Genomic DNA, 69671 nt, shown 5'->3' on the forward strand with positions numbered 1-69671 from the left:
TCCTCTGCGTGATGAGACATGTCCTCTGTGTGTGATGAGACACATCCTCTGCGTGGATGAGACACGTCCTCTGTGTGTGATGAGACACGTCCTCTGTGTGTGATGAGACACGTCCTCTGTGTGTGATGAGACACGTCCTCTGTGTGTGATGAGACACGTCCTCTGTGTGATGAGACACGTCCTCTGTGTGTGATGAGACACGTCCTCTGTGTGTGATGAGACACGTCCTCTGTGTGATGAGACATGTCCTCTGTGTGTGATGTATTGCTGCAGAACATAGAGTCGATAAACGATAATATTGAAACTAATTTATGCCACTAAAGTCAAATTATTCCCCTTAAAATGTTGTAAATGTTAAATAAAAACAAACTGCACTAAATAAAATCAGAATAAAACACTACAGTCGCTAGTTTGGATGTATTTGTAATTTATTAATTCAATTCTTTACATCTCAAATCTGATCACAAAGCAGAAAAAACAAATAAAAAACATTCACCTTCATAAACGATCGTTCCATCTGACGTGTTTCAAACAATAAGTCGATTCAGTCGTTATTGTGACAGTTCTGAGCTTTAATGGATCGAACTGATAAAAACCGAAGGAAAACGCACATTTTTCTGTAAAACGTCTTTATTTGTGACATTTATATGAGCAGAAATGTTGTAAATGTGCAGTAAATTAAATCATGCGACACACAGTGGACCTTAAAAACGACTTTAAATGTAACACGAAGGAAAAAGAGTTTGTGACTAATGTGGCTTTAAGAAAAGGTCACGTTTAAGTCAAATACAGACAAAAATGCAGTTAAAAAGGTGATATTATATTAAAGTTTGCCACAGTTTGCACTTCATCCTGCACAAAGTCGACGTCTCACTGTTCTTAGTTTATGTTAATTGAGTTTAACACGTTTAAATCCACAGCGGTGTCGTTCTTCTGGTCAGAGCGTGTTTACCTGAGTCTACACATCACTGGAATGCAGCTGGTCATCAGCCGCCACGCGCTCGTCTGTGGGACAGAATAGACTGACCGCGAGATGACCCTCACCTACAGTTTAAGGACATGTTTGAACAGGATTTATAACATGACAACAAACACACAACATGAAGACGCACAAAATAAAAACATTTAATTAAACTGAGGATTAAACCTGGAGATAAACCTGAGATAGACCAGGACTAAACCAGGACTAAACCAGGACTAAACCAGCTCTAGTCTGGTCTACATCAGGTCTAAATTGGGGTCTGGAGTGAACACGCCTTTAGACACAGGCTTCAGGTCGTTCATTATTACTTAAAAAAACAAACAAACAAAAAAACAAAACAAAAAACCAAAACTGAACGCTGCCTGGAACAATAATAATAAAAATAAATAAATAATAATAATGATGACAATAATAATAATAATGACAATAACGATAATAATAATAATTATTATAACAATGATAATAATAATAATAATAATAATAATGATAATAACAATAGTAATCATAATAACAACAATGATAATAATGATAACAATAGTAATCATAATAATAACAATGATAACAATGATAATAATAATAATAATAATAATAATAATAATCATAATAATAATAATAATTAAAACTGCAAGCAGTGATAAAGGCCCTCGCCACCCCTTGCGACCGCGGGGTACATGCCACCGCGGAGATCCTGCCTTTCATTCCCGCTTACATTGCTCCTCCCCCCAAAATCAGCGTCTGAGTAATACTACTCCATTCATTCCAATGAGACCATTTATCACATTTTCACACCTGAACGGTTGGAAATAGAGGTATGTCGTCATTGGCTTTTTTGTTCAGTATGATGAGAGGAATATGTGTACCAAATTTCAATGGTCTATGACAAGGTAATAATTTTTCATCCTTGTTGACCAAAACCCATGTAATTCAAAGAGAAATGTCAGACGTTGCCATGGCAACACCTTTGAAATTAGAGGTATGTTCTTATTGACTTTTTTGTTCAGGTTGCGAAGCCAAATGTCCATGCCCAATTTCAAATGTTTACGTCAAATTAACTTTTTTGGTCCAATTCAAAAGTTCAAGGGGGCGCTGTGGAGTAAAAAAAATTCTGACATATGTAAATTGTATATCATTTCGTGTAGATCAAGATTTTAAACAAAATGTATATGCCGGGACATAGGACACTGCATGTGTGAGTTATGCTCACTTTAACACTTAAAAATATTGCTTTTTTTTTGCAGGCTGGCCACACCCACATTTTATGATGTAGAAAAATCCAAGACAGTTCCCTATAATCCCACATGGGTGTAGTTCATTTTGACCAATTTGCAATTTTTTTGAATGAAAATCTGAGGCGCAAAAAATCCAAATGTGAGAGGTAAAATTTTGAAAAAATGGGGTTCCGCCCACAATGGCCGACTTCCTGTAGGGTTTAGGGTGGGGTCATAATATAATTTTTTACTTGTCTTCACATCCTCTATGTTTGTACCAAATTTCATTTGTCTACGATGAAAAAGGTCTCTCATTGACGTAATGTATTTCAAATTTTGAGGTGGCGCTATTGAGTCATTTTCGTACATGAATTTTTTTTAACATTAAAATACAAAATTTTTCACCAATCTTGAATTTTGGGTCCAATAAAATTGACTTTTCGTTAATGTTCAGGGGGTCAAAAGTGGATTCAAAGTCGCGACCAAAATAACAAGAAGAAGAATAATGGAAACGCATTTTCCACCTATAATTTTTCTCCTAAACCATAACAGATACAGTCATGTGACTTTCTCACATTGTGCCCCATCACAAATAAGGCCCCTGTGAATTTTTTCACACGTCCACGACAAATCGATTGTTTTCTACGAATTTTTGAAAATGAAATTTGAAGAGGGCGCTAGAGAGCCATTTTGTGAGAGAGTGCCTTGATTTGCATATCATTGCGTTCAGCTCACAAATGTGCATAAACGCTGTATTAGCGTTTTCCCAACAAAAAATGTGTGAAAGATAAATATTTTATTGAAATATTGCAAAAATTGCGATTTTGTTGAAAATTCACCCTGACCACACCCAAAGTCATAATCAAAATGTAATTGTTAATCTTTAATCACACATGGGTTTAGAGGGATTTGACCAAATTTGACGTGTTTCTGATGAAAACTGTGCGAGAAAATGTCCTGAATGCGAGGCTGTGCACTTTTGTCGTTCCCAGGTTTGATCCAATATGGCCGGCGTCCTGTACATTTTAGGGCGGGGCCATAATATCATTTTTGTCATGTCCCGACATGTACTATTTTTTGATGTGAGTTTCGGATTTTTACGTCGACTTTTTTCCGAGTCGGGCTCCCATTGGCCCCATGAAAATCAAAGTTTGAGGTGGCGCTACTGAGTCGTCTTTCGTTATTTTTTCTTGGGGTCTTTTGTGACAATTAGAGCTCATCGAGTTCTAATTTTTGACACCACTCACTGCCATGTCGGGGCGTGTTTACTACTTGATTTTTGCCATTTTCCGGGTTTCAGACGCGGTTTTAATGAGTCCCTCGCCGGGACGGAGTCCCAGGCTCGGGCCTAATAATGGGAACGCATTTTCCACCCATTATTTTTCTCCTAAACCATAACAGATACAGTCATGTGACTTTCTCACATTGTGCCCCATCACAAATGAGGCCCCTGTGAATTTTTCCACCAGTCCACAACAAAGCGATTGTCTTCGACGAATTTTTGAATATAAAATTTGAAGAGGGCGCTAGAGAGCCATTTTCTGAGAGAGTGTCTTGATTTGCATATCATTGCGTTCAGCTTACAAATGGGCATAAACGCTGTATTAGCGTTTTCCCAACAAAAAAATGCGTGAACGAGAAATATTTTTTTTAAATATTCATAAATTTGCGATTTTGTTGAAAATTCACTCTGACCACACCCAAAGTCATAATCAAAATGTAATTGATAATCTTTACTCACACATGGGTTTAGTGGGATTTGGCCAAATTTGAAGTGTTTCTGATGAAAACTGTGCGAGAAAATGTCCTGAATGTGAGGGTGCGCACTTGTGTCGTTCCCGGGTTTGATCCAATATGGCCGACTTCTTGTACATTTTAGGGCGGGGCCATAATATCATTTTTGTCATGTCCCGACATGTACTATTTTTTGATGTGAGTTTCAGATTTTTAAGTTGACTTTTTTCCCGAGTCGGGCTCCCATTGGCCCCATGAAAATCAAAGTTTGAGGGGGCGCTGTGGAGCAATATAAAGTCTGGCCTGTGTAAATTGTATATCTATGTGTTCAGATCAACATTTTGAATAAAAAAGTATATTCATGCCGGGACGTAGGACACTAACTGTGTGAGTTACATGCAATTAAAAACTTTTAAAAATGGCTTTTTTCTTTGCAGGCTGGCCACACCCACATTTTATTACTTAGAAAATTCCAAAAGAGTTGCTTATAATCCCACATGGGTCTAGTTCATTTTGACCAATTTGCACATTTTTTGAATGAAAATTTGAGGCGCAAAAAATTCAAATGTGAGAGGCAAAATTTTGAAAAAATGGGGTTCCGCCCACAATGGCCGACTTCCTGTAGGGTTTAGGGTGGGGTCATAATATAATTTTTTACTTGTCTTGACATGTCCTACGTTTGTACCAAATTTCATTTGTCTACGATGAAAAAGGTATCTCATTGCTGCAATGTATTTCAAATTTTGAGGTGGCGCTATTGAGTCATTTTCGTACATGAATTTTTTTGAACATTAAAATACAAAATTTTTCACCAATCTTGAATTTTGGGTCCAATAAAATTGACTTTTCGTTAATGTTCAGGGGGTCAAAAGTGGATTCAAAGTCGCGACCAAAATAACAAGAAGAAGAATAATGGAAACGCATTTTCCACCTATTATTTTTCTCCTAAACCATAACAGCTACAGTCATGTGACTTTCTCACATTGTGCCCCATCACAAATAAGGCCCCTGTGAATTTTTTCATACGTCCACGACAAATCGATTGTCTTCTACGAATTTTTGAAAATGAAATTTGAAGAGGGCGCTAGAGAGCCATTTTGTGAGAGAGTGCCTTGATTTGCATATCATTGCGTTCAGCTTACAAATGTGCATAAACGCTGTATTAGCGTTTTCCCAACAAAAAATGTGTGAAAGATAAATATTTTATTGAAATATTGCAAAAATTGCGATTTTGTTGAAAATTCACCCTGACCACACCGAAAGTCATAATCAAAATGTAATTGTTAATCTTTAATCACACATGGGTTTAGAGGGATTTGACCAAATTTGACGTGTTTCTGATGAAAACTGTGCGAGAAAATGTCCTGAATGCGAGGGTGTGCACTTTTGTCGTTCCCGGGTTTGATCCAATATGGCCGGCGTCCTGTACATTTTAGGGCGGGGCCATAATATCATTTTTGTCATGTCCCGACATGTACTATTTTTTGATGTGAGTTTCGGATTTTTACGTCGACTTTTTTCCGAGTCGGGCTCCCATTGGCCTCATGAAAATCAAAGTTTGAGGTGGCGCTACCGAGTCGTCTTTCGTTATTTTTTCTCGGGGTCTTTTGTGACAATTAGAGCTCGTCGAGTTCTAATTTTTGACACCACTCACTGCCATGTCGGGGCGTGTTTACTACTTGATTTTTGCCATTTTACGGGTTTCAGACGCGGTTTTAATGAGTCCCTCGCCGGGACGGAGTCCCAGGCTCGGGCCTAATAATGTCTTACTCTCAAAGCATTACAATACCAGTCCTTCATGCCCACAGCACATTCACGTTATTCAGGTTGTGGGTGAAGTGTCTTGCCTAAGAACAAAACAACAGAACTTGGTCCAAGCGGGAATCGATCCTCTGACCTTCTGGTTGCAGGGGTCCACTCTAACCACTGAGCCACTGCACAGTAACACAGTGAAGACTCATGATGTATGGAGAAGTCTCAGGGTCAAAGGTCAGCCACTGTGTTTGTTTAGAGACTCATTATATATATATTTATCTTTATACTCTTTTATACCATTATTAGGCACATACAGATACAAATCGCTTCTGTTCATTTATAAAAATTATTATAGATGAACACACTACATGACTCTCCACTAAACTGGGACAAAACCTGGACTAGATTAAAATACTGGGCTCAAGCCAGGACACACTCTTCACAGATTATATTCTGGACAGATTATATTCTGCTTTTTGGTCGCATAAAGGACTTGAGATTGTGTTTCCTTTAGAGCGACTCTCTACAGACCTAAATATACCATTATCTCCTGTCCCCTGATATGAGCCTGACACACTGGAGCTGTGGGCAGAGCCTCGCACTGCGGCCGTCGGCTCAGTGAACAGGTTTAGAGAGAAGAACTGTAACAGAGAAAAAGTGACTGAAAAAATATGTCTTAACCTGCTGCATTTTGTTTAGAGAGACGTCAGTGTAGAAGTGATCAAGGTTTATGACAATTTAACTTTATTTCTTATGTAATGACTAAAACATTCAACATAAATGTACAATGTATTATTCTAAAATCAAAATCAGACAGAAAAAATATAAAAAGTTGGTAAACGTTACTCACTAAACTGTTGTAATTAAAATAATACAGCTCAATATCCTCGTATCAAGATCATCAATAAATAAATTATCACATACTGTATTTAAAAAGAACTTTTCACAGGATCATTATTGACAGGGATAAAGGATAAGGTGCTGCAAAAGGGTCCACATGGTGGCGCCATTGTGGTTGTAAAAACCACAGAGTTGTTAGAATTTCAGCGATGTTTTGAAATGTGTTCTGGAGACGGACGAATGAGCGAGTGTCACATTACAGGAGGGATCAGACTTTTTGTGTGTTCAATGTTTTTTGTGTGTGTTTAGTGTTTTTTGTGTGTGTTCAGTGTATTTTTTGTGTGTTTAGTGTTTTTTGTGTGTGTTCAGTGTTTTTTGTGGATGTTTGGTGTTTTTTGTGGCTGTTTAGTGTTTTTTTGTGGCTGTTTAGTGTATTTTTTGTGAGTGTTTGGTGGTTTTTGTGAGTGTTTGGTGGTTTTTGTGTGTGTTTAGTGTATTTTTTGTGAGTGTTTAGTGTTTTTTTGTGTTTTTAGTGTTTTTTCTGACTCTGACTCTGTGATCGAGCTCTGACAATGCCTTTAAACCACAGAACACACACATCGTTCCTCATAAAAAAAACAGACACAATAAAAAGCAGAAACCGTGCGCAGTGCAATAATGGGACCGGCCTGCGACAAACAGGGCTCTTAGGGCTGGGACGGGCCGTGCGCTTGGGCCACTGCTGCCGGGGCGGGGTGCAGAGGATACACTGGGACACTGTACTCTGTGTACGCAGGGGGGAGGTCATCCGGCTTAAAATCCAACTGCAACAAACACAGAAAAGGTCATGAAGTTATGTCAGCGTTTGGGCAGCGTCACATCACTCTGTCTTTATTCTGTGTTATCGGAGAAAATGAAATCTGTGTTTACTCAAAGCAGAAACGTTATTGTGATAATAAAACATAAAGTCAGGTGAACACAAAGCCACGCCTGCGTCGAGTGGGTCTCACCTCGTTGTATGCAGGAGGGGGCTCGCAGAAGGCTCCGTTCATATACTGCAGGGGGACGTCCTGGCTGTGGCGTTGGACCATGTCGTCGCTGTCCTGGGATAGACTTCTAGGGAAGGGGATCACAAAGATGGAGGGCGGTCTCCCGTCATGCTCGGCGCGTCTCCAGGCCTCCCTCTCGATCTGCTCCTGCCTCAGACGACTGCAGGCTCGACAGAACGTGGTGCAGAACATGATGGTCAGGCCGAAACCCAGTACGGCCATGAAGATCCTGCATCACACGCACGAAAACACGCGGTTACACGAGGATATTTCGACATGGTTGAAAAGTGATGTTACGAAATAAGCTCACTCAAGTACAGGGAGGTACTCAAGAGCCATCAACAGCCTGGGAGTTTTAGGAATTAACTCTTGGAATGTTCTGACAGAGGCCGAAGCTGAACGAGAAAAAAATCAATGTTACAAAAATTGTCCCAACACGACTTAAACAAGCAAACTGTGGACCTGTTATTGCACCTGAAACGACCAATAAAGTCACGAAAATAAAACTCTTACTTGTGATAAATGGCCAGAGAATATGACGGTGTAGTTTAATGAATTTAATCCTATTTTTAAGGCACATTGACAGTATGAAATGTGAATGAAATGTGCATGAAATGTGTATGAAATGTGCAGTATAAGTAACAAAATCGTGTTTTTCCTTCTATAAAATTACAACTGTGATTACGGCAACTGCTGCTTTTACCAAACTAGGTCAATTAGTCACTTAGAAGACACACATTTCACAGTAGTTCAAATATAAGTGACAGTAAATTGTATTAGACAAATGTAATTTACAAAACAAAATAACTTAAGTAACGTTTGTAGTTGTAGTATTCTTAAAAAACAATAAGCAGGACTATCACTTTGTACAGCATAACTTGAAGATTAAAAGTATATTTCGCAAGATTTATGGGGAAAAAAAGCAGTTAGTTGATTTAGTTTAATCTTTCCACACCAAACACGAGCAGAAAAACGAAGTAAAAAGACATGACAGGTCAAAAATCACCTTTGAACCAGTGAGTTCTGTCTGAACTGCAGTCAGTAAATACACTCTGAATAAATATAAAAGAGTCTAAAACACTTAACCTTCCATCTATCTGAATGTTTGTTGTCAATACAAAGTGAAACTGCTTTAAATAATGGTAAAAAGTGACAAATGAGACAGGCTTACCTTGCTCCTTTAGGCCTCGTGTGTGAGTTGGACCAGGGTGAAGTGAATAGAGCAGAGGGCAGGTCCACAGTGGGCGTGCTGCTTACGGGACAGTCTATATAGAGCAATAAAAACCAAGAAAGCTACAACACCACACAGTTATACCAATATTTACAACTGCATTTAATATCTAAGAGGTGTTACTCAGTGAAAAGTAACTAAAATGTAAAGGAAAACAGATATAAATGGACAAAAAGAGTCCAAAAGAAGCTCTATGTGACGGAGTTTTATTAGTTTGTGCTCAAGGTTCAGAGGAAGAATTTATGGCCATGAGTGCGTTGTAAAGTGTCATGTCCCTCCTTCAGGTCTGTATCAGGAGATAAGTTCACTTAAACAACAGCAGGTTAGTGAGAGTTTAACAAAGGTTAACTGCAAATGCATTCAAAACACTGAATTCGGGAGCGATGCGTTGATCTGTGTTGTTTTCTGTGTTTTTACGTGGTTCGAAGTGGATTAGAATGATGGAAAACACTACAATAAACGGTATTAATGTGAAAAATGACCAACTTTTACACAATATAAAATCACTGACTTACTTTATTTAACCAAAAATACGTTAAAAATAAGAACATCACTCTGTGCAAAGAAGAAAATCTACCCAAACCTCTTCTTTTTTACCTCAAACAAACCCGCTCACAGTAAGGATGCAAGACATTTAGTGCAATAAAAACACCCGTAATGAAATAAACATCTTTAATTCTGCCTATTTTTTGTCTGAAATCTCATGTGGTTGAGTTTTCAAAAATACTAACCACTTCATTTGAGTTTAAACTGCAGTTTTACACTATGCTTTTCCTCTGAATATGTACAACGCACAACTAAATAACGCACAAAAAGGCACAAATGTTTTTAAACTGTGAGCATCCCCTTCGTCTCCGTTACAAGTCGTCATGTACCGGTTTCGCAGAGTGTTTATTGAGCCAGTTCTGCAGTAAAGACAAGTGCGTGTCCATCCAGCGAATGTTGTCCTCGATGGTTTCATACGTCTGTTGGATGCACCTCATCTCTGATCCCGTCTCCTCGGTTAAAGAGCCAAAGAAACTGCGCACCTGAACATAAAAAAGCAAGAGCACAGAGGTCAAGTATCCACGGGTTTGCAAAAAAATGAAAAATGAAGTTTAAACCAAGATATTATGAGCAAAACATGAAATTTAAATCTGTCAAATGGATTCGTTGCTCATCAAAATCTTACAACAATTTGTCCAGTTAACAGATTTAAATTTCGTCTTGGGGCTGAGGGATTACACAGATACTACAAAATATTATGAGTACATGTAGTGAAAAGTCCTCAGAATGTCACATACAGTTACAGTGTATGAGCGCGAGTTGTGTTCTGCGTCCTGATTGGCTGTTGGACTGTTGACCATTGTGTTCTGCGTCCTGATTGGCTAAGGGACTGTAGACCATTGTGTTGTGCGTCCTGATTATTAAAATTAAATGTGTTACAGTATTTCTAAAAGCGATCATTTTTATTTACAATACAGGAAAAGGTTTATATTTTTATTTCTCAAACAAATGTTAAGGCCTGAAAACATCTTGATTTTTGATTTTGTTCTAATAATACGGCCTTTTTTTTTTTTTTTTTTTTTTTAATCTGCAAAGGTTTGAACTTTGAGAGAGTTTAAACAAGAGAGAAATGTGAGAAAATGTTAATGCCTGTGTGAGAAAAGTGTATGAAGTGTGTGGTGAGGGGTTTTACAGCAAAAAACATATAGAATAATAAAAAATAAAGCTGATACTTCGAGGATTTCGTCTATTGTGGGTTATTTTTAGAACATAACCCCCACAAATAAACCAGGGACCACTGTATAACCTTAAGTTGAAGCTGCATTACGCACATTTTCTCTTGTAAATTCGTTTATTGTGTTTTCCCTCGTAAAGTGCTCTGTAAAACGAGTACTTTGCGAAAAAAAACCACACCGTACATTATCTATATGTCACTATAAAACATTCAATCCCAAACTTGAATGAAAGAACCACGTGTATTTCTATTTGCGTCTTTGGGATGAGAACTGATCGTCTGTGGGTTTGGTCGACCCTGCTGCAGTTTTTAGTCTGAACAAACTGTTTTAAAGCTGTGAATTTGGTCAAACAAATCGTAATTGTGAATGCGATGTGCCAAAGTGTTTGTGAGAGATAGAAACCTTAAAGACACATTTAAACACCAACTTCCTCCTTTCACGGTTTGAAAATCAGGCACTAAAGTTTGAACGTTACGTATAAAGCACTGACTCACCTCATCGAGCTTCTCTCGGGTGGAGTACTGGTTGGTCACACCGTTCACCATGAAGGAAACGGTATTAGAGCCAAGGTCAAATCTACAAAAACAACACGATGTCAAATGCTTTAGGCTCATGCGAAATACAACACACTCAACTCACGTCTCTGCTATTTCATACATGTACCGTAAATTTCGGACTATAAGCCGCGACTTTTTTCCCCCCATGCTTTGAACCCTGCTGCCTATACAACAGTGCGGCGTATTTATAGAATTTTACTGGATAACGGCCACCGGGGGCGCTCTCTAGCTGTAAACGTAAAAGTGAGACAGACGTGGGGAAAGATTCTGCTCTGAAGAGTTCACTAGTTTTGATTTTTAATGGTCATTTCGTGAATCATGGAAAACACATGAAGAAATGGATTTGATGCAGTTTTTAAGATAAAGAAGGAAATAGAGCCACTGCACGTGAGTTTGACCAACAAAGAAGGAAATGGAGCCACTGCACGTGAGTTTGACCAACAAAGAAGGAAATAGAGCCACTGCACGCGAGTTTGACCAACAAAGAAGGAAACAGAGCCACTGCACGCGAGTTTGACCAACAAAGAAGGAAATAGAGCCACTGCACGCGAGTTTGACCACCAAAGAAGGAAATGGAGCCACTGCACGTAAGCTCTGCATCAATGAATCCAACTTGGTCGATGTTAAAAGACGACAAAAGGAAATAAAAGGCACAGTTTTAAAAAAGTGTGTCCGTGCACCGTCTTTCAGTGTAAATATCTCACGTTACAATATGAAAACCTGCGGCTTATATATGCACAAAATTGATTTTCTTTACAAATTTAGCTGGTGTGGCTTATATTCAGGTGCGCTCTATAGTCCCAAATTTACGGTAAGCATAGTCTTCAACATTTTTAAACTAACTTATGAATCAGCGTGTGCCAGTTCGCTCGAAGGAAATCCCAGGCAAGTTTGTAACCACGAGGATTTCTGCTGATCGACACCAAAACATCTGGAAGGTCCTGAGTCTTCATCACTTTCCCGTTAAGGCTCTGCTCCAACATCCTGAAACGCATGAGTAAAAAAGTGAGGTTTTTACACTTTTATACAAACAAACTGTAGATTCATGACACGCACCATGTGAGTTTGTCCTGCAGGGGGGTGACGGACATGGCGGTTTTCATTCGGCTCTTGACGGACATTTGCATCGATTGGCGATATTTATCAAACAGGAAATCCCATCCTTCTGGAGTTCGGGCTCCAATCACAAAAACAGCCATCGTGACATCAACTGGGAGACTGGAAAACTCGTCTAGTTAGTTCTCACAGTGTCGTACAGTCATTACTTTTGTAAATAACTGAGGAGTTCATTTAAAATAACAGATATTTGGGAAAAAATGTTGAAGGCTTATAAATCTCTATTTGTCTAGCAGTGTTTTCAAAAGTCAGATCTATTTAAGTGCAATGGAAATATAATAATAATACTTCAAATCCCCTCACTTTTGCCGTAAATGCAACTAAACTGCGCTCTCTTTGGATGGCACTTCTGGATAAACGGGAATCCCATTCATTTCAATAGTGTTTGGGAAAAGTTTCAACACTAAAATATGATACACTGCCTCACCAAAAAACAAGGTCACACACTCTAATATTTATCCCAAAGATTCTCAATCGGGTTAAGGTCTAGACTCTGTGGTGGACAATCCATGTGTGAAAATGACATCTCATGCTCCTGATCCGCTCTGTCACAATTTGAGCCCCATGAATCCTGGCATTGTCATCTTGGAATATGCCCAGAAATCCATTGATGGAATAACCTGGTCATTCAGTATATTCAAGTGTCAGCTGACCTCATTCTGCTGAACCAAGACCAGACCAACTGCACAAATCTTGGACCTATTTGCTTAGTTAAATCCAGGTGGTGACTTTTTTTTGGCCAGGCAGTGTATAAATCTGGTTTATTTGTGTAAAATGTTCAACGTTTATGTGCACCAAGAAGTCAACACTGCACTGATTCTCTGAGAGGCTTTAAAACAGCTCTGTAGTCCACATAAAACTTATTTACTTTTATAATATATCGAATAATATAACACAGATGACATTGGAGGCGCACAGAGCAACTTCCCAAATTTTCAAACTACGATATCTGTTTTTGTAAATAAACTCTTTCACTGTATTTGAATCATTAAAACCTCATTGTTCCATCTGATTCCTTCCACTGGTTGAAAAGCTCCGTGGCCTTTTTCACACACGGAGGGTAGTTCCTGACGCAGGCGAAGACCAGCAGATAACTCCGGAGCATGCGCTGAGACACGGACCCCGAGTCGGCCCAGTCCTGACGGTCGATCAGCCCCTGGAACAGCTGCACGATGTAATCCTGAGGAAGAGTCGGTGAGACGCGGTCACTGGAGGGCACACTTCTGGAAAACATACTGTGGTTCATCTAATCTTAAGATAACAGACGAGGGTAATAGAATTTAGACGTAACACATTTAAGTTATCAGACTGGGTCATCAGAACTGGCTGCACAGTGTCATATACAGTCAGCCTATAATTAAATCACTCAAGTATGTTTAATATTGCGATATTTCAACATGCTGCTCATCCAAATCACTTCAGTTTTGGTCAGATTACTGCTGGACACTGCCTTATATCTGTCTTTTTTCTATAAACTACAATCAATATGAAAATGAATAATATAATGTGTCCCACGTTCAGAAAATGCTTTGCTCACTCGACTGATGATTGCACAAATACAGCAGATACAATTAACTTTCCTTTACAAATGTGGTTTCCAAACTACAGTATTTTTGCGCACCTTCATCTGGTTTTCGAGGACAGGCATGTCCCGTTTCTCCATCAGTTTGTAGAGAGGCACGAGCTCTCCAAACCCCTGCGTCACGGCCATAATCTCCGTCTCTTTGGACAGATAAAGGGACAGATCCAGAGCCTGGTCCAGTCTCACCTTCCCGATACTGCAAAGGTTCAACCAGAGCGCACAGGAGATGTATTACTATCACTAAATATATATAAAAACATGTAGAGGATTAAATATGAACCTGACGAGCTGGAAGATGTTCTGAATGAGGCTGGCGCGATCGTTGCTGCTCAGGGCTGTGTGGTTGTGCCGGAGCAGTTTAATAATGGAGTCCCAGCCCTCGCCCGCGTAGTGAACCATATAATATCCATTCATGTCCACGTTGAACTTGACCCAGCTGACCTCCTCTAGCAGGTACAGAACATCTGGAGCGTGTGAGGTAAAGTATGAAGAGCACAGAGCGAGCGAATACACAAGGGAAACATCTAATGACTGTTTAAAATGAGGGACTTGCCAGTTTTAGTCTTTAAAAGGAAGCGATGGACGGTGTTTGATGCGCTGGTTTTGTAGGTCAGGGGGATTTGCCATAGAAATCTGTAAAAAAGTAAATAAAAGTATGTCTTACAAGTAACAACAGGCAGGTCAAGGCTCTACAAGGTTTAATACATTTTTTAACTATTTGCCACAGAAATGCTATTTACTTTAAGCTTACCCTTCAGTGAGTGAGGGGTCATTAGTTTTCAGATAACGTTCTTGGCTCAGTCTAACCTCCCGACCTTTAACCTCCACAGTGACCAGAGGAAATCCCTCCTGCAGGGTCCACGTGTCCATGATGGCCCGGACGTCCAGCTCATCACCAGAGTACCATTTCTGCATGTGAACATAGGGATATAGTATTAGAAAAAACATTAATATTCCATTTGTAAGTACAGTGGTCCCTCGTTTATCGTTATGTTCTAAAAATAACCCCGAATAGGCGAAATCCTCGAAGTATCAGCTTTATTTTTACATTTATACTCTATGTTTTTGGCTGTAAAACCCCTCACCACACACTTTATACACTTTTCTCACATTATTCTCTTGTTTAAACGCTCTCAAAGTTCAAACCTTCGTAGGCGCCTTTGTCGGTGCAGAACGTTTCATCGACATTGTGGGTTTTGTGAACCGCGATATAACGAGGAACAACTGTACAACATTTAAATACTAATACTGCTTTGTGAACTTACCGAGGCTCCAGACTGAACGCTTCTCTTTGAACAGAACTCTTTGTGTCTTTTTTGCTTCAGATCCAAAACGCCTGAGTTGCAGATCTTGTAGGAAACACAAAATAAAACAATGCGAATAAATCATTTACATTTTGTGGACGATATAGTCACATACTTACATCACTCAGACTCTCCCACAAATGGCTGTTGACGGTGTTTTGATAACTGTATTTCTTTAAGTATCTAATGATTCCGATCTCAAAGGCTTCAGGAGAAAGGAAGTCCTGCAGCATATTGAGAATGCACGCCCCCTAAACCACAACCAGACAGTTCAGTTTGGCCACACAGTTATTTATACATCGCTCTTGACGAGATTTAACCACCACAGTTTACCTTATCATACGAAACATCATCAAACATCTCCTGGATCTGCGTCGGGTTCTCCACCGGCGTAGACACCGGGTGGGACGAGCTCAGAGAGTCCACCTCCATGGCCTCGAAACACTTTCCCAAGAAGAAGTCATCCTACGACACAGGGATATTAGAGAGCGAACACAGCGCAACGTATTTATTTAAGGTTTGCACTTACGACTTGCAGCTCTGGGTAGGCGATGCGCACTGAGACATACTCCATGAATTTAGCAAAGCCTTCGTTAAGCCACAAGTCGTTCCACCAGTCCATAGTGACCAAGTTCCCAAACCACTGGTCAAAACAAAACATCAGAATCACCAAAAAACATGTACAGACACTTTGTTATTGTGGAAAATGTGTTGTTAAGATCATATTTTGGTCACTATCATTATCAACACTCCTTTGAATGACCAACCTGTTCTGCTGTGTACCGTTTTAAATGCAAAACCAATCATTTTATTCACGTGGATGGCCCGTACAACATGATCTCTGTACCTGATGGGCCAGTTCATGGGCGATCACTTTGGTAATGCCCAGTTTGTCTGAAGCTGAGGATTTCTCTGGGTCGAACAGCAGAGCCGTCTCTCTGTATGTGGTTAAGCCCCAGTTCTCCATAGCACCAGACTGGAAATCAGGGATAGCAGCCAGATCTGTGAGTAAAAGATTACAGATTTAAAAACATAAATATCTAGTTCAGAAGTGAAATCATGATTATTTGAAAAGATCATTTATGTGAAGTCAGAGGTAATAATATAGAGAAAGAGTCTAGTATGAGGATTTTCTGGAAAGTCTCGGCAACTTTTTGGTGGTGAGGGATCTGGAAACTGCGCGTCTCCATTGGGATTGTTTTCCTTTGCCTTGAATGTTCCGCAGTATTGCATTAAACACATCTATCATTGAAACATTCCAGTCAAAGCACGAACACGTCCACGACAAAAGCAGACGGCGTCCCCTCCACCACAGGAGTTACACAGTGCAACTTTGAGATTAGATGTACAAACACGGTTTAATATTATAATAAAATGGTAAAAGACTGACCCTGTTTTGGGAGCGGGTACGGAATGTCAAAATAATCATCATAAAAGTCCAGAAGTTTGATCGCAGCGCTCAGTGCAAAAGCCGTTTGGTTAATCTTCTCAGGTACGGCGTAGATCGAAATCTAAAATGCATTCAAATAAAAATACAAATGAAGAAAACTCATAGCATAGTATTCTTCATAAAAATGTAAGAATGGAGCGTGTAAATGACCTCGACTCCATGCTGCGTGGTCCCGCTAACAGACAGGAAGTCACAGACGATATAAGCCACGAGGTAAGTGCTCATTTTCACTGTGGTGTCGAAGTGATCCTCCAGTAAACCTCCAGGTAACTCCACTGTTTTTATCTGCACGTAACAGAAAAACGGAATGAATTACTGCGAGACAAACCTCTGATTACAGTATATATGTGCTTATTAACCTTGGGCATGTTGGATATCGCGATGTGGCGTGGCTCACGGACGATCTGAATAGTGAAATTGGCTTTGAAGGCAGGCTCGTCAAAACATGGAAAAGCTCCTCTGGCAAAGGTGGCTTCAAACTGCGTCGATGCCAGGACTCTGGAAATATTAAATAATTACAAGACGCACTGAAAAACAAGTTGTTAAACAGAAATACACTGATAATAGGGGTGAGTTGTGGACAAAAATCTTGATATATCGGCTTTTGGTCATGTTTTTAAATTATAATATTGCTTTTTTCCCAATAAATGTGTCTGTACATGTCTATAAATTATTATTATACATTATATTCTTAAGATAATCATTTGGCAAATCTTCAAACCAACAAATTCAATTCCTACAGAGCATTGCACAGCATCTAATTGGTCTAATTGTTATTCATTTCTTACCTGACTTCGCCGCTGCTCGTTTGATAGCTGCCCTTGTAGAACCCATGGAAGCTGTCGGACAAGTTCGCAGCAAACTCGAGATGAACTTCATACTTTCTACCTTTGGTCAAAACTGTGTCTGAAATGAGGGCCAGCTGGTGGAAGCGAGGATACTCCAAAACATCCAGGGATTTCACACCTTCAGGGCCAAATAGGAACACGTTTGACACTTGCATCTTCTTGGCGTGCAGCACTATCATATCAGTGTCTTCAAGCACATCCAGCTCGATCCGGACAACGCCAGTGAAGTCTAAAGTGGTCAGGTTGGGGTGGATGCTCAGATCATAATGGACAGGAAAGATGGATTTGGGAAGTCTCATGGTCGTCCACGGAAACGGCTGGCCATTGGTTGCGATAGGGGCATCCTTAGAAGCTGCTTGGTTTGGAAGTTGTGCTCCAAATGAAAGAGAAAGGGATACCAGCAACAGGATAGTAGAGGCCAGCATGGTGTCAACAGGTAACACCCCCACCTGCTAAAAGAACAATAAACAAACTTGTAACATAAACAGATTAACTTTGTTCCTGGATTGACCCGTTTAGACCAACCTGAGCCAGACTTAGATGCAGGTTTGGCTCATTATTACAACATATAACACGATTCCTCAATAAGATACTTTCGATTTCATCATAAGTTGCCATGAGGAAATAGACAAACCACTAACAGTCTTATTCACGTTTATTTAGCAATATGACTAAACCAAGATAAGTATTATGACCAGAAAATGAGTAAGTAGATAGTATTTGAAATGAACTTACCCCGTTCCAGCAGGTTCAGAGATGCGGACTCAAAAGCAATACCGAAAATGAAACAAACTGAACGAGGTGCATTGTGGGAGGGAAAGCCAACTGTCATATAATCAAAGCCAAGAGTATCCTCACTTATGTTTCCATGTATGCTGTCCAAAATATGCCGCTCACAGCTCAGGTAAAGATTGTGCGTAAAAAAACAAAGACTTCACGACCCAAGTAAAGAGTGTGCGTAAAAACAGAAAGCACACAACTCAGGTAAAGTGTGTGCGTAAAGAAAAAAAGGACACACAACTCAGGTAAAGAGTGTGCGTAACGACAAAGACCTCACAACCCAGGTAAAGAGACAGACAGCTCAGAACCCAGGTAAGAGTGTGCGTAAAAACAATGATCCTGTGCGTAATGATCCAATTACGCACAGCTGTCTACGTTAAAATAGATAACAACGTAAGAAAACAAAAGCTTAATACTTAAACTGTGCAGCAGACTGTGTAAAAACGACCTGCACAAGGAGGAAAAATACAGTGTTGACATCAGGAAGTGAAGCTTTTAGTCCTGGCGATTCAAACTATGACCGCAAGATGGAGCTATTGTTCTTATTAGATCCAAAGTGCAGCTCCAACCGAACTTTTTATAGACTAGATTTTATAATAGATCATGCACTATAATGATGATTTTATGTAAGTTACTTGGCTATAAAATATTCCTTTCAAGAGGTATGCAACATCCTTTGTTTCTTTGTTGACCTCAGATGTGAAATTAAACCAAATTACCTTAAAACATGGACCTAAAAACTAAAATGAACCATCTTCAGCGTCAAGGATTTGTTTCTGATAAAGTTTGAATCTTCTAAACTTATTGCTTGGTGAAAGAAAATTCATCATTGTCTACTTTTAAATGATCTTTTCTAGGTTATGCTGCTTGAAAGACTTATTTATTTTTATTTTTAATTGTTCTATCTTGTCTCTGGAGTCAATATTCAGTAATACAACATTTTTTATGTCATCACAAACTTTTCTGATGGAGGATCTGCCCCCAGGTTCACTCCATTGAGATGTTAATGCCAAAAAAGTTCTACAATATGGCATTAAACTTCATATCTTTCTATCTTCACGGAGAGTGTCACCAGTTACACGTCAGATCTGTGGAGCATCGACCTCACTCACTGTAAGAATGCATGTTTTTTGTTTATTTATTTATTTTTAGCAACAGACAGGATGGATTAACCCGCTGTGATACTGTGGAACATTCCAGACAAAACAATAACACCTTAATGGAGACAACCAGGTGGCATACGACCCTCCAGAAATGTTACGTAGTGCATCTTTAAATGTATAAATTTGAGTAAAGTCTCGTGGATATATAATTGCACCTCCCTCATGGATCCTCTGAGGTAAAAGTCCATTTCAACAGCAAACATTAATGAGTAAACTTTACAATGGTACATCACAAGAGTCAGTGCATCAACTGTTTTGCCCGACAATAAGTTTGAGGCAGAGTTTGACTTTGAAAATGCTCAAAACTCTGTTAATAGGGTTTGGATGCTGCGCTTGTGTACTGGCCTTAGGCATCGTCATCGGACACTTTGGGATCTCCAAACCTGAGAGTCCTGCACTGTCCTGGGCCGATGATGTGGTCAAAGATGTGGATGAGAACTTTATCACTACCTTTTTATCTGAGGTGGACAATAAGGAGATTGAGCAGAATTTACGGTAAACCAAGTACACACAATATTCAGCGTAAACATGTTTATTTTGCTCCTTTTCTTTGTTAAATATGACAAAAAAGTATCTTATTTTTTTACTCATTGATTTTTGAAAATATTTGATTGCATTTTATTTTGTCTGATCAGTTTTACAATCCTGAACATAAACAAAACAAACATGAAATTTGTTGCATTTCACATAAAGAAACAGTCAGATTTGCTCCTCAGAACTCTGCTCTAAACCACATGTTTTTACGGACAGAAGACTGACTGTAAACCTCTGCATTAAAAAGACGAGAAATGACTAAACTTCTGTTAAGATGTGATTAATAACACAGTCCTATTTTGTTGTGTTTATTTATTTTATGTATTTATTTCAGTTATATTGTTATGAAAGCGCTGTAGTGAACATTATATTCTGATATGTTTCTATGTTACAGGAAAAAGTCTGCACAGCTCTATTAGTTCCCAGTTATTTTTTCTAGTGACATTTTGGACTGACCGTTTTATTTTTCAGTGCTGCTGCTAAAGTTTCTTGAAGTGTGCATCTTTTCTTTGAACCACTTGTTATAATTTCCCCCTCGTGTCCATCAGGGAGCTGACCAAAGTGCCTCACATGGCCACTACAGAGGGAGATGAACAGACCGTGCAGTTCATGCTGAAGCGATGGAAGGACTCAGAGTCAGGCCTGGATGAAGCCTGGAGAGAGGAGTACAGTGTGTACCTGTCCTTCCCTGACCCCAAGAATCCAAACAAAGTCACTGTAGGTCAGTGGGATGCAGAGGGGTCTTTGGTAAACGTGCTGATACGAGACGCGTTCGAGGCGTTTTTGTCCTGACCCGATGAACAATTTGATGAACAATTTGATTTCTTTTCTTCCAGTGAACGCCTCAAACGCAGTGCTGCACACCGTCAGAGAAAAGGAAATAAATTACACTTCAGACCAAAACGACCCAAATGTAGTACCTCCCTACGCTGCGTACTCCCCTCCAGGAAACATCAAGGTAAATACAAGTACTTTAGATATATAAAACCCTGCTATTTTAGTGTTTTGATGTTTCCTTTGATTAAAAGCACCGGGCAAACATTAACAGCTCTGATAAAGATCTGCCCTGTCGTATTTAGTTGCATCTTTGCTGTGCACATCCTACATTGTTTGATTAGATAATAATTATATCCATCATATAATCCACTTGAACAAACAGATATTGTATTTGCTCTCAGGGAAAACTGGTTTATGCCAACTATGGAAGGCCAAATGATTACATGCTCCTGAACGAGACGATGGACCTGAGAGGGACTGTAGCCATCACTAGATATGGAGGAGCAGGGAGAGCAGCGAAGGTACAGTGTGCAGCTCAAATGTACAATGTGTGGAAATATTTATCCAGTGTGTTTCTGCAGGCCATTAACGCAGCGCCCTATGGTGTAGTGGGTGTACTGGTTTACACCGACCCTTACGACATCAACGACGGCCTGATGTCCGACCAGAATGAGACGTATCCTCACTCGTGGTACCTGCCCCCTAGTGGAGTGGAGAGGGGTTCATTTAACACCCTGTATGGAGATCTGCTCACGCCGTACCTCGCTGCTAAAGGTATTGTCCAAAAATGGTACAGCCCTTCAGAAATCACGCCTATAATATTAAAACATGTGACTTTTTCCTCAAAGATCACACGTATAGAATTCCCGTTGAGGATATTCCAGGCCTTCCCCCTATTCCGATCCAACCAATAGGATTTGAGGATGCGTCCACGCTGATCTGGTTTGTGGTGTTTGATGTTTGATGTGACATGTTCTGAAAGTTGTGCACAAAAAACAGTGAGTTCATTAAATGTTTCCTGTTTCTACAGCGCTCTGGATGGAAAAATGGCTCCAAATGACTGGCAAGGATCATTTCCGTGCCCGTATAACTTCGGTGGTCCTGGGTTTAAAGCTGCGTCCACGTTTAAAGACAGGTAGAAGTCTGAACTGATAGGTCACGGGACTACGATGCTGCTGTGTGTCAACAATTCACTCGTTTTATGGAGCTGGTTCATAAAGTCTGAGGAAAATACAGTTAACGATTTACATGAAACGACAGATAAATCTCACCGTAAAACCATAAATGCATTTAAAACGATTCTGTAATTGGCTTTTTATGTATGACACAAGGCTGAATGATGACACGTTTGTTTTTTAGCGAAGTGAAAGTGGACATTGGCAACTATGATGTAGTGAAGAACTCGTCAAATGTGATGGGAATAATCAGAGGAAGTGTGGAGCCCGGTGAGACTAAAAACAACAGAATATTTTTACAGAGATATTACATTTGTCTCACATAAGGGCATGTCATATTCACAGATCGTTACGTCATCTACGGGAACCACAGGGACAGTTGGGTCCACGGCGCCATAGATCCGAGCAGCGGGACGTCGGTGATGCTGGAGATCAGTCGAGTGCTGGGCAGGATGGTCAAACAGGGTGAGCGCTGACCCTAAACACGCACTGACACCGACACACGTGTTGTCGTAATGGCAGGGAAATTGGACCAAATAGTGCAGGACTCGGGGAATGTTTACAGTGTTTATTTACAGTAGTGACAAAAATAGTACAGTAACGAGGGTTGATCTGGCGGTGAGCAGGAGGTGAGGTGCGGGCCAGGATCCAGGAGCGGAACGTGGACCGCAGCGGAGACGACGACAATGCGGGCAGCACCAGGGCAGGCAGCAGAGTGCGAGCCAGGGTCCGGGGTCGTGGAGTGCAGGGACGTAGACGGGGTGATCAGAGCCAGGACGAGGAGCAAGGTGCAAGGCAGGGTCCGGTGATGTGGAGTGCAGAGACAAGACAGTACAGTACCAGGGCTGGGAAGCAGGGTCGGAGCAGAGTCGGGAGAGCTGGAACTGGGACGGTTCAGGAAGCAGGATGTAGATACGCAGACGATCTGGCCTCGTGTGTCTGGTCCTGGCTCCTCTTATCCATGGCAGGTGGTGGTGGTTGCGCTGGTGGGCTGCAGGTGCGCGAAGGAGGAGCCAGGAGCTCAGCCCAGCTCCGGCAGGTGAGGGAGGGGAAGAGCAGGACAGGAGGCAAAACATGGTGCAGGAATAATGCGGATCGTGACACGTGTGAACTCATGTGCACGGTGTTGTGTTTGTGCAGGAAAGTGGAGGCCCCGCAGGTCGATTATATTTGGGAGCTGGGGAGCAGAGGAATTTGGCCTCATTGGTTCTGCAGAATACACTGAGGTAACGTCACACTGTGCACTCAAACACACACAGAAACCTTCTTTTTTTTTTACATTTATTTCTGACATTGATGTTTATATTTATGTCAGCAATACTTCACCAAGCTGAGCGAGCGCACTGTGGCTTACATCAATGTGGATATAGCTGTTTTTGGTAAGAGTTTTTGACATTTTAAACTCGAGCGAACAATTTTACCTTCAATTTTCACTTGAATCTTTCAGCCAACGCTACTCTGAGAGCGTCTGGAATGCCGTCGATTCAGAACGTCGTCTTCACTGCTGCCAAACAGGTAAACAAACAAAAAAAGACTAATATATTAAGGCTAATATTCAAAGTGTTACTGATCTTTCCAGGTCAATGCACCCGGATTTGAATCTACATCAGTGTATGACAACTGGATCAAATATACAAACAAAACCAGCCCAACTCACGGCGTCATCCCCAGGTTTGTCCAACTCTCATCAGCTGCTTTTATTTTCTGGTTTGTTCAAGATTTCTGCTACTTTCTGCAGTTCAAGCGTGCTTAAACGTGCTGTTTCTTTCTGACAGACTTGGATACCTGACAGGAGCTGGAAGTGACTACGCTCCGTTTGTCCATTACCTCGGGATCACTTCTCTGGACATGTCCTACACGTACGATCGGGTAATTTGACACGTTTTACTATTTTAGATTTGGGGAAATATCCGAAGTGTGACTTAGTTTTGTTTGTTTGTTTTATTCTGGACAGACTAAAACGAGGGCAAGGATTTACCCAGCGTACCACACGGCTTATGACACGTTTGACTATGCCTCAAAATACATCGACCCCGGTTCGTATTGTTACGTATTTTTGGTCGTTTAAGCCGTCGTTTAAAGTATTTTTGGGATATTTCTGCCGTGAGGTCAAAGGGTGGAATGAAATTATGATCTAACAAAGAGAAAACTAAACTTAAAAGCCAAATTATTACTGAATTTATGTACTGAATTATGATTTCATTTTGTTTTGAGGTTTCACGAGTCACCAGGCTGTTGCCAGGACGGCGGGGAACGTCCTGCTCCGATTGGCTGACAGTCTGCTGCTGCCTTTGAGCTGTGGAGACTACGCTGAAACACTGGAGGATTATCTGAAGGAGGCTGTGATGCAGTATGAAGAACAACTGAAAGCCAAAGATCTATCCATGGGTACGTTAAATACATCTTGGAATAACTCTTTAAATGTTCTATATGATGCAAAATGGATTGTTCCTCCTCAAAAACAGACCTGGAGTTGTGTTTTGTTTCATTCACATGTTTGAGTAACACTTTATTATTAGTTTGTCCACATCTCTGTGTGTCCCTCAGTTGTCCAGGTCTGATCCACAGCAAAAGATGAAATTTAAATCTATGAACTGGACAAAAAGTTAGAGTGAAGACGTTTCGCTGCTTCTTCAGTTCTGGTCAGATTCCTACTGGACACTGTGTTATATCTGTCTGAAGGGAGGAGTTACAGCTTTTGTCTCCAGTTTCAGCCCTAACGACCCTATTCAACACTTAATTGTTCTCTTTGTTCCTGTTTGCTTTGGGTCTGATGATAGAGTTGTAGATCTGTGAGAGATTATGCCTCGGCCCCCCATTTCTGTTTAAGGAAATATTGCCTTTTCTAACAAAAATAGCTTCTCTCAAACCATTTATTTTTTATTTTTTCCCAAAAGAATAGTTTAAAAACACAGTGGAGCACTTCCTGTATTACCGCATGACATCACAAGGTGGAAGAGAGTGAAGAACAAAGCCTAAATATAGAGGGTTTGTGTGTTAAACATGTGTGAATAAAACAAAACACAACTCCAGGTCTGTTTGTGACGAGGAAACGATGTTATAATCAGAAAACAGTGGAATAATGTCCCTGTAAATTCCCTCTTTTACAGTAGATCAAGATTTATTCCTTCTTTTTTCCAGAGCCGATAAAACTCGCAGTGTCCAGTTTTCGCCGTGCAGCTTCTCATCTGGAAGAAGTCATAAAAAACTCAGATCTGAAAAATGAGTCGTAAGCACATGTAAACACAGATGTAATTACAGCTCGTGTGGATAAGTAATTGTTTTCTCGCAGACCCCTGAAGGTGAGGATGATAAACGACCAACTCATGCTGCTGGACCGAGCGTTTCTGGACCCACTGGCTTTTCCAGATAAATATGCATTTAGGTAAGACACGCGACACGCCATCTACTGTCAGGCACTGGAACACACCACTGTAAGGGTTTTTATTGGGAAATTACTGTTTGTTTGTTTTTTTATTATTATTTTTTTTAATCTGCTACTTGAAATGTTTATAAATAAAATAATTAAAAGAATAAAAAATAAATAAATAAATAAATAAATAAAAATAAAATAAATAAAAATAAATAAAAAATAAAATAAATAAATAAAAATAAAATAAAAAATAAAATAAATAAAAATAAAATAAATATATAAAAAAGTAAAATAAATAAATAAAATACCCAAAAAATAAAATAAAAAATGTGGGTGCATAATTGTGTGATGGTCACAGGCAAAAATAAATAAACTTAAACACAGTGGTGGAAAAGTACGCAGATTTGTTAAGTAAAATTACTGATAAAGGAGCAAAAAAATACAAAAAAAAGTAAAAGTATCGCATGAAAAAATAAAATGATTAAAGTACTGGTTTAAAAATGTACTTAAAGTAAAAAGTAAAAGTATTTCACGCAGATTTAAAGGTCTTATACGGCTGCAAATGTTGTGATTTATGCTGAATATTGTTCAACTGAAACAGTTGAATAGATTTTATTTTTGTTTTCTCAGATTATGAACATGTTAAAAATAAACCTCTCGATGTTTTCAGCAGGTCTCAAACAGTAATAAAAAATATGTGAACTCTTCAGCCGTGTTAAATGTAGCACAAATACTGTCTCTCAAATGTAGTGAAGTAAAGCACAAATACACTTCTACTGCTTAAACATAGAGACAGATAATTACAAAACCATAAGCACCATTAACCAAAAACGTGCATAAAGTTCTAGTTTTTGTCATTCTCGCTCTTTAAATCTTTGCTTTTTATCATACATTTTTGCTATATTTAGGATGATGTAACACTGTACTGCACTGAGGTCATGAGACGGTCTAATCCTTCATTTGTCCAGGAGTATTTCAGTGCAGAAACGAGCTCAAAACACTGGGAAAACCAACTCAGAATACATTAAATTCCTGTTTCAAGCCTGTCCCGTCTCTACACTGAACTGACGTCTTTTCATTTCTCTTTCAGACACGTGATCTGGACCTCGAGCAGCGCTGGGAAACCCACCTTCCCCGGTTTGGCTGATGCGTTCGCTAAAGCTGCATCATCAGGACAGCAGAGCGACTGGGACAAAGTGCACTACCACCTGTCCATCCTGACCCAGGCAATAGAGGGTGCTGCACACACACTGACTAGTACCTTTTAGTCCAGAGAGAGGGGAGAACCCAGAGGCACTCCAGGATTTTATGTGACACGATATTCCACCTTGACTTAGCCTATAGTAATAAAATAAATAATCAAACGCGTCGTCGTCCCATATACGCAACAAACGCGAAGCAAAGTCCATGTAAAGTCTGATTGGGAAAAACATGAGAAGCCATTGAGTCATATTGAACCTCATCAAACATGTTCTTGTGTGTACAAATATTGACAAATGTCTCGTTGGATGGGACATTTCAGGTTAAAAATGCTGAAGTTATAAATTATTTTGTGCGTGAGTGTAATGATGTGTAAGACCTGAGGCTGATTTTATACCATTTTTTTTGTTTTTTTGTTATTAATTTGTCATCAGATACTCCTCAGTCTAACAAGGAACACTTATGGTCTTCATGATGTAAACAATCAATACATAAATCATTACATTTTTGCCCTTTATTGCATCTTTAGTCATCAATTCTTGGGTTTTGGGTTTTCTTTGTGCTCTGATATAGGTCTAAAAAGGTCAGGTGAGTATCGGTTATAGTTTGAATACCATGCATATCACTAACCTTACTCATTCACTTAGACACTTCTAAACCTGAAACACTGCTTCAAACAACACTGCAGGCTCAGATTTAAAGCTGCAATGTCAATGTCAGACACCAGGGGGCCCAAAACACATCACACTGTAAAGACAGAGCAGCAAATGACACCAAAATGTTTCCAATACAGGCCTGTACACTGAACTTTTGGTTATTTTTGTTGTAAATAACTCTTTTCTGGTTATTTCTGAAAGGTAGATCATTGAAAAGCTGCTGCCTTATCAACTCCATGTGTTCTGACTGAAGTTCACTGAGTCAGTCACACCCATATGTCCTGTAAAGCAGCTTAAGGACACCGCTCACACAATGGTTTAGGAATGAAAAACCACAATTACGCTACAGCTTAACAGGTCAATATCATTTCATTATTTCTTTTAGACCTTCTGGCTCCTGTGGTCCTGGGTAAATATCTGAATATAGCATAAATATATGAGGCTTAGTGTTTTTCAGCCTATACATTCACAGAGCACAGCTTCTTCTTACAGCAGTGCCACACTTGGCTTTCACTCTGTTGGCTTTGGGCGCCTATGCAAACATTAACGAAAAGTTCCTCTGTTTCTACCTGGCTGCAGTTTCACTCAGGAAGTGATGGGACGTGCAGGACCTTAAGAGTCTGTCTCCTACGTGAGAAGAGTGGAAATCATTCATGACAGAACATATGTGACAAAAGTGACCATACGCACTCAATTTAATGAGTAAATGACAACAACAAACCAGTTGTACCCGCCAGTCGCAGAGTTTATTCTTTTAAATATACATATCCCATTTTAAATACCCCCCCTCCCTCTCATCCCATCATAACTCTTCACTCTAAGTCTTCGCTTCCTCGGCCTGTGGACCTCCAGAGAGAAGCTCGTCTGCTGAAGAACACACTCTAGTTTGTGCAGCATATTGCTTATTATTAAGACATTTGCGAAAAAACATAAATTAAAAATACTACATTTTGTTTTTTTGTTTTCTGCTCCAACATCATACTGCTATTATGATCAGAGGCTAAAAACGTAAAATTAAAACAAGCACAGTGTCCCTCAGTCTGGCTTCATGGTGCATGGCTTTGTGAACGGTCACAGTGCTCAGCCAATTGGTCCAATTACATTGGTGCAGTTATGTCGACATATTTGACTTTTCCTAGTGATATCTGTAGTTTTTCCTCTTTTAGAAGACTCCATCCTGCTAAATACTGATCTTAGAGCTGCACAATATAATGCAAACTGATCATTACTGAAGAAACTCCCAGTGCCATGGTCCTCGATATGACACAAATGTAATATCAGGCCCTAAATTAAAATGTGTCACAACTAAAATAATAAATAAAATATGTTTAAAAATACCTTTTTAGCATCGACTACACAACTTAGTCCCGGAACCATTATAAATAAATGTATTATAAATGTCACTAATCTCACTGATAAAAGAAACATTATAACACAGATTTTGCAGCTTTACTGTGCAGCTCTAATTCCTCTGTGTGTGTGTGTGTGTGTGTGTGTGTGTGTGTGTGTGTGTGTGTGTGTGTGTGTGTGTGTGTGTGTGTGTGTGTGGGGTGTGTGTGGGGGTGTGTGGGTGTGTGGGGGGGGGGGGTGTGTGTGCGTGTGAGCAGGCAGACTGAAGGACAGTGTGGTACGGCACTAGAGGAAATCCAGGTGTTTAAAGTCACAAGGCATGCATGTTAACACTGAACGGAAGGGTCACCAGTTCCATCTTTTGTGTTTCATATGTGCTGTGCAAGAGGCTTCACAAGTCTCTTCTCTGCATTCTTTTTTTTTCGTTTCTTTACAGGTGAACTTTTTTTGTGAGGTCCCCTTTTGGACTCTTTTAATGGAAGATTCTTTTGATGGTCTTGAGCAAAAGCGATACAAGGGGACTTTCACAGCGGTAAACTTTCTCTGTGCTCTTGTGTCTTGCTGTGTTCATCTTATAACGTCTTTATCAAACCGATCGAGTCCGTCCGGTCCATTCATTTCTCTTGTGGCTGATGCTGGGAGTTCAAAGGTCAAGCTGAGGTCAAACACGGGGCGAGTATTTGGGGTTTTTTGGCACCTCGGTGAAAGATTTCAGCTCATAAGGAATCCCTGTGTCCACCTCGATGGATTTTCGGGAGAATAGCAGCCGGATATCATTGTGCAAGTAGATCTTCCCAGATTTGGAGCTCTGGAATCTGGAGCAAAAAAAGGTTATTAAACTGACGCCCGAGCGATAAATCATCATCAATCAGTTCATCAAATTTGTTTCAGTATTAATTTCCTGAACAGAAACGATGAAGGCTTTTAATCAGCTGCAATTAATACATAAAATAGTCTTAGATTAGATTTATTTGAGCCTGAACTCTGCTCCAAATCACAGGCTTTAACTGACAGATGACACATAGACCTCTCGATAAAAGCACCTAATCATATCATTGACGACTAGAAATGAGATGGAACTGTGCAGTTAGTCTAAGATGTCTGGGTAATCGCTCAATTGTCCAGGTATAATCCATAGAAAAAGAAAAATTCTGTTCTGTCAGCTGCATAAAAGTTGACAGAATCAGACCCAAATCAAAACAAGGAAAACAATAGTAATAGTCAGTCTGCTAAAAGGTGTGAGAGCAAACATTAGGAACCCGAACAATTATGCAAAAATATGGGCATGTGCAAAATATGGCCACAGATCACACTTAGTGCAGTTCAACAAAACTAGAACTAGAACTAAAGAAGCATCTTGGATGAGCAGAGAAACGTCTTCACTCTTAAAAACGTGTGACCAGTTGACATAATTGATTTTTTCTTTTATTATCCACAGCCCCAAGTCGACTATCCATCCACTTTCTGCTTATCTGGGGCCAGGTTTGATGGGGCAGCAGTCAACTTAATGTAAAGTAATTACTGTCAGCCATATTATTGACCACAGCAAACTAAACGGCACAGGAGCTCCAGGTTTAGATGGTCACAGATGTTTCTGACCACAGTCTGTGTCACATTATCTTGTTGTGTTGCGTTACTGGATAAAGGTTGTGACATCCATCTTTAGCGCAGTCAATTGGGAAATGATTTTTGAACAATTCCCTCTTTAAAATGCAATCAAAATGCAGAAAATGGCATACTGTTGGTCTTTTGTGTTTTCTTCTGCCTTTGCCCTTTGTGTGTTTGTTTTTCTTATATTTCTAAATGTGATAAACGTGTGTATCTGTGTCTCTTGTTTATAGTCACATTGCACTGTATTAATTTAGGGAGCAACGGCGACTCTGTATTACCTGAGATGTATTAGGTAGCAGAGGATTTTCCTCCCGGTGGCTCCCACTGCAGGTGACGACTCTCCTTTGCCCTCAGCCCCCTCCTCCACCGGCATCAGGAAGATCCGGTGCCGTAGGAAGGTCATGTGATTGATCGGCATGTCACTGAAGTTATAGGTCACCAGGAACATCTTCACCACAGTTTTGTTTGGATTAAATAAGGTCTGCAAACAGGGAACGTGAGGGGAAAATACTTAGCGTCATAATGTATATAATCAACGCCGCATGGAGTGAGTCGGTCGTTGCCATGACGTCACTCGGTGCAGTTTACTCACCACTTGAATGGTCCCTGCTTTGGGTATGCTGTATCCTTTCTTTCCCAGAGGCTCCAGGGATACTACCCCCTACACATGAAAAAGATTATTTAAAATTACAAATGAACTGATTAAATAAAAACACAAAATAATAAAAACTAATTATTAACGACTGCTTTATTATTGGACCATTAAAGCCATATTAACATGACATTTTATCCATTCTGGACACCGTGTATAATCATAAACCGATATATTTTCAATGTAATGTCAATGTAATTAGGTGTATATGTATATTAAGTAACTTTCTGCATTCAATGTCACTTTATAACACCGGTCACTTTAATAAGCCACTTTGCACTGTTGTTCTGATGCTGCTATTGTACATATTTTCTCCCTCTAAGTATTTCATTTGATTTTTTTAAGCATATCTTTTTAACTTTGTGCATGCCCTTATTTGTATTTGTATTTGTATTTATTCAGTGTGTTTATGTTGCACTTTTTCACCGAAGCAAGTTCCTAGTTTGTGAACTGTGTTCACAGACTATGGCAATAAAAGTCTTCTGATTCTGATTCTGAAAATCAAGCCTTAACCCAAATATAAACTGACCAGAAAGGGTGAGGGCGCGCTGTGCTCAGAGATGTCGTAGTAAGTGACCTGGACAGGCAAAGTGACATGCTGTGGACAGTAGGAGCCGCTGGCACCGATTTCCGCTGTGAAGCCTTCGATGCAGCCCGAAGGGGAGAAGCGCCCCTTTAACATGGACTCCTGGGACAGAAAAGACGCAAATGCAGCGAGTCACACATTCACTGGGCAATAAAAGTGTGTGAACAGAGGATTTAAAGAAGAAATATTATGCTTTTTCTATTTGGTATGAAACTATAAAATGCATCTGTCATTACTTTACATTTGGTTCATTGTAAATATATTGGTCTAAAATTACTTAATCATAGAAACACATCCACTTTCTGTTCAAAAGTGCAGAAATGAGAGACCAGGCCTCTTCACGGTGGCATTTACCTCTTAAGAACTGAAAAAATGTGTTATGTGACATTGTTGAACGCTGCATGTCATGACCAGGAGCCTGAACGCTTAATCATATTTATGAAGAAGTAGGTGGGCATAGGGGGTAGGTGAAAACTGCAATTTGAACTTAAATGCAGGACAATACAGTGGTGCTCAAACCTGCATGAATCAATTACTTTGACTAAGGAAAAAGTATTGGTTTTAAAATGCCCCTTTAAATAAACTACAACCTGTTTGTGTGTTTATGGTCGCACCTCAAAGTTGCCCAGTAGTGATCTGCTGATGGAGGCACTCAGCCCACTGGAGCGGGTGGAGCGTCCAAAGTCTGCATGTCTGCCACTGCGGAGCTGGCGGCTGTTTATCACCACAACAGATCCGTGGTTACTGGTTAAATTACACTTATTACAGCTCAACAAACATTTCATCCAGTCCAGACTCTGTACTTTAGGAGATCTTATTTTTAAAAATGAGCATTTTGCACAAGCCCTGAGCATCTAACCTGTATAAGTCTTGCATTAAAATGGGTTAACTCACCTTTTCAGTCTAATTCCATTCTTTATCCTTCTTCCATGTCGTGTGCAGTCTGTAGCTGCCTGAACATAAACACAAAACATCAGGATTAAAACATACTCTGTTCTTTTATTGCTGTAGAATTTGGTTAAACACTGGTCTCTTTCCTACTTACTGGACTTAAACTACCTTCTGTTAAATTGTTTGCATGGATATTCCCCATCTCTGGACTGTCATGTGTTGTGAAAAACACACACACAGAAGCATATTTAGCCAGTCCAGTGCTGCGTCCAAACTGAACACTCACAGCCAAAGGCTCACCCATAGCTACCTGACAGGTGTTACTTTCTACATAACATCACGCTCTTCGTCAGCTAATCATCTCACAAACTGACCCCCACAACAAACTCTTTGTCAAAAAACGTTGTCATTCATATGAAGACTGCTTCTTTGTTTTTTGTTTTGGTGAGAGTGTCCATTATTCTTAATCAGCGCATGTACAAACATTTATCTGCTCTTCAGTATTTCCTTAAAGCAAAAAACTCAACTGATACGTCCCTGAATAAATAAATCCAGTGTAGCAGCCACAGCTCTTTCTGCTCTACGGGAGCTCAGATAGTTTCACTTCAGAGGCGTTTCAAGCAGCGTGGACGGTGGCGTGTATGGCGTTTGTGTGCAGGCGTTAGAGATCAGCCCACTGTAACCAGGGAACAATACATGTGCCTCAATGGGCTTTATTCTGGAGTGACTCTGCCTGTTCCAGTGTGGTGACATCACTGTTCTCTTAGCTTCTCTAACTGCTGACGCTGTTCACGCTCCGCATTACCTCCCTGCCAAAACTTTCATTTCCCTTATTGTAATAACTAGAGCAAATACACAATGTTAATAGAAAACAGCATATTAGATTTTGGAGGCTTCAAATCTTGCTGACTCCACATAGACGTTGTGTTCGGGCTCACCTTGGGCCGATCCCGCGCTGAGGGCAGCAGGTGGTTCCAGTAGGGGGCAGCTTTAGAGTCAGTGCTACGACAGGAGTCCAGGCCTAAGCCTTGAGTGAGCAGAGACAGCCTGCTCCTCTTGGAGGTGGAGGGTCCCTCGTCTTCTGAGCAGGACTCAGCGGTGTCACCCGGCGACAGCAGCCTCTTTTTAACAGGGTGATGTCCTCCATTGGACCAGCGGTGACCGTTGCTGGGGGTCTTCTCTGAGGAGGGAAAGCCCTTGGAGTAGGAGGCGGTCTGCGTGGCACTGCGCTCGGGTGGAGACGACTCCAGTCCCACGTCCCACTCGGTGGCTTCGCCTGGCTCCTGCAGCTCTGTGTGGTGAGGGGGGGAGAAGGGGCCTGGGGGGCTGGTGGGACTGGCTGGACTGGGACTTTCGTATGTGGACATATCATATGGATATGGACTAGGCTGAGCACCACCATTACTGCTGCTCTCGTGCCCGGGGCTGCCGAGCGACACTGAAGGGGTGCGAGCCCCGTTCGTGGTCTCAGTTCTGGAGTTCCCAAATGAAAGGCCTTGGTCACACGTGGGGGGAGGTTTGGGGGAGAGAGGAGTAAAAGTATCAGCTCTGTCATGGTGCTGCGTGACCCGGCGAGAGGGGTTATGGCTGGGTGACATCGGGGGAGACCTGGGAGATCGCCCCCCTTCAGAGTCTCTGTGCTCCATTTGAGTGCAAGGATAGACAGAGCCCCAGCCGGGGGCGGGGCCACAGAGAGGGGCATCTTCAGGCCCCTCTGCATCAGTGCAGTCAGCCAGATGGGGGCGCTTGTGAGTCAAATGGGGGTCTTCCAGGCCCCTCTTGACCCCCATTCGGACAGGCCTTGCTTGTGGATCGCTGTGGGCTTCTGTGGAGGTAGAAAATCCTCCCAGCTGGGAGAAAATGGAGAGCTGGTATACCTTTTGGAGTCGAAGCTCTTCCTGACCATAGTGCCTGGGAGCCCCAGGTCTGAGCCCAGGGTCTATGCCCTGAGTGGGGGCTGTGGGAGGGGGCAGGTCCCCCTCGTGGGCTGGAAGCTCTAATGGGGGCTTTTTGTGGGCCAACTCCACATGGATGTGCCTCATGGTTATTCCACAGGAAACTAGGTTTTGTGCAAGAAGCCAAAACACTCAGAGCACTGAGCCACAGGAAGTTGGAGATCTACCGTTTCTGTGGTGATGTAGTCATCTGATGTGAAGGAAGTTGAACAACACCACACCTAAAACAGAACCATACAACAGTAAATCACTAATATAAACATTTAGGACTATGGTTTTCAACACATAGATGGACAGTGAAAAGGACATTTTAATATAAGAGACTGTTTAGATTAAATGTTTTTGTCTTGTGATAGTTGCTAGTGTTCTGTGGGAACTTAAACATGAGCATGATGGGTGTCTCACCTCAGCGCCTGTCCTGGCCTAACTTCACACAACATCTGGAGATTGTTTCTGAAATGGTCTATTAAAAGAGTCCATTGATCTCCACGGCAACAGCCAAGGAACAACACCAACATCCCAAGATAGGCGACAGGGAAACCAGTCAGCTCCAGGGGAAGCCGGAGTGGAAGAAATGAACACAGGAACTATAACCAAGAAAGAAAAAAAACATTTGTGGTTCCTTCAAAATACAGTTTTAGCAGCTCTTCATACACGGTACAAGAACGGCTGTAATCTGATCATATAAAGAGGTTAGTGACTCACCAATGAGGCAGTGTGTCAGTGATGGCCCCTGAGAGGATCTGTCTCGGAGCTATTGTTGGAGGAAAGTCTGAAGGGAATTCCTATTTTAATGGCTGACAACCAGGCTCGCCCTTCCTCTTCACCTGGAGCTGTGCTTCCACATGACTGCCACATCATGACAGGGGCATTACACCCAGAAACACCTAAAGACGACAACAAAACATGATTACACACTGTGATACTAGTTCAAAATACCCATGCACATTACTAATACAGGTAGAATTCAGTTACATTCACTCAAGTACATTTACTTTTTTGATAATATTGTACTTTGTTATTTGATATGACTTTACCTTCTCATTTTTGTGGTTTAACCTTTGAAAAACACCTGATTTTCTAATATCTGCACTAAACTGGTCACTTTATAACACCGGTCACCTTAATAAAGTCATGTCTGCACTGTTGTTCTGATGTTGTTGTATAGATCTACCTCTATGACTGTTTTATTTTTAAGCATATCTTTATCTTTTTTAACTTTATGCATGCCCTTATTTGTATTAATAATAGCTATACTTCTACTTTTTTAAATATTATTTTATTATTCAGTGTTTTATGTTGCACTTTATCACCAAAGAAAGTTCCTAGTTTGTGAGTTGTGTTCACTGACAATGGCAATAAAAGTCTGAAGATTCTTGATTTACTTTTACTTATTAGACCACTACCTTCGACTTGAGCAATATTCTGAAGTGATTATGTTTTCTTGGAGGAATATTTTTGGCTACTGTGATACAAAGTTCTCACGACTCTTCAAACCCAAACATCAATAGCTTATCATTCAGGTACTGGCCTTGTCTGCGTGACGTCGTTCCGACTTTACAGATTTTTACAGATTTTTACCAACGGGTCAAGCATCAAACCCTGAGATCTACTTGTGGAAAATTAACATTTTGATTGCGGCACCAAACAGGGGTTAGCCTGGGAGAAGCCGCCTGTTTCCCGACCCACTTGGACAAGAACTTGGGAATTTAGAGCGACGAGGGGAAAAGAAGGGAAGAGGGGGGGGTCACAGTGAAGAGTTTCCGTGGCAACCAGGACCCCAAGGATAACAGCTCATTTGTGCATTAGCCACAATGAGGAAGAAAAGGAATCGTGGCGGGAGAGAGAGCGGCGAGGAGTGGAGGGGCGGAGGAGTGGAGGGGCAGGGGGTCTCTGGGGGGAGGGGGTAGAGATGTTTTGTGGGAAAGTGCTACAAATAAAAGTTCTTGTTTACATCACTAATAAAAATCACTTTTGAGCACTGCGTAACATGGTCATTAATGAAACAAGTTATGGGTTTTTGCTTCCTGTTTTGTTTTGGGGGGTTTTCAGCATTCAAGAGCATAATGTTTGTTTTGAATTGTTAATTGCTACGGCGCTTTTCAGCCACACCAAAATCCACGAATAGCCCAGATTTTCACAGCTTGATTCAATATTCTGTTCAGAAATGTATATTTATTATGAATTTGACACGTTCTTTAGGGTTGATTATGCCTGATGAAGCGATTATGAATGAAGAACGTTTACTCTGTACTAAAAAGGTAGCAGATAACTTCTAAAATGCTCTATAAAAAAAGGGCAGGACCATGTGGATTATGAGTCAAATGTGAGGATATACGTCAGTCTGGACAGTCACGCTCATGCCACAGATAGTGATGAGGTTTAGTCAGTGTAAAATGGTCACATGACGTTACGATCCAGCGGCTTTGTTTTAAAATCAAACATGTGCAATAAAGGTATTTTTGGATTGGGCCCTTCTCTAGAGCATAATGAGGGGTGTAAAAGTGAATACAGCTCAAGAACATCATATAAAACAGTCACGGGACGAGTTGATATTATAGTTCTTTTATAGCAGACAGTTGTACCATGACCTGGAACCCCTGAAAAGCGGCGTCTCCTTCCCTGACTGTGCCGAGTGGCAGATATGGAGGGTGGGGGTGGGGTAAAAGTGTATGGTGATGAGTATTTATAGGGCTGCTGGTGTCAATGCCAAGTGAGCACCACCAGAAACTCTCCGGTCTGCGCGGACTTAATTTCAAACCTGCGAAACATCAGCCGTCCAGTCTTTCTAGGTATCGCCACAACAGCATTTGAGTCACGTAAAACGGCGCAGACGCATTCTTTCCTAATGCCTCATGCGAAACACCAATTTGAAAAGAGCTAAAATCATTCAGAGCTAATGTGATTTAAATGATTACAGTGTCACGTTTTGTATTTTTTCCCCCTCCCTAGAAATGTACCAAAATATATCACTAGATTTGAAGGATTATTACCGCTCATTTACTGCAATCTCTCAGCTGTGCATCCAAGAGAAAGAAAAAGCAATTTCAGACGCAGAGAGACAAGCGGGTGACAGGTGAATAAATGAGAGAAGTTTGATATAAGGAAACTGGGAGCTCTAGAGGGGCGGGGCTAAATAAAACCCCTAGAGCCAGAGGGGAGAGACGGGAGTGTGATCATGAACCGACATGTGAAGAACAGAATCATTTACTCTGATTAAAGTTCTGTATTCTCCGCAGCCACACTATACTCCACTGATTTCATTTACATACAAAAAGGAGGAAGTCACACATCTAAAACGCAACTTTAAAACGCACTGATAAAGTTACAGACAGGACTGGATCATCGTTACAGTGTCGGTGTCAGGTGAAAACGGCGAAATACAGTTTTGCAACTCCCTGGTCACGATAAAAATGGAGGAACTAAAGTAAATATTTGTGAGAAATTTCAAAGCAAAAAGTAAGTTGTACTGCAGTGTATTGATTATTAATTAACGTGCAAGCTACATTTTTGACCAATTATGTTGCCAATATTATTTTTTCCATGTTTTCTGGTGCTGCGTCCACACTTAAATTTATATTTACATAAACATATCTTTCATTTATTCACATACAAACATTCTAAGGGACATAAATACTTGGTTTGCTTTTGAGATTGTGGGGGGGAAAAAAACAGTGTTGTGCTGTTTCTTATGAACAGTAGACTCATTTTGTATCACTATAAAACACAAAGGACAAATGTGAAGTGTTTTATTTGCCCGTTTTGTTAAAGTTGGACACATGTTTGAGGAATACTGATCTTTTAGACCAAGTCAGTAAAAGAAAATTCAGGATTTCACTGTTCACTGTGGCGTTTCCTGTCACAATAATTACAAAACAAAACATTTAAACTGTAAGATTCCTCATTAAAGACACCGGTTTTGATGTTTTGACTCTCAAAAGCAAAAACATTCACTTGATTTCCATGTTTGCCTGAATCTTGAGCCGGCTGCGAGCATCATAAGAACAAATAGCAACGCTGTGTACTTCCTGTGATAAAACAAAGGGCGTGCTGAGAAATGTTACATGGAAAAACCTGCCCAAACCAGTGAAATTATAGTGTGATCCACAAGGACAACTAGTTCATCTAGAGGTATTTGCAGAACAGATTTCTGCCAAAGTAAACGCCCTAATTTTGTACTGCTTAGTGATTTTAGTTTAGGGGTGAATGCCGTTTGTCTCTTGAATTTGGAAAGTTAAAAGTCTCACCTAAACCTGTCAACTTTTTGGTGGATGATCCGAAACCTTCTTTTTCTTCAAGGAGATGTGTTTGTGCGGGAATGTTTGACAAAAGGGCATTGAATTTGGCAATCGCAAAACCAAAACAAGCGCACGGGCCAAATCAAACAATGATTTTTATAGTAAAGTGAGAAAATACTGAATACTATCGGCTTGTAGATCATGAAAATCAGACATTTTACAATTTTTTTGGCAATCTCAAAACCGAACCAACCTCGTGCGTGAATAAATTAAAGATATGTTTATATAAGATAAGTTTAAGTGTGGACGAAATGCCAGAAAACATGGAAAAAACATGGAAAAAATAATATTGTCACCATGGCACTAAGCGACAGATGAAGAGTCGATGACATCTGTGCTGTAGTGACTGTAATGCTGTAAAAATGTGACTAAATAAGGCTTTAGTATGATGTGGTCAAGCCCTTGCACAAGTCTGGACCACTGTTTCAAAGTATCCGCCCGTGTATATTCCCCCGGGATGGCTCTGGTCATGAGGTCAACAGTCACAGCTCCGAGGGTCACGTGACTGCGAGTCCTGGGGGTGAGATTATTTAGTATCGGAAGTTAAAAAGTTAGAATAAAACGTGATGAAATGGACCAAACATGCCGCGAGACTTAACACTTAACATCTCATTAAGAACTGACTGAGACAAATATGGGTTTAGGAGCTTTTGCGGCGACGGCGTGCTAAACGAAAACATCTGCATGCTTTCCCCCGTAAACTCTTAACATGTGTGGAGTTAAACACAAACGCACAACAACCACGGTTTAAAACGCTACACCGAGTTGTCGTTAGCTGGCAGGCTGATGGATCCTCAGAAATGGAACGACATCAACAAAAACAAAAGAAAAAAAAGAGGTGTGTGTTCACAGCTGGGTGCAGAAAATACCTATGAACCTGAGGATGTAGATCAGCAGACCAGCCGTAAACAACAAGGACAATCTGATATCATGTTACAAACTACACATGTGTGCGTCTGTTTTAGAGATTCAATCGGAAAAATAAACAGGTAAACAACTTTCCTGGCAAATCTAGACTGAAATCTCTCTGTATTTTTGACACAGTTGCATCTCAAACTTGACCAAACGTGCTCGTCCAATCAGACTTTCAGTTTTGTTTTGTTTTGTTTGTTTAGTCCAATGACACACGTCAAACAAAGAAGCTCATTGTGATATTTTTTCCTTCATTTTTCTCTGATAAGGACGGACCACGCGTGTCCCCAATTGGGCTAATCCACCTGTCAATCACGGCCATCAAAAAATGGGGAGATCCACAGTTTACCAGCCTCAAATTATTGTAAAATATTGAAAAAAAGTGTGTATTTTGGATCCAAGGCAAGTAAACAACAAGTATAACAGCTGCAACTAGTGATTATAGTGATTATTTTTTAGTTAAAGCAATAATTTAAGAATAGTAAAACACTGAATACGTCTAGATAATGAAAATCAGAACTGTTTTATTCTTTTTTAATTTAATTTAGACTTAATAATGCTGCTGTCATTACTATGAAAGGTACTTTGGCATGAGTCATGAGTCTTTACCGTCCTGTTAATGATTATAAGAGAGAAAACCAGTGACAAGCTTGTCCCCTGCAGCATATTTTGAAATAAAACAGTTTGTATATTTATGTTTTTACAGTACAAACTTCATCAGTGCAGAGTAAGCTTCATTTATGAATTTTTTCTGCATGTAAAAGTTAAAACTAGTGTATGGTATTAAGAGCTCCAGCTGTAACAGGGATGATCAAAGAAGCAAAACCCTCAGGAGATAGAGTTGCAAACATTTTATCATGCATCCTAAATATACAACCTCAACCTACCAATTGACTTCTATATCGAGATCCCGCAGTAGCGCACACGTTCTAATCCAGATCCAACTAAATTGTAATCAGATATTAACATCTCGCCCATTTTACTGCCCCTGTCTGTCTGTGTATCGCCATCGTGCACCGAGTCAATTTTATCTGTATGTGCTCAGCCGCGGCGTCCTCAGACAACCCCTTTCCACGGCACAATTTAACAGAGGTGTGACAGATTCAGCACTGCTCTTGGTTTAAACTCCCCGACTGTCAACTTTTCTTTTTTTTTTCTCCTCTCTTGAACAAACCACACCCACGCGACTCCCCTGTTACATCACACAACACTGGCTTTTCCAAACACTAAAAGTTCATCTAACAATCACCTGTTGATTAGATTATGCGCTCGCATCAGTTAAGGAATCTAATATCAGAGGGGGATGGCATGACAGCTGTATGAGAGAGAAACAGAGAAACAGAGAGACAGAGAGAGGGAGGGGAGCGTTGAAGTGCCATAGAAAGACAGGATGTAATAAAAGAAGTGAGGTTGTGTTGACTGAAACTGATAAACCCTGTGTACACTGAAGCTGGGGTTAGTCGTGTAATCTGGCCGGTGGTAGAGTTGCTGAGAGAGCTGTTTAACACGGGGTCCCTGTCTGTCTTTCTGCCCGTCTCTCTATCTGTCTGTCTGCTTTCATGTGGCCATTTTAGGAGAAGTGGAGTCACCCGTGCTGCTCAGCTGACAAATATGACAGACAAGACAGTGACGTTTCACACGCCTGACGTGACAGAACCAAACACGACTTGTTGACACTGACCTTTTTAGAGCAAAGTGGATGTTCCTCGGTGAGTTGGTAGTTTGTTTCTTTGGTGACTTGGTGTCCCTGGTGGATCAGGTTGTGCTCAGGTCGCTGTAACCTCCTCTTCCTTCCTCCTGCATAAACAGCGTTGAGAATGACACTCTGTAAGCACGAAGCTCTTGCCAAAGTTATTCCCTCTCTGCAGCTGGTTTGTTCAGGCCTGGTAGCTACACCTCCTCTTTTCTAAGTGTTGTTTTTGTGCTGCTACCTCTCCTCCCTTCGTCTCACACACATTCACAAATCAGAAGACCCATCAGGACTCCCCCCTCTTCTCCTTTTCTCTGGGCTGGAGCCACCCCCCTCCTTTTCACTCCCTGTTTTCTTCCTTTCTCTCATTCGCGCCCCTCCAAAATATCTTGGATACAAAAGCCACTTCATGTGCTAGCATTCCCCTCTTTCCTCTCCTCCCATTTCGCTCTGTCCTGTGGACAAGCTCCTCCTCTCTGAGCCTCGCTGCTCGCTGGCCTGTGTATATTTTCTTTCTGTTGGTTTCCTCTCAGCTGATAGAGCCAGGCGTGCTTTGCTCACTCAGCAGTGAAGGCATACAAGGCAAAGTGAGAGAAGCAGGGGAGGCGGGACACTGGCCTCTGATTGGCCGGCCAGAAGAGGGGCCAGCAGCAAAGACTGTGATGATGATTGGCTGGGGGCGGAGACTGGACTCATTAGCCCCGCCCACCTGCTTATCCCGTTCTACAGAAGAAAACATGTAAAGAGCACTTTTCCAAAATACTCTTGAGTTGGAGTTAAACGTGTGGCTTTGACAGCTCCAGACCTGGATTTATTTAATCCATTTGGGCTCAATCTGAATACGTCTTTGTACAACACTACACAAAGGAATGATCTATATAAAAAAACTAGACGCACTAAAAGCACTTTCACACCTCACAATGGTAAGTATGTAGACTGACGAGACAAAAGCAGGGGAATACTTTCAGCTTAAAACACAATCAGAGTCTAAAGACATTCAAACAAAACTTACGGTACTAAAATGTGCAATCAGGAGTACCACCATCACTGCAAATTAGATTAATTTCAAAGTCATTTACGGAGCATTTTTCACAATTTAAATCAAACCGACTCGTAGGGCCAAAACACTTTAATGGTTCCAGACCTTAGTTTTGGTCATAATAAAGTATTGTGCCACTTATACTATATAAACAGACAATAACTTCACTTTTTTCTTGGCGATCAAACCTGAAAAACACTAAATTATATTATGTAACGCTCTATTGTAATCTTGTGGAGGAAGTCAATTGTGATTAGACAGGGCCTGCCACAAACATTTGGCAAAAAAAATGAGGCTAATGGATGAAGTTTTCTTTTCCTCCGCTGTGACTTGTTTCCACTTGTAACACAGAAGCTGAGTTTTTACTGAGCTCACGGCGTAGACACACAGACACGTGTCGTCTGTGACTGGGGCAGATAGGGAAAGAATTACAAGTGAAAAAGTTTATCAGAGGAGCAGCAGCACACAGCTGTGTCTGTGTGCACTTCACCATCTGTGATCTAATAAGGTACAGCATGTGGACTTGGCACGACACTGGAGCACTTCACACAGACCTGGAGGCTCAAGGCAAAACGAGCAGGAGGAAGTATCGATACTGTCAAGAACTAATCAATACTTTTGATTTACTATAGTTTTATCATCTCGACATACGACAGACACATGAAAATTCAACTTAAGTACATTTTTACAGTGGAGACTTTTAACTTTTACTTCACTACATTTGAGAGTAGTATCTGTACTTTCTACTCTACTACATTTTTTAACTGAACCGTGAAGTAAAAAGTATTTAAATAAATATGATTCGAGGGGTTATTTTTTACTTTTGTAGTATCATCCCGTCTAAGGTTTTCGAGTTAAACAAAAATAAATACACAGAATTCAAAAGAAAAATTTAAAAACATATCTGCATAGCAACTGTTGACCAAAATATACATCATTTTCCATCAATATCACTACGTTTAACAGACAAATTAGCAACACTCAAAACACAACACACAAAATATGCGTGAAATACATTTACGTTTTACTCTTAAAATGCATTTTTAAACGGGTTCTTAAATACTTTTACTCAAGCAGATATTTCCATGTGATACTTTTACTTGAATAACGTTTGTATCTGTACTTTTACCTAACAAAGCTGAGTTCTTCATGCTGCACTGCTAACTGTCCACAGCAGATCTCATGTGTAAACGATCTGTCCCTTTAATACGACTCCATATTTGGACAAAAGGGGCGTCCTGAACTCAAGGACCCTCCTCCGCTGAAGCGCAGAGCAGAAAACACTCCACATTCCTCTGACACAAAAGCCCTGATGTGATGTGGGGTCCCATGTGACACTTAATTAGTTGCTTCCAGTGGTCAGGTATCGCATTACTAAGATTTACACTGATTTGTGACGAATCCTGCAGTTTTATTTCACACAAAAACAAAAAGAGTTTGGGTGAATGAAGGTAAAAAGACAGAGACAGAGTGACACCGGCCTGAATAAACTTTTACATGTCTGCGATGTCATGAAGTCCTCCAAAACACACATATATTACTCTAAAAAGTATATATCATGGGGAATCATTTTAAGGCACAAGTGTCAAACTCAAGGCCCATGGGCAAAATGTGGCCTGCCATGTCATTTCATGTGGCCCATAACAAGGTAAATTAAAAGGATTGACTGTCTTAAAATGTCAGTTTATCAGGAGATCGCAAGTTATACAGCCATATTTTTTACATCTATGGGAAAAATAAAATAAAATAAATAATAAACAAATAAATAAATAATAAAATAATATTAAAACATATAATAATAATAATAATAATAATAATAATAATAATAATAATAAATACATTAGTAATATTTGTAATTTGAATAAGTAATAAATACAGAAAGTTTATGAACAAGTTAAAAAAGTAGTTACATTTATATTCGATTACTTCTGGCCCTTTGAGAGTGGCCATTTTCCTGATGAGGCCAGTTGCCAGTATTAAACTAAAATGCACACAACAGCAAGAGATCCATAGAAATCCTCTGCAATATTGTAAATGAAACGCGTCGTATTGTGGAAAACATCACTGCAGGGTTGTATATTCATGCGGGGTATTAAAGAAAGGGTATTATGCAAAGTCTATCATGTTAAAACACGTCTGCAGTCAGGTTAAAAGGTAACATGGTGATTTAAATGTTATGTGTTAACAGTAAATACCACAGAGAAGTGTAGTCCTCTTTAAACTGAGACATTCAGGTCTGAGAGCAGAGCTTTACATGCAAATTCAGTCTATGTAAAAGCTGTAATAATATGTGTGGACCCGGTCTAGCCACTTGCACGGGACGATAGTTATAAAAGCATTTAACCGCCACCATCTCATCCATTCTAAATAGACTTTTTTTTTTTTCCAAAGCACAAAAACAATATATTTAGAGGTCCTATATTACGCAAAATTGACTCTTGTGAGCTTTAAGTCATGTTATAATGCAGCTTCCTCCTCAAAAACAGATCTGGAGTTGTGTTTTATTTCATTCACATGTTTGAGTAACTCTTTATTAATAGTCTGTAACATCTCCAAAGCTCAAAATGCTCTGTTCCACCTGGTGATGTCATAAAGTGGTAGTTTCCAAGTTAACAGCTCCTTTTACCTTTAGTGTAGTAGTAGATTGGCAATTCCAGGGCTGAAATTATCCAAATGATTATAGAAATGAAGGTGTGTGGAGTTTAAAAACACAGTGGAGCACTTCCTGTATCACCACATGATGACATCACAAGGTGGAACAGAGTGTTTTCAGTTTGCGAGAAGAACTCAGCCTAAATATACAGGCGTGTTTGTGTGTTAAACATGTGAATGGAACAAAACACAACTCCAGGTCTGTTTGTGACGAGGAAACAACATTAGAACGCAGATCAGAAGATGTTCTAACGTGTCCCCTTTAAACGACGGCTCTTTAAACGACGGCCCTTTAAACGACGGCTCTGGGTCAGGAGGCGTTTGACCAGCTGTGCATTGACAAATAGCCCCACGTGCCTAAAACAGACCCCGCAATTTCAGCTTCAAAATTCCGCCCTGTGCACGGTGACTGTTTATGCTAATTAAGCACATTTAACTCAAACTGATACGTTTAAGCTGCCACAAAAATTGAGAGATGATTCTGCAAAAAACTAAAATAAACATTGTGGTCAGTGTTTATTTTAGTTCCCCCAGACCATCTATATGAGCTTTATTACAGTAGTGTTGCATTTATACTGACATTTGACTTTTCAAAGATGGTTTAACGATTGAAACAAGGACGTACACAAAAAGCTATTATGTATTTTTTGTGTTTGCGATGGGGATAAATGGGACATGGTTTATTGAAAACAGGAACATCATATTTTCGCAGATCATGCAGGGCTTAAGTTAATCCTGCGTTTAAGGAAAAGCTTTTCCCTTTCCTCTTTGATTTGGGGATATATTTTGAAGGCTCCAGCAAATATCTGAGAGGTTATAACAGTGAGTAACGGTAGTGTTTCGACAACTGTCCCTCCCCGATGCATCACGTCGTTCCATAAGCGCTACGGATTTTCAAATGATGCACAACAGTTACGGTATTTAGGATACAGGACGCTACCAGACAAATTTAAGATAAGAAAATGTAAAAGAAGCGAGCGATAAATGACATTAAACGGCCAATATTACGCTATTTTCTGGTTATTATTGTTGTTAGGTCATCACAAACACACCCGGAGTTGTGTTTTGCTTAATTCGCACATGCTTAAAACGCACAAACCCTGCATATTTAGTTCATTTCTCAAACAGAAAACACCCCGTTCCACCTTGTGATGTCATGCAGTAATACAGGAAGTTCTCCAGTGTTTTGAAACTCCACACACCTTCGACTAAAACTACCTCTTCATGACATCACAGGGTGGAACTGAGCATTTTAAGCTTTGGGAGATGCGTGAATGAAACAAAACACAACTCCAAGGATGTTTTCGATGACGTAACGACATTATAACATGGTTTAAAGCTCAACAGGAGTCAATTTTGCCTCATGTGCGACCTATAAAACCAACCTCAGGTATTACATTGTCGGGTTGTGTTGTGTTCCTCCTATTTAAAGAGTTAAAGGCAGGGCTGGGGAAGCAGATTTGTATGTGAGTATGTGATGTGAAGTATGGAGGGGGGCGAGCGTCTTGGTGACAGTCCGGGCCGGCGCAAAGGATGGAATGTTCCCCACGAATGTGCTGCGGCCTATTCACGGAGGACACAGGAAATAAAGCTCTCATACACCTCACCTTGCTCCTTCTTCTGATTCCTTCACCCCCAAAACCGTCCGTTATTTCTGCTTTTGGCCCGTTTTAAATCCAGTCCATGCGCCCCCCCCCCCCATCTCCATCCTCCCCGTCGCTTTCAAGTGGTCTTTGAGGGCATTTTGGGAGCTTCTCTTGTGCTAAAATCAATTCCTTTTTTCAGTCTTTTGGGGGACCTCGCGCAGCAGGCTTGTGTGGCACCGCTCAGACTGGTAGCAGCTGAATAGACGACTCTGCCATCTGGAGCCAATGCAATAAATAGCGCTTTGTGTCTGATAATATCCAACTAGGGGTATGTTACCGCAGTCGTCCGGATAGCTTAGCATTCTGGTTTACATGTTGATGATGTCGATATTCTCTTGAAGGATTCCGTTACCAATAATCATCTTTGGTTTTTACAGTGAAAAATTTGCATAATGGACTGTAAAATAAAACCACAGAATAAATCCACTGGAGATGCATTTATACCTTAAGTTTGGCACATTTCTACATTATGTTTTAAGCTTTTTGATAATTTTCTAAGCAACAACATACTCATTTTGCATATCCTAAAACACAGCAGTCTTGCTGTTTTGCAACCCTCCTTGACGCTTAGGTGTTTAGGAGCTACACATTAATCAGTAACAGAGCTGGATTCACTCAGTTTATCGAGAAGCACAAAGCGAGTTGTCCACTTTGGCTCGTGGGTCGCTTGGGGTTGAAGGTCCAGAGGGGTCTCGCCAGGGTTAATCCTGAGATGAGTCCACAAACACACAAACGCACCAGTTAAGCTAGCTTTAATGTCAAGCTTCTAAGCGCCAGGTCTGCTCCTGCACAGCAAAGCGTCGACAGATCGCTTGCACTGGAAAACTAAACATTAGTTATTTATACTGTCCTGTTTTTAAGCTTTGTGTTCTGTCCTGCATTTACAAACCACAATCAAAACAGACGCACACAACTTCTGCTTTGCATTGTTAGGCTGTTGGCGCACAACGGCAGCCACATCTGTGTCATTCTGCCTCAAGCCACTGAAAAGCAAGACCTACATGAAAAAAAACAATGCCTTTATTGGGATTCAAACCATGTTATATTCATTTTTTCCCAGTATTTTTATTCATTCTTAAGTAATCCTGTATTGTCCTGCATACGAGACATCAAAGCTCAAAGAAATATTCACTTCTCACCTACCACCTAACCCCGCCCACATCTCTTCTTTGAAAAATAAAGCTCATAATTTCATTTTTCGATAATAGAAGCTGTAAATGTTAAGCTGAAATGCCACTATGAAAAAGTTCTGAACAGGATATAAGATAAAAGCAAGTCTGGTGTAAATAAAAGATAAAAAAAAAAAAGAAAACATTTGTTAAAACAGCCCGGGAAAGCAATGCTGTCGAAACATGTCATTTAAACTGTAATGATACCGCCTTCTCAGGCTCATAAAATGCAAAAAAAAGCATTACAGGGCAAAGCTGCTCAGGATCAGCTGCTCCCCTTCACAGCTACATGAGCAAACATTTATACTATGACACACAGCAAATCCAAACAAAAGACATGAGGCCTGAGTCCTTCTATGGTACAACCCAAACACACAGGCATATGCACAGACCTAATGAGACGACTGCTACAAAAAAAGTATTCTCTGGTTGTATCGTTAATGAAAGCCTGGGTTAAATAAATAAACAGTGCTGCTGGCTTTATAATGCTCAGAGAATTAAGTGGATCACATGTTCATTGGATTTTCATGCGTATTCAATCATCTGTGTCACTAAAACAGGAAATAGAACCAAGTTTATAGCTCCATATGGAAATAAATGTTGTATGCAAGCTTTATTCAAGATGATACGCATAGAAAAACATCCAAATTTGTTCATCTCTATCAAATATTGTGACTGTTTGCAACTTTTAATAGATAGATCATGTTCGCCGTTGCATCAAAAACATGTTCATATAGGCCTAAAATACAGCGTAAGCAGGTTTAGACATAAGAAGACGCCATGTTTGGTTGTTTAAGGAGGAATTCAAGTTATATTGTTGATCTTGCAGCCCTAAAATACACAAAATAACTGACAGCTTCTTATTGTAGCTGGGTACACCAATTAAATTATGATACAACAATAAAGTCTGTCTTATTTTTGCGTTGAAAAACTCTTGCCGTGTGTGATATAATTTCTTGTGTAACGTCAAACCCTGTTCATTAATTCTGCAGGAGGCGCTGTCACCTAGTTATTCCCCTCTGTTTCTGCAGTGAGTCGAGTTCAAAGTGAATCTGCTGCAGTGGAGTTTTCTAACCTTCCAAACAAAAATGGATGTCAGGCTGCAGGCTGTGTTATTAAATATATGGTTCTTCTAATGTTCACTTTTTTCGCTCAAGACAAAGAACAGACAAGGTTCTTAGTTAAATGGATAACTAACTAGTCTCTCATAATTGGACTAGCTGACACCTCACCCCTACTTGTCGATGTTAATTGGAAGTGTAGCTCTCTTTATCAGTAACAAAACAGGTCTTTTCTTGCACAAAATAGCATATTAGCATAACGTTGTGATAAAAAATTAAAGATGCAATGAAAACGTGCTTACCATAACTACAGGAACTTGCCCTGTGATCTGCACTCTTGTTAATTTTATCTATGCAAACCACCCTGCGCTCTCCCTGTGCTGAGGCTTGTCAGGGTTAAGATAAGGTTTACACCAAATATGCAAGTCATATAATCTTTAATTATTAATCAGACATGTTTTAAATCATGTTTAAAGCCCCAACAGCCACTGCCACGACCTACAACACACAAAATAAACATACCATATATTCTTACCATTATCAAGATAAATGAGATACCTGAGACTCCAGGTGCACTGTTTTTCTACAAATTAGCCCACACTTACAAGTAAACTTACAAAAACTTTAAGAGGGTGCTATATGTGCGTTTTAGGTGGAGGGTCTGAAACCTTCTTTTACACAAGCAGATATTGCCTGGAATGTTCCATAAAATGGTATAAAATAAGAAAGCGACTCCACCAAACCAAGAAAAAGCTGTAACTGAATAAAGGACGGCTCTAGGTAAGCACCATGCTGCAGTCAAGGCAAACCCTCCTCTAGAAAACTTACATAGTGCATCTTTAAGTAAAATGAAGCAATAGGTTTTGTGTTAGTATTAACAGTAATAACAGTAACATTCAAGGCTTGTTCTCATTCACAAGAATTCTTAAGCTGACCCTTTTGCACATGAGAGCACGCATGCTCTGGACCAAGAGCAGGCTCACATGCCCCTCGCCTACAGGGCCATTAGAGCAGAGATGTGACATCACACTCAGCTGAGGACAAAGCCCACTGCCTTCTCCCAGACAGAGAGGGAAGGAGGGGCGCCACAGCATCACAAGGACGAAAGAGGAACGGGAAAAGGTGCATATGGATCTGCTGCAGCTGTGTGTGTGTGTGGGGGGGGGGGGGGGGGGGGGGGCGTAGAGGTGCAGTGCATACTTCTGACACAGCTGGTGGATTTCTAATGCACATGTGACGCAGAGTGAGGGAAGCTGCTGCACGTGCTTAATGTACAGGTCACTACCATCATGCCCCATTTGTCAGGACAATGGGATGATGGGAGGTTGGGCTACTCTCATAATTCAATGTATAGACTTTCTCTAAATATAGGCATAGTTTAGTGACAGGCTTGGTCTTATCTTAGCTCTGTTGAATGATGCAATGTAATTCCCATGAGTTATGTGAGGGAACAATACACCCACCACAGTCCACTGTGCACGTCTATCCTCTGTGCTGTAAGCCCTACATGATGATCATCTCCCCACCCGCTGAGCTACAGCCATAATCTCATATATGTGCCACTGCTGCTTGATCCCTCTTTCTGCAAAGCGCATATGCACAGTCCCAGGAGGCCAGGACTGTGTACTTCAAATATAACCAAAGCAAAGGCACACACACGCCCACTATGGTGATTAATACATCACTAAGCATGTCCCTTATCACAGCAGACTGCATACACACATAACTGCACAAGAAAGACACAGGAGTGTGGCAGACAAAGCAGGGAACGCCCCCTGCTCCTGCAAGCTCCTGTCAGGTCATCAACTGGATCATACTGGTTTCCAACCTTCTCTTCACATTCAAATGTAAATCTAAGACTAAACAAGCACTGAGCATTTAACTATAAACAAATATGAACCTGAAAATCACCTGTAGTAACAAGTGCATCTGTGGCAGGATCAAATATTTGCATTTTTAAACAAAACAATAAAGAAAACTGCAGAGAAAATCAGTTGAATCTCACCTAATGAAGAGGCGGATGGTGGGATGAGAAGTCTGTTCCTCTGTGTCTGTTTCTCTGTGTCTGTTCCTCTGTGTGGTTCAGGAGTTTGGCCTTCGTCTTGACTCTGTCGTCTTGTCTCTGTCGTCTTGTCTCTGTCGTCTTGTCTCTGTCGTCTTGTCTCTGTCGTCTTGTCTCTGTCGCGTTGGAGACTTCGATGCTAAAGGCGTTAGCAGATGGAGGATTGGCGTGAAACCTCAAAAGCCAAATGAGTCACAGGTCCAGAGTGTTTCAGCCGTAGCTCAGTGCTGGCTGTGATGTGTCCACGTCTCTTCTTCCGTGTGCTGGTACCGTATATTCTTCAACTCGCAGCTGTTTTCGTTGTTTCAGCCTTTGCTTTAAATTCCTTCTGTCTCTTTAAATCCCGTCGTTTCCGGGGTTTCTGACGTATATATAGTGGGCGGGGCTTCACTGCCAGCTGAGGCGCTGTCATTTAACTGATTGGTCGCGTTCGTTCCGCGTAGCCAATCAGCGTCCAGCTCAGACGCCCATTCTAAATTATGTAAATTTATTCAGAACTGCTCGTTTCTGATTGGACATTAGATTAACTCTAGACACGCCCAGTCCACGTGCTTTTTCCACTCCTCCCATTCTTAAGAGCAGAGGGCTGGTCTACTCCAGGAGACACATGGACGCTACAAATGCACTTTTACAACAATGGTTTAGTAAAACGCACGTAAAACAAACACAAAACACTTCAGCAGAGAGACAGGCGAATGACAAGAATTTAACAAACAATGTGAAACGTGATCTTACTCAAATTTACCCTGAATCAGACTGAGCCGTGTTATCTAATATAGACACCCCCGCACGTGAAAGAAGGGCTTAACTCAACCCTCTACACTAATGAACAAGTCAATTATCCTTGGATAGTGGTCCAACTGTGCTACTCCTGTGTCCTAACTATCCATTATGTATATCTCTCTACTGTTGTTTGTTTGGGGTTTTCTCAAATACCAGGAAACAACCAAAAAGAGCAACTGTCGTAGGGGGAAAGGACTACAAGGGGAAATCCACCACAGCTGCAGCTAGACTTACAGTTATTAAACTTGAAAATGAAGTTAAAAGCTTCTTTCATGTTTAAAACTAAGTATACTTATAATACTGAACAGACATTCAAAGTATTTTCTCTTACTATTTATAAACACGAGTGACCTAATCAAGCTCAATGCTCCTTACTACCTTTGTGTCTAGCACCCCCTGCTGTTGAAACTAAGTATTTTCAGATGGTGCAGATATTTCACCAAAACCAGTAAAAATACAGAGTACTGTAGAGTAGTGCATCAAACAATGGACATCATGATTAGTCCTAAGGCAGTAGGTCTTTTTAGCAATGTGAGTCCAGTTGATTTGTGCATTTTATTAATTTAATCTGTGCTCTGGTCCCGCTTCCTCTTCAACCTCTTCTTTTGTCCGTCCTCATGTCGGAATTCGTGTCTGTTAAAAAGGTCATTTGATTATTTATAAAATATTCACAATCAGCTTAGTCTAAATATAAAAAATGGCTATATTTCCCCACCTTGACTGCCAGCGCCGGCCACTGTTCCACACCCGACCAAAAGAAGGAAGCCAGTTTGCATCTGTGCGAGAGCTGTGGTCAAAGTTAGCTCCTACTCTGTTTGGCGGAAGCTTCTTCAGTTTCTCCTGTTCCTCTGTAACAAGAATATAACAGTTTAAGTCAAACATTTGTAATTACCGGTACTAATTTGCAGGTACTTGCCTCGATATAATCAGAGTATTGTGTTAATGTTAGAACATAAAATAATAATAATAATAATAAATCATACTGTGTTTCAGAAACCCTTGGAGTGACGGTCCCATCTCCGGCTGTGTGTTTGACCCTGAACCTCCTTCCAAAGGATCATCATCATCTTGTAACCAGGGAGGCAGGGCACCTGAGAAAACGGAGCAAATCAAATTACTACATCAAGTAGGCAAGATCAGTGTCTAACCCAGATGTGTGAAAACCTTTCCACATACAATGACATAGAAATAACAGAAGACATAACATAAAATGTCCATAGTGAATCATTCTGTACATCAAAATATATATGTAGGAAATCAATAGAGAACTGAAAGTGTGGTTTACCTGTATGAACATTTCCACTGCTTGAAGAGTCCTTGAAACATGAAAGATAAATGTCAACATTTGAATTACATCAGTAGTCATAAACCAAATGTTTGTCTGTGTGCCATATTCTGATCACTTTGTTTACCTGATATCCAATGAAAGTCAATCCTGCTGCAGAGTAAGGTACTTCAGTCATTTCATCAACAATATTGCTTCCTGCCTGTTGTGTGGTTCCCTCAGACACACTGCCACTTCCAAAATATAATAACAGTACTCGTTTTATACATGATAAAGTGAAAACATGTAATAAATATGTATTACCTGGCCACATCTCCTGTAGAAGAGTTTCCATTGTGTTGTTCATTGGACGACTCCAGATCTGAATTGTGCTATTGTTGATTCAGGAATAGCCAACAGTATTTCATAGAGGGAAATTTATTCACAGCGACAACTAATTTGTGATATGATGAAATATAATATGATATAATACTAATATAAATATAAACGTCTATATTTTGTGTGTGTATAAAATTTGTCATGATTCTGCTCTCTTTGTATTTCTTTAGGCTTAGCACTTGTGATTAGCGGTATTAATGTAACTTTAAATCTTGTGTCAAATATAAAAGCAGAACAATAAACCAGTAAACTTGATCCTTGGATACTGCCACTGCATCCGTGGTAAACAAACCTCTGTTAGAGACTTAAGGAATTCCTGGCGATGCTTTTCTTGGTTCCGGATAAATTCAGCTTCCTGTCGTCATAAAGACTTTCAAATTACAGTAATAGAGTCATCAACAAGCAGTGAAAAAAAGACAAAAAAACACCTGTTTAATGAAATCATCTTCCTTCTCCACAAATGTCCCGAGCGCTTTTTCCACTTCAGCCTTGAATCTTTTAAAAAACATTTCATCATTAGAGTAAACATATATAATGTTTACTGCAGTATATTTGTGAGTTTTAAAAAAAGCATGTACCTGTCAATTTCCTCGTTTGAGAAAAAAAACTTGTCTTTGAGCTTTTGATCTGCTTTGTTTTCCCACCAGAATTTATGGGTGCTCTTTCTGTGCTCTTGCCTACAATCACAGAGAGTATCATTTGTCAAACCCAAACACATTTAATCATTTAATATTTCTTTAACACGCAATCACACACATAACTTACGTTGCCATGTGTTCAATTAGTCCGGCATAAAGCACTGCCATGTTTCCATCTGTAACGTTTCTGTCAACCTCAAGTTCACAGCAATAACACCAGAACTTTTGGTTGTGCTGAGTGCAGTCAAACGTCTCCACCTGAGGCTTTTTGAGCATCCGACGTGCCTCTTTAACCTGAGAAAAACATGACACAAATAAAGAGATGGCAAATATAGCTTGGCATGCAATCGGACTACTATTTTATGTATTTTCCAGGAACAGCTCCTCAGTGTTTTTAAGGTCAACTGGATGCTTTCTGATTATTTTATTGCTCATATTGCCAGGACTAATACACTTTCAGGCAAACAGCTATTATTTTCATTCTGATTTACAGTGTTTTTTATTACAAGAGCATGGCGTAATGGTGCCCTCTGCTGTTAACAAGTTGGAATTGCTCAAAAATCACCATAATTTGATTTTCCCACAAATATACAGCCAGTTGAGCTTGTAAAATGTAAACTATAAAGGTGAACATGTCCCAAAGTGATACAAACGAGAAATATATGGGTAAAAACACATAAGGACCTTTAACACAGAGAGACAGCTACAACATTGGGAATTTGTGAATGTAGCTGAAGGGTAAGTTTTTAGTATTTGGTAAAACATTCTGAAGAAATCTCAGTCTCTTACCTTTTCTAGAAATTTGAGAAGAACAACTCTTAATCTGCCTTGGTGGCTTTTACCAAAAATGTGAGATTTCCCAGAGAAAGTAGTCTGTTTACAAACTGAGCAATAAAATGCCCCCATCGGATGTATCTCCACAAATCCCCATAAATGAAAAGAAAAACTGACTTGGTGTAGAAATAGATTAATATAGTTTAAGTTTAGCAAAACACATCACCCGCGAACAACAACACCGGAAGTCGCACTGTTAAACGAAGTTGCACCCTTAAAAACATTCCCTGTGGGAAAAAAAAGAACGTACATTAGTTCCGGTGAAGGTTTGGTTCCTACGCGGAAGGAAGTCACAACATCATAACGAAGATGTCACAAAACCAAAAGATTTCAACAATGTTTACGGTGCAAGGCATGAGAAAATTTGTATGTGACCGACTGACTGAAGTTGCTCAAGAAATACTGGGAGCGTTTGAAAAGAGAGCCCAAGAATACGAGCTGGAACTGGAGCGTCAGCGCAAACTGCTGGAGACTTTCTACGCACAGGCCAACTCTGGTGATACGCCCATCACTCTTAAAATACTCTTAATCTTTGTCACATGGAAATGTTTATAATGTTATTGAAAATTAAAAAGATTTATGACCAGTGTCAGGGAAAAAATTGTAATTTACCACGTGCGCTGACCATATGGTCCAACAATAAAACAATAATAAGGAAAAGGAAGATTATTTATAGGGCACAATCCGTACACGTGGTAATTCAAAGTGCTTCACAGAATAAGAAAGACATTAACATCACAATACAACAAATAAAAACATCACAAATAATCATAAAGGAGAAAAGTGCAGAATAAAACCCTTTCAGTCATATGCACAGCTAAACAGTTTAGAGCCTGGACTTAAACATTGTCAAAGTAGAGGCCTTTCTCACAACTTTAGTCCTGGTTTAGTCCTCCTCATGTGAGATGGTTCATGTGGCTCATGTGGGAGATGTTCTTTGGTGCTGGTCCATGGAGAGACTTGTTCACACAGAGCTGCTTTAAAGTCTATTCTGAGCCACAGGAGCCAGAGACCTGAGCCACAAGACACATGTGTGAAGTACTTCCTGGTTCTAGTCCTGAGCACAGGACACATGTGTGAAGTACTTCCTGGTTCTAGACCTGAGCACAGGACACATGTGTGAAGTACTTCCTGGTTCTAGACCTGAGCACAGGACACATGTGTGAAGTACTTCCTGGTTCTAGACCTGAGCACAGGACACATGTGTGAAGTACTTCCTGGTTCTAGTCAGCCTGCATACAAGAATAAATAGTCTGTAACACATTTCTTGGAATGTTTATAAAGTATTCATAACCATTGGTAGTTGTAAGTCCTTATTTTATTAGTTATTTAACAGTAGCATTTACACCTTGTATTTATTATTCACATTTATCATGTCAAATGTTCAGATCTGTCATTATGTTTACTCTATATTTTGTTCTGTTTAAACCACAGGCCCAGGCATCAAAGAGGAGCAGCAGAACATAAGGATCACTGAGAGTCAACAGCCTACTGCTTCAACCAGTGTACAAGGGGTTCATAGTGAGCTGCAAAGTTCACACCCAAGGGAAGTTCAGAATGCAGAGAGAAAAGAAAGAGCCAGCACTTCAAAACAAGGAGCTCAAATCCCAATTCACGCTCCCAGTGGCACCAAAAGGACCCCGGCTAAATATAACAAATGCAGTCATGGATACAGGATACCAAAAAGATACGCGCAAAAACAAAATAATACTAACACAGATCACGGTAACGCATCTGCACCAGTGGAAATAATTGAAATAGACGACAATTCACCAGTGTCCAGTGATGTAGAGATAATGCAGGACGACGAGCAGCCAACAACAAGCCAGAATGTGAGAGAAACATCACAAGAAAGCAAGAAGCTCAAGCCAAAATCTGGTAAAAAGAGTTCCCCTCCTAGCTCTCATACCCCCGCGCAGGATAACAATACAGAGGCCACTGCATTAAGTATGGAGACTGAAACCACCGCAGACAACACGGAAAATGAACCAAAAATAACTGAGGTGTCTTCTCTAAGTTTGGATGTTTCTACTCAATGTTCAAAGCCAGTAGACGATGAGGAAAATACAACTTTACCACAAGATACAAGCCAAAATGAGGAACTTATGTGTGAAGACTTTACGGGCGACAAAACTCAAGGCAAGTTACTTCATGAAAATTGTAAAGATGATCAATCAGAAAAAGAGAATCCCAACAATCCCAGTAAAAACAACGACTCGATGTTTTCTAGAGTTAGGGAAAATGATGGTACAAGAGCATTACTTGCAAGTACGGAGCAGAAAATAAGTAATAATACTGCTACTCAGCGGCGTTTTAAATGTAACTGGTGTAATAAAAAGTTTGTTACGAGGACGTCTCTAAAGCGTCACAGTAGAATCCACACTGGAGCGAGGTCTCACGAATGCAGCGTTTGCCACAAAAGCTTTGCCACCAGCACGGATACGAAAGTGCACTGCAGGATCCACTCCGGCAAACGGCTCCATAAATGTGAGCACTGTGGGCAGGACTTCTCCTCCTGGATGAGCTGTAAGAGGCACAAGCGTACACACAAGTCTGCAGAGCCTCAGGTGCAATGACACGGAGGGAATTGTTTCTATAAAAGCTTCAACAACCAGGTAAAATATCAGGTGACAGTTCACACCTGGAGTAGTTCAGTGGTTATATTTAATGATACTTCTCTCTGTAAACAGTCCATTTCAGTCGAGTTAGTTCCTCTTTTCAGACAGATGAGCAGTGACGTTTCCACATTCTGTCAGAACTGAAGGACGAGGTCAAACATATTCACTTCAAAACTTTTGTCCAGTTAAAACAAAGTGATGACTGAAGGATTTACACAGACAATCACAGAATACACAGTTCTCACGATACAAATATTTCAAAGTTGTTTTCGGTATTAAGTGCTACGATATAGTACCACGACCACAGAATGTAATTTTCAGTGTTGATACTTTTTAGCAGTATTTTCTGTTGTATCTGGTATTTACTAAAGCAAAGGTAATATTGTGCTTGTAGTTTTATCTTTTTTATATATTGCTTTTACAGATGTTGTCAAAATTATCTATGATTTACTCTCCAAATGTATCACTCATGACCAGGGCTGTGAAATTATCCAAAACTGTGGGAGATTGTGATTCGGTTGTTTGTTTGTTTTTTGTAATTGTCTGATCAGTTTGGGTCTTTTTAAAGGGTTCAGTGAAAGCAAGAATCAGCAAGAATCAATCGGACTATTTTTATGTGTTAAAATACAGATTATTGATATATCTATATTGTCCGGAAATTAATATCTGAATGCGTTTTATTTGTTTTTAATGAGACAGAACTGAATGAAATCAAAAGTCATGATTGATCAGTGTGAGAACAAATCTTATACTGTTTTATTGCACATTTCTCAGTGCCCTCGGTCATTTATAATTTTCTTTTGGGATATTTTTCATAATCCTAATCCGCTTCTACTTACTTGTTTGTGTATTTGGGATTAAGATCGTAAAGGGGAAGAAGACATTACTAGACATTAAAACTTAAAGGGTCCAAATTTGCATCGAATTTGTGTCTACCTCTAGTGTAAGGGCAGATGGACAAATGTGTTTCTTACGTTTTCATTTTATTTGAAAATAATAATAATAACATTGACAATGCTACTATCACATATGACTGAAAGGTTTTTATTCTGCACTCTGCTCTTTTAATGTTAATTTTATGATGATATTTATGTTTTGATTTGCTGAATTGCGATTTAAAATTACTTTGTGTATGAATTTTGCTGTATAAATAAACTTGCCTTGCGTACTACTACTACTACTACTACTACTACTACTACTACTACTACTACTACTACTACTACTACTTACTACTAATAATAATCACACAAAAATGCCAGACATAACTTTCATCCTGTGAAATCCATCATAAGTTTGACTCTTTCTTCTTGTGGCATTGGCTGCACTTTTCACACTAAAACCAGCCTTTGTTTCTTTGGTCGACCCTGTGATTTTCAAAAATTTTTCTGACAAAGTCGACAGATCAAAGATGGAGGAAATAAAGTGATTAACACAAAAGCATTTCACTTTTCTAAACGCCCAGTTTTGCAAACCACAGTCTCCATAATATCCTAGTGCATCATAATTTAAAGCTTTATAAACTTGATTCTAACCTTGTAATTTCATGGTTTCCTCACAGCTCTGCCCTGGTTCTGTTTGATTATTTAACCGTGTAAACTAGAAAGTCAACATTTCTTTTACTGACTGTGGTGTTTTGAAGGTGAGTCTGCTCTTGGTGACAACTTTAACTGACTTCACATAATAAACTGACAACTCATCCTGTATTTACAGATCTAATAAAACACTAGTGATGTGTTATTTATGCCTTATTTGTGCCGTTACTTGTCAAACTTAAGGATGAGAGACATGGGCGATGGTGGGAGGGGTTGTGATATGTTAAAATGTACTAAAAAATATAAATTAATTGAATAAAAGAAAGAAAAAAAAAATGATATGAGGCATGATGCTGCTCCAAATAAAAATACATTCTTTTTTTTTCTTTTTTTTGTATTGTAAAATAGCCCTTTGTTCACCAGGGGGCGCCAGATCCACGTTTTTGACTGAATCTTTTCTTTAATCTCATTTGTCAGCTCCCAGGAAACAGAAACATGTTCAAGTTTGATTTACATGTATTTTAAAAAATATAATATTGAAAATAAATTCATTTTCCAAATTAATCAGAGGCACAGAAATGTTTTAGTGAAGTGAACACGGCCATGCTGTGTAGGTCTAATGCACTAAGTAGGCCTAATGTGATGTGTAGGCCTAATATAAAAATGCGTCTAATATACGTAATGTGTAGGTCTAATATAATGTGTAGGTTTAGTATAATGTGTAGTCATAATGTGTAGGTCTAATATAAAAATGTGTAGGTCTAATCACAGACTGTACAGATTCAGTCTATGGGCCTAATGCACTTTTAGAGGCTGTGTGCAGGGGCTGTGTGTAGAGGCTGTGTGTGGGTGACTGTGTGTATGGGGCTGTGTGTTGGTCTATGTGTGTATGGGGCTGTGTGTGGGTGACTGTGTGTATGGGACTGTGTGTATGGGGCTGTGTGTGTATGGGGCTGTGTGTGGGTGACTGTGTGTAGAGGCTGTGTGTGTATGGGGCTGTGTGTTGGTCTGTGTGTGTAGAGGCTGTGTGTGGGTGACTGTGTGTATGGGGCTGTGTGTGTATGGGGCTGTGTGTGTATGGGGCTGTGTGTGTATGGGGCTGTTTGTGGGTGACTGTGTGTATGGGGCTGCATGTGTAGAGGCTGTGTGAGGGTGATGGTGTGTTGGTCTGTGTGTGTATGAGGCTGTGTGTAGGTGACTGTGTGTATGGGGCTGTGTGTTGGTCTGTGTGTGGGTGACGTGTGTTGGTCTGTGTGTGTATGGGGCTGTATGTGGGTGACTGTGTGTATGGGGTTGTGTGTGGGTGACTGTGTGTATGGGGCTGTGTGTGTATGGGGCTGTGTGTTGGTCTGTGTGTGTATGGGGCTGTGTGAGGGTGACTGTGTATGGGGCTGTGTGTGTATGGGGCTGTGTGTGGGTGACTGTGTGTATGGGGCTGTGTGTTGGTCTGTGTGTGTATGGGGCTGTGTGAGGGTGACTGTGTATGGGGCTGTGTGTGTATGGGGCTGTGTGTGTATGGGGCTGTGTGTGGGTGACTGTGTGGCTGACTGTGTGTATGGGGCTGTGTGTTGGTCTGTGTGTGTATGGGGCTGTGTGTGCGGAGCAGCTGTGAGTCAGAGGTGAGAGCTGTAAATCTCCTCTGGCTCTTCGCTCTGACAGCTCTTCAGAGAAAACCTCTGTCTCCAGATGAACTTATTTCACTGCTGCAGGTAGAGCTGGTGCAGCTGTCACCACCGAAGTGACGGGACAGGAGCGAGGAGGAGCGAGGAGGAGCGAAGAGCGAGGAGGAGCGAGGAGCGAGGAGGAGCGAGAAGGAGTGAGGAGGAGCGAGGAGGAGCGAGGAGGAGCGAGGAGCAGGCCACCAGCTCACAACAAACCTCTGACACCTTTTGGTTTGTTGTTATAACAAGACCCATCGTGTTATCGTCCTGCACAGCTGTTTAAAAATGACTTCTGTGGGTTATAGCACAGAATAGTATAATATAAAGACTCTGCCAACATTCTTTTCTCAAGTCCAGTTGGCAATTTGATTCAAAACTACAAAAAAAAAAAAAAAAAAAAAAAGTCTGAGTTTCAAAATTCATATCCATTTGTTAAAGTCTCTCCAGAAAAAGACTATTGAGCATTTCAATGATATGAGGTCACTTGACAGGTCAGGAATGTGAGTAAATAACTAAAGAAAATATAAGAATTAAGACAAGGACCCAGATCTAGAAACCCAAGGTCCTGTCCAGGGGTGTCCAAACTATGGCGGCGAAATGCGGCCCTCAGACCAATCTTTATCAGTCCTCAGACCTTAAGTTGAACTGGTCCAATTGATTATAATCAGTACTTTTAATGGCAAATTTGAGTAATCCTGCCAGTATAACCTAAATAACATCGCATTTCATTGTCATACAGACCTAATATTAATATTTCAAGCCTTTGTGTCGAATATTTTTTAAGATATGGCCCTCGGTGAAAAAAGTTTGGGCACCCCTGGTCTAGTCTAACTGCCAAAAAGATCAAATATTTAAGGAAAAAAAATGTAAAAAGGGTTAAAAGAGTGACTAATTGTGTTCAAGTGGAGTAGATGGGAGTGTTTTCCACATACAGATAAATGGGTCACATGATCAAGCTTATTTATCTATATCTATCCATCTCTTTTTTACATTTCTTCTTCTTCTCTGGTCTCTCGTGCCCCTCTTTCAGCATGCATCTTTCACTAGCCTCTCCGTGCGTCCCTCTGCTCTCTCTTTCTGCGGGGCCGCTCTCTCAGATTGGTTGTCTTTCCGTGTCAGAGACTAAGCAAACAGAGTCGTGTGTGAAGCAGCCTCATAACTTCCTCAGAGACTCGGCGCTCTCTCTCTCACAGCTGTGTCTTCATTTGTCCGCCATATTAGGAATTCTTGAGCTTTTTCTGTCCGTCATAACCTCGAGCCAGGAGTCGTGACCTCTGGAGATGCATGTGGAGAAGAGACAGAGACAGGGAGAGAGAGAGAAGAGACAGAGAGAGAGACAGAGAAAGAGAGCGAGAGAGAGAGAGAGAGAGAGAAGAGACAGAGAGAGAAAGAGACAGAGAGAGACTGGGAGAGAGGGAGAGAGAGACAGAGAGAAGAGACAGAGAGAGACAGGGAGATAGAGGGAGAGAGAAGAGAAAGAGCGAGAGAGAAGAGACAGAGAGAGACAGAGAGAGAAAGACAGAGAGAGACAGGGAGAGAGAGAGAGAAGAGACAGAGAGAGATGAGACTGAGAAAGAGAAGAGACAGAGACAGAAAGAGGCAGAGAGAGACAGAGAGAGAGAAGAGACAGAGACAGGGAGAGAGACAGGGAGAGACAGAGAGAGAAAGAGACAGAGAGAAACACGAGAGAGAGAGACAGAGAGAAACATAGAGACAGACAGCAAGAGACAGGCAGAGAGAGAGAGAGAGAGACAGACAGACAGAGACAGGGAGAGACAGAAAGAACAAGAGAGAGACAAAGAAGAGACAGACAGAGACTGAGAGATAGAGACAGAGAGACAGAGAGATACAGAGACAAAAACAGAGAGACAGAGAAAAGACAGAGAGAGATAGAGAGAGAGACATACATAGAGAGAGTCACAGAGAGACAGGCAGAGAGAGAGAGGGAAAGACGGAGAGAAACAGAGAGAGACAGAGAGAGACAAAAAGAGGGAGAGAGGCAGAGAGAGAAAGACAGAGAGATGGAGAGAAACAGAGAGACAGATAGAGACAGAGAGAGAGAGAAACAGAGAGACAAAGAGAAAGGGAGACAGAGAGAGAAACAGAGACAGAGATGGACACAGAGAGACGGAGAGAAACAGAGAGAGACAGAGAGAGTTTTTTCTCGTATCCACATACTTTTCCCTCTCTTCCGTCCTTGGTCTCTTGCTTCAGTCCTTGAACCTGTCCATTGTCTCCATTTGACTCCACAGAACATTCTCTCGTCCACTCGCTCAGATCCATGTTCTGCTTTAGTCACCTCATGATGTAAGAACTTCATGTATCGTCTGGATTTACAGAGAACTTTGCAGGAGCATAATCGTTTTCCTTAGATTAACTTTGCCAAACTTTATGGATCCACGAGGGAAATGACTTCTAACATAGCTGTCTTTCTTCTGGTTTCCATGGTTCTAGTTCTTCTCGTGCTCTCGTCGCTCTGATGAATGGTGGGTTTGTGGTTGGGCCTGAGCAGATGCCAGGCTGTGGAGGTGCACTGCTGCCTGTGGCCACTGCTTACACACTTTACATATTTGGAGTAATTTGACAAGCTGGAGGTTTGTTCAGGTTGTCACTATCATCAACATCTGTCAGACTGAACCCGAAATGTAAATAAAAACGTGATAAATGGTTTCTGTTTAATCCGATATATAACTGTATATTTGCAGCTTACCTACAAAACAGAGCTAACCACCGACCACATCTGCTCTATCTCTGCCTCACTCGCCTGAGGTTTGCACTTCAAGCACCTTTCCTGTACCTTAGAAGCCACAAAACACTAACTGACTCAGGGAAGTGACAAATTGAGGGGTTTTGGCAGAGAGCTGGTGGTAAAACAGAACTGTTTACATGGGAGGATCCCACACAACCACAGACGTCTTCTCAGCCAATGGGAGCGCACTGGCACAGGAAATGGAAAGCTCTGCTGAACAAGGCGGAAAGAAGAAGAAAATCAAATCAGACGGTTTTATTATAAACCAACAGACATTGGTCATCATTATTTTCTGTTGAGTGTGGCGTATAAAGGGTTTAGTGTAACAACCAGGGGCGGCGCCAGTGAGGGGGCTTCAGGGGGGCCCATCCTTCACTAAAATGACTAATTCTCCTCCATAGCTCCTCCAAAATGTTTTCCACACTTTCACAGCACATCTAATTTCAACTAAAACTGTTCAAATGGCAAAAAGTGTTCAAAATAAAACTACAATAAAAACAAATAATTACACATAAGACTTGTGTTTGGCATTATAAGTATTTTTTAATTCAGCCTAAACCCTTTCGGTCATGATAAAAATGTTATGTACAACCGTATACAAGTTGAATAATGTTTGATTTTCAATGTAATGACCAAATAAAATAAATACTACTACTGTAATGTTAAGAAAGAGCCTCCACTGAAGAACTTAGCACCACCATAGCGCCCAAAATGTCTGGAACCGCCCCTGTAACCCTGGTAAAAGAGTGAAGTTGAGCCTTAAAGACGGGTATTTTACTTCTACGAGGCATTAAAGAGGGAGTATTTTATTTCTATGGGGTATTAAAGAGGGTATTTACTTCTATGGGGTATTAAAGAGGAGGTATTTACTTCTATGGGGTATTAAAGAGGAGGTATTTTACTTCTATGGGGTATTAAAGAGGAGGTATTTACTTCTATGGGGTATTAAAGAGGAGGTATTTACTTCTATGGAGTATTAAAGAGGGAGTATTTTACTTCTGTGGGGTATTAAAGAGGGAGTATTTTACTTCTAAGGGGTATTAAAGATGAGGTATTTACTTCTATGGGGTATTAAAGATGAGGTATTTACTTCTATGGGGTATTAAAGAGGGAGTATTTTACTTCTGTGGGGTATTAAAGAGGAGGTATTTACTTCTATAGGGTATTAAAGAGGAGGTATTTACTTCTGTGGGGTATTAAAGAGGGTATTTTACTTCTATGGGGTATTAAATGGAGGTATTTTACTTCTATGGGGTATTAAAGATGAGGTATTTACTTCTATGGGGTATTAAAGAGGGAGTATTTTACTTCTATGGGATATTAAAGAGGGGGTATTTTACTTCTATGGGGTATTAAAGAGGGTGTATTTTACTTCTATAGTGTATTAAATGGAGGTATTTTACTTCTATGGGATATTAACTGTAACACAAACATATTTAGATCACCATGTTTCCTTTCATTGTTTTGAAAGTCCTATCGTTGCCAAAAACAACTTATTAACGTATTTTTTAATAAGTTTAAGTTAACCCTCTCCCTGTGTTAAGTCACTCCCCCTTCAGAGCGCTATCACAAAACAATAAATATGCATCTCGCTAATGAAACTACTGCATCACATCAGGTTTGTCAAGTCGCTGTGTACAGTTGTGTATCATGTTTTTGTATATTTCTGGAGAAGAGTCCTGTGGGAGCATGAATGATGGGCGGAGCATCGCACAGAATCTTACAGCTAAGTGTAATGAGGGTTTGAATAAGGCCAGGAAGAGATCGATAAAATACTCAAACGTGCACGGATGACATGTCAAACCTCCTCAGGCATGTTTTGGATGGAGTTATGATGTCATAGAAACCTAAAAAAAAAATTAGCGTAATCCCTGCGCTGTAAGGGTTTACTTTAAAGTGAATTTTATGTTTCGGCACTCGTCCAAACGCTTCTTCAGTTCTGGCACAGGTTTAGTAAAAGGATTGACTTAAATATGTCTCTAAAAGGAGAAGTTAATACTGAAACTAATCGAACTTCTTTACAGTGAAGAGTTATGGTAAGAGATGCACAGTGTGGCATTAAACCAGGTGAAACGAACATCATTTTAAAATACATCTCTGCTGCTTTAACGTCTGCATCAACCATAAACTAATGAGATTTTAACAACAAGTGGAACTAAGAAATATTTGCAAATAATGATCCCAAAATGTTCAGGAAGAGGAAAATCAGGGTGGATGGCAGTTTTTTAAAGAAAGGTGAAAGTGAAAATAAGTTTGTGCTTCAAAGAGAAAAACCTGTGTGTTTTTTTTGTGTTATGAGGCAGGTCGGTTGTGAAAAAGGACAATCTACGTCTGCATTTTGACTCCAAACACGGAGCAAAGTATGTAAAAGTTAAGCCCCGAACAGATACACACTTTTAAAAATGTCAGTTTATCAGGGGATACGCAGATACACAGACTTAATATCTACAACTTGAATAAATAATAAATACAGAAGGAGTTTTTCAACAAGTTCAAAAGTAGTTACATTTATTTTACATGACGTTTGTTTACATTTAGTGACATTTATGCTGCCGCACAGTCACATCTGGCCCTTGATGGCGGCCATTTTGCTGATGCTTTGACACCCCTGCATTAAACTTGCCTATCTCCAGGCTAGGTTACAGGTCAGATCTGTGGAGAGACCGAGCCCACGCATAGAGAAAATGCACATCAAACAGCCAACGGTGCAGGTTTAATGATATTGTGGAACAGTGCAAACAAAGCCATAACATCTCCATGGAGTCGAACAGGAAGTTGAACCCCTCACCGGAAAAAGTTTCATTGTAAACCTAAAAATCAGTCCTCTCAGTCTCTGTCTGTCTCTTTACTTTTTACAGTTTCCTCCGACGCAGCATCCGCTCTATACCCATTCCCTATTGTCTTGGGCTCTCGGGTTAAGTTGCCTCGGGACCGGCTCAGGTTTCCTCACCAAGACAAAACTTTTAAGACGCTCTGACAGAAAAGTCTGAGAGAGGAAACTCTATCCGGTGCATGTCATTGGGATTCAGGAATATTCTATGATTTAGAGGGTGGAGAGCACAAGGCTATGGAAACAGCCACACAAAGGACGACTGTTCTTGCACAATGGAAACCTTGTGGGGAATCCTCTACTTAGGAAAACTAAAGAATAAACAACAACAGCTTGTAGTCCTCTTTGGCCTGTCTACACGGAACCTTCAAGTTCATCACAGACACATTAGTTTAATTTAACTGGGAAAACTTCCTCTGGTTTTGTTGTGAACGTTCTCCATAAATAGCGTGTAATGTAAACAAGAAGAGTAATGCAAATACCCAAAGAAGCCACAAAAATGTATCTATTGAATTAAACTTTACATGTAGAGTTACACTTCTGCACGATAAGAGAAAAAACATGAATCTAAACCAATCAAAATCACCCACAACGCTCTTCTGTTGCTACTTGCTGTTTGAGGGAAACATTGGGTTGGGCGTCTTTTTGCCTTTGCGCCAGAGGCAAGTACAGTCATTCCATTATAGCTCCGGAAATGAAATCTTGAGAGGCAGAGAGGGTAGTGTAGTACAAGCCTCATTTGGATGTGAGCGACAGGATCCACGATGCCCCGACTCCGGAGCGCAGAGCTGCACCTCCCCATTTGTCCTTTGTTTTCAAACCACAGCAGCGTCTTTTTTGCATCTTTGACGAAGTGTCACGTAAACGACCCACAGAGAGGACGGGAAGGAACTGCAGCGCTAAACTTTGGGTGGCTGAAAAAACAAGAAGCTGTGAGGGGAAAGAGATTATTATTATTATCACTATTAAAGACGGTGATTAAATGACATCACATATCCGTGTTGGACCATTATCTTCCTGGGTGTTTTTATGGAGCTGTTTTGTAGCAGCAAGTTTCTCTCAATTTACGGGTTTTAAAAGTAGTTGCTGTACATTTAAAAATGGTCAAAAAGCCTCAAAATGGTGTCTGGAAAACATTTAATTGTTATTTGTGTATTATATGTCAACATACATTTACATAACATAACATAACCAGGGCCGGTCGTAGCTTTCAGGGGCCCCTACGCTGAAATTGTGTGGGGCCCCCGACAGCGGATGTTTCCTGGTGATTCACATTTGACACATTCTGACGGTTCTCATCACTTTGACCAGTTGTTTTTGTGTTTATCTGAGCAACATCGGACTGAAAACATCCAGAATGTCACAACTACAACAGACACAACAACACAAATATATAAGAACAACACAAACGTATAAGAACAACACAAACGTATAAGAACAACATAAACATATAAGAACAAAACAAACATATAAGAACAACACAAACATATAAGAACGACACAAACATATAAGAACGACACAAACATATAAGAACAACACAAACATATAAGAACAACACAAACATATAAGAACAACACAAACATATAAGAACAACACAAACCTATAAGAACAACACAAACATATAAGGGGATGGGTCAAGATTTAAAAAAAATTCTAGACATTTTTTCTTTGTTTCTGTTGTATTTTAATGTGTCCAGTTGTGTGTTCAGTTGTGTGTTTCTTACATTTACATTATGTTGGGTCCTTGCTCCGGTGTAAACACAGAGCTGCCCTCACCTCTGCCCGACTCAAAAACAAACACAGCAGCAGCACAGAGATTTTAAACAAATGTAATAGTTTTAGAGGATATTTAGGCTGCTGTAAACACACAAACCCTGCATCCAATAAAATTTTATGTACTATATTATTTTGAATATAAATGTATGTGGTCTTGGGGGCCCCCTGCTGGCTTTGGGGCCCTCTGCAGCTGCTTAATCTGCTTATAGTCTGGACCGGCCCTGCTTGAAACCTACACAGCATCATTACATACATTTTAAACTGGAAGAGTGAAAGTAGCTCAGTGGGTAGAGCGTTTGTCCACTGATCTGAAGGTGAGCGATGCGATTGAAGCTCCCACAGGTTAACGCTGTTGTTGCATCCTTGAGCAAGACACTTAACCCCCGCTTTGGTCGTCAGAGTCTGCGTTCACTGGTGCATGCATGTTTGTGTGAAAGAGTGGCTGGTTCCTTGATGTAAAGCGACTTGAAGGTGGAAAAGCGCTATATTTTTTTAGGATTTTTGTTTGTTTAGAGCCATAACGTGTCTCGGCTCAGTTTCTTCCACACTCTGCTGAATATATTTAATAACTGAAGCTGGAGATTGATTTGTTTCTTCTCTTATTTGCCAATGAAATGGCTGTCAAAACCATCAGCAGCCATTTTGAATATTCACGTATCTCTTTCATACATGTGACCTGCATCTTTGTTTTCCCACCATCTCCGCGGTCATATCTAATGTAGTTGTCATATCTCCGTGGCATTGAAGTTCCTGCGATTACTTTGGTCGTCATCTGAGCCGCTATCTCCTCCCTTGTGAAGTGGAGCCAGAACGCGCCGCCGGGGGACTAATGGAGCGAAGCGCGAAGACGGCCAGATGGCTGTGGAAGCTGACAGTTTATCCAGGCATCCTACCATTACACAAGCCTACTGGAATAACAGGCAGGGACATTTGGGGAGTTCATTTAGATCTTAACAATAGAGGACTCAAAACACATTCCCACACCGCTGGAAACATATGGGAAGACTTTTATCTGGATACGTTTCAGGATCTTGCACTGGGGATGGGAATTCTGTAATGAGTTTAAAGGATCGTATTACAATATTTTCTGATTTATGTTCTAATGTTTCCTCGTCACAAACAGACCTGGAGTTGTGTTTTGTTTTGTTTCATTCACACAAACCCTGCATATTTAGTCTGAGTTCTTCTCTCAAACTGAAAACGCTCTGTTCCACCTTGTGATGTCATCGTGTGGTGTTACAGGAAGTGCCCCGCTGTGTTTTTAAACTTCACATCTAGAGTTCTAGAGTCATTTGGATGATTTCAGCTCAAGAATTGCCAATTTCTGTTAAACTAAAGGTAAAACACCGCTTTTAACTTGAAAACTACCACTTCATGACATCACAAGTTGAAACAGAGCATTATGAGCTTTGGAAATATACAGACTAATAATAAAACAAGTGCGAATGAAACAAAACACAACTCCAGGAAACAACATTATAACAAGGTTTAAAGCTCAATTTTAAAGTCAATTTGGTTTAATATAAGACCTTTAAAGTAGTTTTGCTGTCAATAAATCGCAAACTTTATCACTTAGAGGCACTGAACCAGATTTAATTTAAAAAATGTAAAAAAAAAAACAAACAACAAAAACAAATTCATTTTAAATGGTTTGCAATGGTCTAAACATATTTCTCACTTTCCTAATGCAATAAGAGCTTTGAAACCTTCAGAGACATGATCACAGTTTTATTGTCGCAAAAACACAACAACCAACATGCCAACAACTCACCAGTGTTACTTCCTGGTTCACGGAGGATAAAAAATGCCTTATAATTAAATGCAGACAGCAGACAACACGCAGCAGTCGAATTTTAACCATAAGAGCTGCATTTACAAAAGGTAAGACAATCTTTTCCGTCTCTTTTCAAGGTAAGACTAAATGTAACGGGCAGATTTTTCTAATGGCACCAACTCCAGCTACATGACAAAACTAATGACGTGCAATCATATTTTATTT

General features: G+C 40.4%; 6 protein-coding genes across 10 annotated transcripts; 2 read left to right on the forward strand and 4 right to left on the reverse strand.

The window, feature by feature from the left end:
- Positions 1-6519: 6519 nt before the first annotated feature.
- On the reverse strand, positions 6520-8949 carry si:dkey-283b1.6 (uncharacterized). The gene is made up of 4 exons (XM_033972910.2): positions 8719-8949; positions 7858-7942; positions 7509-7776; positions 6520-7322 (listed from the first exon to the last, which is right to left on the reverse strand). The coding sequence occupies exons 2-4, from the start codon at positions 7884-7886 to the stop codon at positions 7206-7208; spliced, it is 414 nt and encodes a 137-aa protein (XP_033828801.1). The 5' UTR covers positions 7887-7942; positions 8719-8949; the 3' UTR covers positions 6520-7205.
- Positions 8950-9281: 332 nt separating this feature from the next.
- Positions 9282-18654, reverse strand: erap1b (endoplasmic reticulum aminopeptidase 1b). Of its 2 annotated transcripts, none has more exons than XM_033972906.2 (19): positions 18092-18654; positions 17297-17808; positions 16868-17006; positions 16659-16793; positions 16449-16569; positions 15906-16060; positions 15588-15701; positions 15392-15523; positions 15178-15309; positions 15020-15103; positions 14506-14663; positions 14308-14387; positions 14035-14218; positions 13794-13950; positions 13168-13352; positions 12113-12274; positions 11900-12040; positions 10994-11075; positions 9282-9806 (listed from the first exon to the last, which is right to left on the reverse strand). In XM_033972906.2, exons 2-19 carry the CDS (start codon positions 17779-17781, stop codon positions 9636-9638), a joined length of 2817 nt encoding a protein of 938 aa, XP_033828797.1. In that variant the 5' UTR covers positions 17782-17808; positions 18092-18654; the 3' UTR covers positions 9282-9635. The 2 variants fall into 2 exon arrangements, with proteins under 2 accessions (XP_033828797.1, XP_033828798.1); XM_033972907.2 differs by having other exon boundaries at positions 9283-9806; positions 17297-17805; positions 18092-18185.
- Positions 18655-19516: 862 nt separating this feature from the next.
- Positions 19517-26863, forward strand: naaladl1 (N-acetylated alpha-linked acidic dipeptidase like 1). The gene is made up of 19 exons (XM_033972908.2): positions 19517-19794; positions 20382-20554; positions 20670-20791; positions 21012-21131; positions 21192-21384; positions 21459-21552; positions 21641-21745; positions 21970-22055; positions 22131-22250; positions 22926-23011; positions 23101-23164; positions 23233-23300; positions 23365-23456; positions 23561-23654; positions 23740-23821; positions 24000-24173; positions 24927-25014; positions 25078-25170; positions 26249-26863. Exons 1-19 carry the CDS (start codon positions 19595-19597, stop codon positions 26424-26426), a joined length of 2232 nt encoding a protein of 743 aa, XP_033828799.1. The 5' UTR covers positions 19517-19594; the 3' UTR covers positions 26427-26863.
- Positions 26864-28601: 1738 nt separating this feature from the next.
- On the reverse strand, positions 28602-50926 carry LOC117375945 (atos homolog protein B). 3 transcript variants are annotated; one of them, XM_033972329.2, is made up of 11 exons: positions 50532-50926; positions 40951-41066; positions 34765-34946; positions 34465-34646; positions 33043-34280; positions 32108-32166; positions 31828-31927; positions 31157-31315; positions 30568-30636; positions 30254-30456; positions 28602-29179 (listed from the first exon to the last, which is right to left on the reverse strand). In XM_033972329.2, exons 5-11 carry the CDS (start codon positions 34144-34146, stop codon positions 29026-29028), a joined length of 1848 nt encoding a protein of 615 aa, XP_033828220.1. In that variant the 5' UTR covers positions 34147-34280; positions 34465-34646; positions 34765-34946; positions 40951-41066; positions 50532-50926; the 3' UTR covers positions 28602-29025. The 3 variants fall into 3 exon arrangements, with proteins under 3 accessions (XP_033828220.1, XP_055080419.1, XP_033828219.1); XM_055224444.1 differs by lacking the exon at positions 50532-50926 and adding an exon at positions 48829-48867; XM_033972328.2 differs by lacking the exon at positions 50532-50926 and having other exon boundaries at positions 40951-41514.
- Positions 50927-51836: 910 nt separating this feature from the next.
- On the reverse strand, positions 51837-54700 carry cenatac (centrosomal AT-AC splicing factor). 2 transcript variants are annotated; one of them, XM_033972801.2, is made up of 11 exons: positions 54462-54700; positions 53800-53966; positions 53613-53711; positions 53463-53529; positions 53327-53389; positions 52960-53027; positions 52784-52889; positions 52657-52687; positions 52355-52462; positions 52087-52219; positions 51837-52004 (listed from the first exon to the last, which is right to left on the reverse strand). In XM_033972801.2, exons 1-11 carry the CDS (start codon positions 54576-54578, stop codon positions 51935-51937), a joined length of 1029 nt encoding a protein of 342 aa, XP_033828692.1. In that variant the 5' UTR covers positions 54579-54700; the 3' UTR covers positions 51837-51934. The 2 variants fall into 2 exon arrangements, with proteins under 2 accessions (XP_033828692.1, XP_055080421.1); XM_055224446.1 differs by having other exon boundaries at positions 52784-52883; positions 54462-54671.
- A 59-nt stretch (positions 54701-54759) lies between these two features.
- LOC129456545 (zinc finger protein 397-like) lies at positions 54760-58860 on the forward strand. Its single transcript, XM_055224445.1, has 2 exons — positions 54760-55002; positions 55941-58860. The coding sequence occupies exons 1-2, from the start codon at positions 54816-54818 to the stop codon at positions 57080-57082; spliced, it is 1329 nt and encodes a 442-aa protein (XP_055080420.1). The 5' UTR covers positions 54760-54815; the 3' UTR covers positions 57083-58860.
- Positions 58861-69671: the final 10811 nt, after the last annotated feature.

This window comes from Periophthalmus magnuspinnatus, chromosome 9, assembly GCF_009829125.3.
Source record: "Periophthalmus magnuspinnatus isolate fPerMag1 chromosome 9, fPerMag1.2.pri, whole genome shotgun sequence".
Classification (NCBI taxonomy): Eukaryota; Metazoa; Chordata; class Actinopteri; order Gobiiformes; family Gobiidae; genus Periophthalmus; species Periophthalmus magnuspinnatus.

What these genes read in the sequence shown, in the direction of transcription:
- si:dkey-283b1.6 (XM_033972910.2), bottom strand. Translation starts at nt 7,886, where the DNA reads ATGGCTCTTGAGTACCTCCCTGTACTTGA. An exon ending in GAGTACCTCCCTGTACTTGA is followed by an intron (nt 7,777 to 7,857) that starts GTGAGCTTATTT and finishes CGTGTGATGCAG; the next exon opens with GATCTTCATGGCCGTACTGG. An exon ending in CCCCTCCTGCATACAACGAG is followed by an intron (nt 7,323 to 7,508) that starts GTGAGACCCACT and finishes TGTTTGTTGCAG; the next exon opens with TTGGATTTTAAGCCGGATGA.
- erap1b (XM_033972906.2), bottom strand. Translation starts at nt 17,781, where the DNA reads ATGCTGGCCTCTACTATCCTGTTGCTGGTATCCCTTTCTCTTTCATTT. An exon ending in CCTTTTAAAGACTAAAACTG is followed by an intron (nt 14,219 to 14,307) that starts GCAAGTCCCTCA and finishes CACACGCTCCAG; the next exon opens with ATGTTCTGTACCTGCTAGAG. An exon ending in TGGCACACGCTGATTCATAA is followed by an intron (nt 11,076 to 11,899) that starts GTTAGTTTAAAA and finishes TTGTTTTTGTAG; the next exon opens with ATTTGACCTTGGCTCTAATA.
- naaladl1 (XM_033972908.2), top strand. Translation starts at nt 19,595, where the DNA reads ATGCTCAAAACTCTGTTAATAGGGTTTGGATGCTGCGCTTGTGTACTG. An exon ending in TGTCCTACACGTACGATCGG is followed by an intron (nt 23,655 to 23,739) that starts GTAATTTGACAC and finishes TATTCTGGACAG; the next exon opens with ACTAAAACGAGGGCAAGGAT. An exon ending in AGCCAAAGATCTATCCATGG is followed by an intron (nt 24,174 to 24,926) that starts GTACGTTAAATA and finishes TCTTTTTTCCAG; the next exon opens with AGCCGATAAAACTCGCAGTG.
- LOC117375945 (XM_033972329.2), bottom strand. Translation starts at nt 34,146, where the DNA reads ATGAGGCACATCCATGTGGAGTTGGCCCACAAAAAGCCCCCATTAGAG. An exon ending in AATGGAATTAGACTGAAAAG is followed by an intron (nt 31,928 to 32,107) that starts GTGAGTTAACCC and finishes GGTGATAAACAG; the next exon opens with CCGCCAGCTCCGCAGTGGCA. An exon ending in CACTACTGGGCAACTTTGAG is followed by an intron (nt 31,316 to 31,827) that starts GTGCGACCATAA and finishes TTTCTGTCCCAG; the next exon opens with GAGTCCATGTTAAAGGGGCG.
- cenatac (XM_033972801.2), bottom strand. Translation starts at nt 54,578, where the DNA reads ATGGGGGCATTTTATTGCTCAGTTTGTAAACAGACTACTTTCTCTGGG. An exon ending in CAGTGGAAATGTTCATACAG is followed by an intron (nt 52,463 to 52,656) that starts GTAAACCACACT and finishes CCGTTTTCTCAG; the next exon opens with GTGCCCTGCCTCCCTGGTTA. An exon ending in CCAAGGGTTTCTGAAACACA is followed by an intron (nt 52,220 to 52,354) that starts GTATGATTTATT and finishes TTCTTGTTACAG; the next exon opens with AGGAACAGGAGAAACTGAAG.
- LOC129456545 (XM_055224445.1), top strand. Translation starts at nt 54,816, where the DNA reads ATGTCACAAAACCAAAAGATTTCAACAATGTTTACGGTGCAAGGCATG. An exon ending in CTACGCACAGGCCAACTCTG is followed by an intron (nt 55,003 to 55,940) that starts GTGATACGCCCA and finishes TTTAAACCACAG; the next exon opens with GCCCAGGCATCAAAGAGGAG.